This window comes from Asterias rubens, chromosome 3 (genome assembly GCF_902459465.1).
Source record: "Asterias rubens chromosome 3, eAstRub1.3, whole genome shotgun sequence".
NCBI classification, from domain to species: domain Eukaryota; kingdom Metazoa; phylum Echinodermata; class Asteroidea; order Forcipulatida; family Asteriidae; genus Asterias; species Asterias rubens.
The window spans coordinates 21,964,573-22,019,558 of NC_047064.1; the positions used below are offsets into that span (position 1 = coordinate 21,964,573).

Below are 54,986 nucleotides of genomic sequence, written 5' to 3' on the forward strand. Positions count from 1 at the left end.
TATTGCCTAGCAGAAACTGGTAACCAGCCAAAATGTTTACATGGTTGTGACTGGTGCCCCACCCATATTTTGCTTAGCATTGAGTTTTGCTAAGCAGTATTACTGCTTCTGAACAGCTTTATGAATTTTGGCCCAGTACTGAATGGGCCTTTCAAAGTTGTCAACAATTTCACTTTGTACAAAAGGGTACTGTAAGTTGTTTAAATACAAATTTGACGATAGCATGGGCAATGGAGGCAACGTCTCTGTTACCCCCGTAAAGTATAGTATCATGCCTGGGCTCCATTTTTCAAAGCACTAAGATTCATCTTAAAGGAACATTACAGACTTGGTTTTGCTGGCAAAAAAGTTGCTGGCAGTGTAAGCACTTTATGTAATCCACCATATAAACTGACAAACCTGTAGAAGTTCAAGATCGATCGGCCATCTGGGTTACGAGAGAATAGTGAAAAACCGAATAGTGAATTTTTGTTTGTATTGCCAAAACAAAAAAGAATAAAACGCTCCCTGAGCGATAAACTCCAAACACGAAATTAGATTATTTGTTTCTCATCAAATATGAAATTTCAGATAGAAATACTTCAAGGGATGTTTTCTACTATCATCATTATTAGACTGTGTAAGTTTTATGTAAATCTGTGATCTTCACGATTTTTGTTTTTTTACCAATTCTGTAACGTTCCTTTTAGATGAGTTGTCGGTATTACCAAAGTGCAGTGTATTGTGACATCGCACTTTGCTTAGCAATTAAGATTTGATGATCAATGTCTCTCTTTGTGAAATTGACCTTTGGGGTTTCTCAGTGTTCACCAATAAACACATAATGCCCCTAAATAGTAACAGCATGGGACGTAAAAGGGCATTTACTGAATGTGTAAAGTACAGTTGACCACAAGTCAGGAAAACAACTTATAAAGAAACAAAAACATTACAAAACAAGGCCTGCTGATTTCACAAAGAGTCCTGATTGATCTTAATTGTTTAAAGATCATGGTTGCTAAAGCAGAGTATGGTTTGCAATTCAAATCACTATGATGACACTGACAACTTTACTTTAGATGAGTCTTAGTGCTTTGTGAAATGGAACCTTGTAAAAACATTAGTTGTATTAGGCAGATAGTGCATGCTCACCAAGGTAATATGCTGTTACCCATACCATCATCTCCATAATGCATTTAATGTACCTTTAGTACATCAACTGCCGTACATCAACTGTACTGTGTAGTTAATTGGTTGCATCATGGTAAAGTACATACCCCCATCCCCAAATTATTTCCTTGCCCCCCCCACCTGTCCCCTCCCCTAATGATTTTTTTTTTAGTTTCATGTACAAATGCCATGCACAGTGAGTTCACACAATAGTTATTTTGGATTGATAGTGTACAAATTGTATAAATAAGTCTCCGCGCAGCGATCTTGATTCACTTCTGCAAAACTCAAATTGCCTTTGCTTTGATTGTTCACATACATGTAAATTGACTTGAATTCCAAACGGTGTTTATTTTATCCATCAATATCTCAATACCAAATAGTCAAAACCATGAAAGGGTACCTAACTCAAAATACAAAAACTTTTGTTGTACATAGGGCCTTAATTAGGAAAAGCATTGGCGTACATATAGCCATATAGCCAGCCACTTCTTTCAGGGGGGGGGGAGGGGGAGCGCCAGCATCGGCAATCAGTGCGTATAATTCAGTGTCAAGGATGGAGCAAAATGCTGCAGTTTGTTTGTGTGGCCGCCTGTGTTCTCTCTCTTTCATTGCTAACCATTTTCATGGTTCAGTTGACACTCAGTAATTGCCTCAGGTTCAGAATATTGAGGGAACAGGCAAAGGTATTGGCATGGCATTGAAATTCAAGCTCAGGTCATTTGGCTTTTCTATGCACGTACCTCGTACAGAAATGAAGCAGAACATTTTTTTTTTATGGAGAAAATATACCCACTGTAAATGAACGATCGTTTCAAAGCTACCATTTAATTATTGAGTCTCTTAAACAGTCCCACTGTTCATTTATTGTGCACAGTGCTCATATGTACTATTCAGATATTTTTAATTATCTTTATTTATTTGAATGTGTATTGCCTTTTGCTGGCTGGCTGTTGGGTCATGATTTAAATAACAGGCCTGCAGCCGATTTCACGAAACTTTACGCAACTGCGTAAGTCTACTTGCACAACGTTTGTGGTGCAACCTATGACACAAACGTTGCGCACATGGACTTACATGTATGCAGTTGCGTAAAGTTTCGTAAAATCGGCTGCAGGAGTTTAGTCCCTGTACAGTGAGAAGTGACATTGTAAATTTTCAGTGAGAAAACAGTACTTTTGTACATAAAATGTGTCATGGGGCCTGGCACGGTTTGAGTGACACTTAAAGCCAATGGATACTTTGGTAACAGAATTTTTTTTTTAAGTTCACGGATTTACAAACCGTTGCCTCTTGGTCATTGCCTTGATGCCCCTTGAAATGTTCTCATTAAGGTACTTCATTAAGGTACTTCAAAAAGGCAATGTGCATGTACTACATTGTACATGTACCTTCTATTTCTTGACCAACACGCACAGTAGCAGAAAATGCAATGTTACTTGCGAAATACGCAGAAGTTTCAGATGATACGCAAACACAAAATTATTTTTAAATATTAAACAAATTTTGTGAGATCCACCAAGAGTGTGTTGTTTATGGCGTCCCTTGGGCAATGCCAAGGTCATAATGACTGAAAACAAAGGAACTTTTGTCCGGGTGACTTGGTAACGAGCATTGGAGAGCTGTTGATAGTATAATTTAAAACATTGCGAGAAACGGCTCCCTCTGAATGGAGTAGCTTAGATTTTCAAGTTCATCCAACAAGAGTGTTTTTTCTTTCATCATTTTCTCGCAACTTCGATGACCAATTGAGCCCAAATTTTCACAGGCTTGTTATTTTATGCTTATGTTGGGATGATACAATCAACAAATTTATATGAAAGATTCAACAAAAAATATGCATTTATTATTCACAACTTCTAGGTGTGAATTGCAAAGGACATTTGAGCACAACTGACTTGTCTATCAGAAATGTGTCTACACCATACAAAACTGAACAATCTTCAAAGTTCATCGCACTTAAAAATGCTCAGCCTGGGCGTCCCGAAATCAATCTCAATCTACCGTTAAACCACTCACTTCAAAACTGATGACATACTACGCAAACAGAAACACTTTTTTGGCCATGGTGGATGCATTACTCCCAACGTGGACCTTGTACAATGGACACACTTTGTAACCTGCAGTTGAATGTACTTCATCTGCCCACGATTACGCCATTAGATACAACCACGGCAAGAATTGATTTTTCAACCGTAGAGGAAAGTCAATACGGTAGAAGTTGAGAAAAATCCCAAGACTCTGTTGAGAGTCGGAAGGTTATGTGCACTGTAGGACACTTGTAACTAGGAAAAGTGATATCAGGGGAGGGGGGATGTAAAACGCTGGGTCTGCATTACACCGTTTAATAACATCATTTACACCGTTTAATAACATCATTCAGAAGGCCGAGATCAAGCGTCACACTTTCAGTTTCTGATCTTCAATATAAAGAAACAGGAACTTGGACCAGGGGCTAATTTCACAAAGAGCTAAGATTGATCAGAACTGCATATCAATCATAGTTGCTTAGTAAAGTGTGATGTCACAATGTAAATCACTATGGTGATACTGACAAATTGTCTTACGATGGATTTTATTGCTTTGTGAAATCGACCCCAGCTATCTTTGTTTCATGCAGTCTTTAATTGATACGTTGTCTCTGTGGTTGACCCGACTATTCATGATCAACGTTTAACCTCTGTGTCTCTCTAAGAATGTTGAATATAATTGGATAAAGGTTCAAATAATTGGCTAACGGAAATGTTCAGAGTACAAGATCAAAAAAAAGTACAGTGGATGCTTAGTACACAAGGAAACAACTCTGTTTACTTAAGGAAACATCATGTTTATTTGATTAAGGCCTACAGTCTGTTTTGTTCATGAACATTAGGGCTTGGATCTTACAACCCAACATAAGGACCACAGACCCAAGGCCAGTGCTGTTTAACAATGGGACAGTAAACTCACCACTGGACAAATCTGATGGACAATCTTGTGTTTTTAAATGAAAAATATTCCCTTCAGTGTAATATCTTACAATCAGAAAACAACTAAAACAGATGTTTAAAATTTTGCTTTGAGTTTGAGCCCTAATTATTATTCAGTATGGCATATACTTACCCATAAAATGAGATTTAAATCTTCTTGAAGTGCTTGTTCAAATAAAAACTGTATCGCAAGTTCTTTCTTGTTTGGAATCATGGCTTACAAAAAGGAAATCTAGTCCGATAATCATTTTTGTATGTAAGCCCTGCGGTCTTGTGGAATTTTTACAAAATTTGGTGAGATTTTAAACCTTCTTGAAGTGCTTGTTCAAATAAAAACTGAATCGCAGTTCTTTCTTGTTTGGAATCTTGGCTTATAAAAAGGAAATCTAGTCCGATAATCATTTTTGTATGTAAGCCCTGCGGTCTTGTGGAATTTTTACCAAATTTGGACGCTGTACAAATACTTGTTTGTACACTTTTATGGGGGTAAACTTTTTCCCAGCCGATAGTCATCAATACACACACTACAATAAACCTAGGGGTCAAATTTTCAGTAAATTTCAGAGGTCATGTTCGATTGACAACAACAAAGATTGTAAACATGTTTTCTGCAGGTGTTTTGTTGTGATTTCCTGGGTCTTCAAATTATGCTATTTTTTCGACATTTCCCTGGAGGGTTTGGATTGGTTTGCCTTGAACTCTAAATAGTAATCACACAGATATCTTTGTTCAACAATGATAAGAGTAGTAACACTCGGCTGATAGCACATGTCAGGCCTGATACTTCACGGAGGCAACAAAGGCGATTTCCCCCGTGTCCCCTGGTCATTGCCTTGGTGCCCTTGAAAAGTACAAATTTGCAACTTCATCATAGGGTGCCCTTTACCAAGAAGAAAATGCCTTGGTACCCTTGCCCTTTCAAAAACGAAGCATACCGTACAACCCTTACATGTTTCAGTAGCTACTCTGGGTGAAGGTACATTGTAATTGTGTGTTATATTATCCCCATACAATGTATTTACAATATATATATTATACACCTGGGTGAAGAGAAGCAAGTATGGTTTAAAAGTTCCTTGCGTGTAAGTGTTATGGCCTGGATTTGAACTGGCATTCCCATGATTCAGCCATCAGAACTCACTCATAAAGATCTCACTCTCTCAGTCAAGTAGTCAGGTCTGCTCTCGAGTTCAGGTCTCAAAATACACACTTGACCACTGACCAGAGTCCAGTTGTATGCAATGACCAGTCACCCGACAACTGAACAAGTCCTACAGTCTAGTGTTTTCCAAACTCGTACACTACTTTTGATGATTAACAATGGTAGGGTCGGCGTTTGGTTTTTGTCAACATAATGTCGATTTATAGGCAACACTATAAAAAAAGATACAATAAAAGTTACCTGTGAAAGTTTCAGCTGAATATAGTGTCTACTTGCTGAGAAAACATTTTTTAAATGCTGTATTCACCTGACCGACCAATCAATCAACATTTAATAGCAAGGTGACAGTTGGTACCAATCTCATATCCTGATGATAGTGATATCTAGCGGCAACATTTGTGAATGAACTACCAATCCTCAGACTTCTGAGAAATGATTCATGCGCGTGAATCGTTTCTCATATTCAGATGTCTTATTGATTTTGAAATCTGAGCTATTATAGGTTTTCTAAAAGAAAAGTCTGGTCCATTGAGTTATGTACAAGGCTTGATGGTAAAAGGGTACAGTCACACAGTGAGAGGGATCTGCAAAAAACAAAGGCTGACACTGGCAGAAGAAAACATTGGATATTTTACTTATGTTTTTCTATAAAGTATAAAAAAGACTACACTGTACATGTAGTCAATGGTTTGCCAATTCCATCTTGGGAGCTGAAAGTAGAGAAGGGCTTGGAAAGCTGTCATGGCATAAAAAGAAGGATTGTACAAATGTACAAAGATGTACGACCATTGTAGTGTGCAGATTCCTCTGAATCCTCTGCACATTGGTTTGATTTGAAGAGGACAAAAGTAAAAGCTGGTTGACTACACAAACAATAGAATACTTATTCTCGTCGTGGGTTCGAATCCCACCCGAGTAATATGCCTGTGATATTTGTTCACAGGACTCGGGAAAGTACTGAGTATACAGTGCTAACACACATCGGTGTATGGGTAAAAACCAAAATTAATATTCTTTATCCTGATGCAAATTTAACATCTATTATAACAGAATACATACTTGTTACTGATACGTAGTGTGTTTGCTGTTAAAATGCACGCAGTGTTCATGTCATTGATGTACAGTATCGCATTCACCATGTTTATACCTTGAGGTAAGGAATGATTCACCATTGTGTCAAAGACACGAATTACCTTCAACATTTATTGAAAAATTAATGTCTACTGTATAATGTGTGTATGTTTCTTCCCTTGAGGATTGTTTCTGTCTGAAGAACGCCATCTTCTTCAGGTGGTGTTTTGATACAAATGTAGAAAAAGCATGGGAGATTTTCTTTTCAATAAAGTCTTTCACATATTTTCTTGAGCACCTCGCTGCAGGACATTGTGCTCACTGAAATTTCCTGAGGTTTTTTACATGCAGGCAGACAACTTGCATTACTTTGCGTTTTTAGTATTTAAATGGACACACTGGCTTTAGTTGTGCCCAGGGCACATTTTAATAGAGCTACTTAACTTAAAACTTGTTTTTAAGCAATAGTTTCTATCATTGCTTTAAAAAAAGACATCCTGCTTAGCAAAGATGGGCAGGATACCAGCCACAGATGATAAGTCTACATACAATGTAGTAATTTGGCTGGGAACTTTATTCCGATAAGTTTATCTGCTTTAAAAAAAAAAGAGCAGTTCTGTGATAACAGACCCAGTACTTACATGAAATGCAAAGAAAGCAATCAAATATTTGGTTAACTCACTGCACAGCTCTGAAATGGGTTATGGGAACGGGAATTGTAAAACTGTGCTAATCAAATGTACTGTAGACCAGTCCTGGTCACCCTGTTGTGAAATCGAATTAGAGTTTACACAGACATGTGGGTTCAGACACTGGGTTAAAAAAAGAATCAGGCGTTATCGGGTTATACCAATACTACATGTATGGTGTAATCCACAAGGAAAATTGGTTCAACTTCAAGTAAAATCCGCCCCTGCAACAAATCTAACACATTGAGTAACGACCTTTGTCCAATGTAATTGTATCATTAAAATGTGACAAAGTGGTGAAGATTACTAACAAATATACAAAATGTACATACTGTATACTGTATCTCTTTATCTTCTTGGAGGTTTTGAGGAAATAAATCAATAAAGGCAACAGAACTGCCCGATGCCCTTGTTCATGCTGGTCAGTGGTTTGGTGCCTTGAAACGTTCCAGTAGAATGTTTCGACTTCTGATTTGTATAGGCCTCTATAAGGCCTACATGTACAAGTAAAAACTGTCCTTCATCAATGTACTACGTATGTATAAAAACCGGTATCCTGTTTATTTTTGCTTAGCAGAAAATTGTTAAGCAAAAATGCTTTTAAAGGGTCTATGTAACTTTTGTAGGACAAAAAACACAATGTCCACAGATTTACACTAAACTTACACAGTTTGAAGATAATGATAGTAGAAAGCTTCCCTGAAAATATTACGTGCTGAGGTGCTGTAGTTTTTAGGAAATGAGTAAAACAATGTCATGAAAATAATTTTTGTCTCATGAGACGAAAATTATTTTAAGCATTTACAAACGCATTTTCATGACATTGTTTTACTCATTTCTCAAAAACTACAGCACCTCAGTAAGTAATATTTGAAGGGAAGCTTTCCACTATCATTATCTTCAAACCATGTAAGTTTAATGTAAATCTATGGACATTTTGAAAAAGTACCCACCCAAATCCTTTAAGCATCCCTCTATGAAATTGGGCCCAGGTTTGATGTGGTACGCATTGTGTACATTCCCCCTCTTCATGTGTGTTATTTTCTATTTTGAATACCTTACACACTTAAGTTTATTATAGGCCTTCCTCCCTTTTTTAAATTATTGTGTACATCTAAGGTTTCAGTGCCATACATCTCCATCGGCGATGCTCGGATAGCTCCCTCGCAGAAAGCTCGGAACTTGGGGGTTATTTTTGATTCATCGATGACACTTCAGCCACACATCAACAATATTGTTCGTTTATCATCATATCACATCAGGAATATAGGTAAGATTCGCAAGTACTTGGACAAAAGTGCCACTGAAAAGGTCATTCACGCATTTGTTACTTCTCGTCTTGACAACGGCAATGCTCTTCTCTACAGTCTTCCTAACAACCAGATTTCCCGACTTCAACGGCTCCAAAATACTGCTGCCCGCATTGTGACACTGTCTAGAAAATCCTGTTCTATCACCCCCATTCTGAAACAACTACACTGGCTCCCTATCTCTCAACGAATCATCTTCAAGCTGATGCTCATTGTCCACAAAGCTCTAAATGGCAAGGCTCCCCACTATATTTCTGAACTGCTTCAAGTTTACACTCCATCAAGGAATCTTCGATCAAGTTCCATGCTTCTCCTCATTGAACCCAAGTCTCGACACTCATGGGGTGACAGGTCTTTTTCTTCAGCCGCGCCACGCATCTGGAACTCTCTACCACTTAATCTTCGATCTTGTGTTTGTACCGCAAAATTCAAGTCTCTTCTCAAAACTTATCTTATGTCACAGGTTTTCAATGACTAATTTTTTTGTGTCTGTTTTTCTTTGTGTTGTGTTTTGTTTTGTTTTGTTTTTGGTTTTACTGCGCCTTGAACACCCAGCAGGATGGATATGTGCGCATTACAAGTCTTATTATTATTATTATTATCTGTCAGGTGCTAATTACAATGTCATACAAATGTACCTGCTCTTCAATGTTCTAAGGTTCATTGTGCAGTTCTGTGTATCATACACGATTGTACATTGTTGTGTCTGTTTTTCTTTGTGTTGTGTTTTGTTTTGTTTTTGGTTTTACTGCGCCTTGAACACCCAGCAGGATGGATATGTGCGCATTACAAGTCTTATTATTATTATTATTATCTGTCAGGTGCTAATTACAATGTCATACAAATGTACCTGCTCTTCAATGTTCTAAGGTTCATTGTGCAGTTCTGTGTATCATACACGATTGTACATCATTAACAAAGTCACTGTACTTTCACGGGGGCTTTTGTTTCTGAGTCTTCGTCTGCTAATAAACCCTGTCATACAAAGTTACTAACCCCAGACTTGTACTCAAGCCCCAGCGCCGCATGTACCGCAAGAGACGTGACAACCCCACCGATGCCGAGGAGAGTGTCTCAAATGCCGCACACGCAATAAACGCAAGTGGCTCTGTTTAGCTTCTCTGCAGTACAAGAAAAAAAAGTGCAGCCAGTGGGGTTGTAGAGTCCTGCTGTGCTGTAGTGATACCTGGCACTTGTCTCTCATTACATTCTGCGCCTACCCCCTCTGGGGATAGGTCAATGGACTCCACTTACAACCAACATCTTTGGCAGGTTGCACATGCAATTAATTATGTGACTAAAAAGCAGTGGCAATGTGGTGGCTAATGTAATTTTTTCTCATCAGGTGAATTATGTGATTTAATGCGATGTGATTTGACAACGACACACTCTGTATTTGTACACTTTGTTTGTACAGTGTACTGCAAAGTGTTTTTTGGGGTGCGGTTTTTTCCCCCACTCAACTCAATAATTTTTGTAATGCGTTAATCAGTTTTCTGACTACTCATGACTGTGAGTGTGATTTTGAAGTTGGAAATGATTCTGTTAACTGATCATGTTTTTAAACTTTTTATGGAAATCAGTCTGTACTTTGGCAGCATTCAAGTTTGGTGTGTTTGGACAAGCTACACACAGTAAGCTATATACAGCCATGCTCACTGTAATGTAGAGTTCTCTAACCACTTCCTCTAACTTGTCTAAACTAGGTTTAATTTTAAACACACCAATCTCCCAACATTATGAGGTGATCCTATTTGTACAATGTATGCTAAAGATGACGAAAAATTTTGACTTTTTGTGGTAATTTTGTGCGTGATCTTCGTGTGTGCTTATTTCCATTGTATTTTGGCAATTGAAATAACCACTTGGTGATTTATAGCGTTTTTACCAGCTCATCACGATATCAACAAAATTTCAGCTGTTGAGAATTTGAAACTTAATAATCAGCGAGCTTTCATATTGAAACAACTGTCTTTAAAGGATGATGCCAGGCTTCAATTCCCTCTGCTGGTGTCATTATTTATTAATGGTGCTGCAATGTTGGTCATGGTTCAGTTGATCCTTTCTAGCCTGGCCCTGCCCAGTTGTTAAACGAAGACATAATTTATGACTCGGACAATTCTATGAACAATCCATCAGGAAAAAAGTACACTCCCCTCAGTGGAAATCTGATAGATGTCTGAGTGTGCGTGTAAACCAAAGAGAATACATGTAGTCTCAACTACGTGTTTGTGTTAATAATTTCCATTTCCTCTTTGCGGACTTTGGCCAGATCGAGACTTGTGTAGTCTTTTTTTCTAGGAAACTCCAGAGTGGACTTTTTGTGTCTATGAGGCTGAGAATGGAAAGAAAATATGTACTTAATGTATTGTTGCTTTTTATTGCTGCAAATCACTGCTCAAATCTTTTGTGTCAAACACATTTTTGAAATGACACCCCACCCCCTCCCCCCAAAAAATATATATTAAACAAAGTTGTTAGTGACCTTACGTTTTGATGAAAACACGAAACATTTTGTACCTTTTTATTCAATTCCGGTCTGTTTTCCAAATGCTCTCAGAACTTTGTGCGAGGCGCTATATATACATAAGTACAGTTTGTTATCATTATTATTGTGTCAAAGAGCCCTGTAAAAGTTCAAGTTGTCAATTAGATTATTGGATGTGCATTGAACTAAAAATGGAAAAGTGGGGGGGGGGGGGGTTCTGTTATTGCACAATCTACAAACCTGTTCACAACAATAAATCTTGCCTGTTAACAATTTATCTTCTAAAGCATGTCATCCTGCTATCTACATTCCCCAAGCTAATGCCAATTATAACCAGGATTTAGAGTTCACTGGTCATGCCACTTGTACCAACGTCAGCCGCTAGCACAGTCCCGGCACTCTACGTTCACGGTCCCCACACTCTACGTTATTCTTTCAGCGACCTCTGTATCGTTCATTAGTCCATGGATATCGGGCCGAGTAAGGCTTCACTCCAGAGACCTGTGAGAGTGCACTCTCCCGATATGAGGTGCCAGCCAAATGAAAATGCCATAAATCATGAAGCAATTTGCTTGGGGTGCTGGTGCCCCGCTGGGGGTTACCAGTGTTACATGCAAGTGACCGCTCTATCATTGACACCGGATGAGTTATATTGTCAGGCTGATATCGATAACTTAAGATCAACAAAATGAGTTCAGAGAGAAAACAATTTCTCTGAAGATGTCCGAGGTAAAAAAAAAAATTACAAGATCATAGAAAAAAAGCTTGATCCATGGATTTTTATTGAACAATATTTGGCCCATTGTCTGTAAACTATGGCCTAACTCAGTTCTGTAATCAAAACCTCACGTATTACAATAAATCTGTGAAAATTTCATCAACTAAGTGTGTTTCAGTATGGAAAATTTCCGTTTTGTGTGGCATCTTAATAAATTAATAGAGGCTTCATTGGCTGCAAGTGAAATACATGTAAGCCTATGTAAATGGTTTTGGAGGTCTTCAAGTGTTATTTTCTCAACTCTGACGGAGTTTCAGACGTAAGGGCTGTAAACATGGCTTCTTCAGGGACTGCCAAATACAATGTGAAGCTACAAGTGCTGTAGATACGTGTAGCTCCTTTGGGAGGGCGTCAGCATGTTAATCCGGACTTCATAGGTTCTAGTAAATTATTTTTTATTCAACCCAAAGTTGTTCAACGTTTATCCAGTAGGCCTATATTGTATTTTAATGTCGGTTTTATTTCAGAGAAACAGCAAACATACAAGTACTGTCATGCTGGGAATTGGCATAATGCATAGGGATAGCAGCAATATAAAATTTATCTTTTAGGAGTTGTGTTGGTTCTGGCTGATTTATGTTGTTTGTCATTTTGTAGTGCAATTGACTGTCAAGGTTCAATTGCTCTCTATGGAAATCAATTGATACATGTATGAGTATGGAACAAATGCTCAGAACTAAGCCAGGCTCTCAATTATCTTTTTCAGATGTACTGCGTTTGTAACCCAACCCTCTGGGTGCCAAACAATGAGATTTCAGACCATGAATTTTAATCAGACTTTTTGTAACGCATTAAATTTTCATGTCTATTTATCCACAGGTTGAATTTTGTCTTCTTTGTGACTGAATAACTAGTCCAAGCTGGCGACGTCACGGGCCCCTAGTCCCCCGCCTGCAGAAATGTCCTGCCCTGTGGCAGAGAATTGGTGCTACACACAGGTAAACAAATTTATAATTTTTAACTGGAGAGATTGAAATATTAAAGGACGTTAAATTTGCATCGGGGATGAAGAATATTTTGTATTGTTACCCGTACTTCAGAGGGAGCTGTTTCTCACAATATTTTATACTACATCAGACTACAGCTCTCCAATGCTCATTACCAGTTAAGTTTTTATGCTGATAATTATTTTGAGTAATTACCAATAGTGTCTTTAAATGTTGTCTTTCTCACAATAATTTATACTACATCAGACTAAAGCTCTCCAATGTTCATTACCAATTAAGTTTTTATGCTGGTAATTATTTTGAGTAATTACCAATAGTGTCTTTAAATGTTGTCTTTCTCACAATAATTTATACTACATCAGACTATAGCTCCCCAATGCTCATTACCAATTAAGTTTTTATGCTTGTAATTATTTTGAGTAATTACCAATAGTGTCTTTAAATGTTGTCTTTCTCACAATAATTTATACTACATCAGACTATAGCTCCCCAATGCTCATTACCAATTAAGTTTTTATGCTTGTAATTATTTTGAGTAATTACCAATAGTGTCTTTAAATGTTGTCTTTCTCACAATAATTTATACTACATCAGACTATAGCTCCCCAATGCTCATTACCAATTAAGTTTTTATGCTTGTAATTATTTTGAGTAATTACCAATAGTGTCTTTAAATGTGGTCTGCAACCTTTCTGTACTCCCTGATGACCTTTAAATGAACTTATAATCCCCAATCATGGATTGAGTCAAATAGATTCATCGTTTGAGTCAAACTGATTGTCCAATTTAGCTTTCCCTATACAATGAAACAAAAAAAATACCAGTACTCTCATTGCAGCAGAAAGGGCTAGCGAGCTTGCATTTGGCCTGTGTTTTTTGTTATGTTGTTGTTTTTAAGAAAACATTTCCCGATGCGTTTTATGATTTTTTCTAATGTGAGATCAGATAGGGAGTTTCATCAATGAAGTGGCAATTTGGTTTATTTCATAAGGGCGACTTCCGTCTAAAAATTAAAAAAGTTTATGGGAATATTTGAAAGCCAAAACAATCAATATTATCAGAGTTTGAAATGAATGGTCATTTATTCACCAAATGGGAGTGAGAACAGCGGCGAGCATGAAAGTGTATTATGGCTTTAACTGCAGGAATTGCTTCAAGGAAGGGTTGCTGGCCCAGTGCTAAAATGACTAGACTATTGCCAGTGTTACATTGATTATTATTTGGAGGCCATCGTAGCATTTGTAGTGACCATGTCATTGCAGGGATACGTAGACATCTGAACATTAACAGGTTTTAAAGTGGAGTGGGGTATACAAATTTCATAGCAAAACATCAAAGGAAACTGTGCAGAAGTTTCATCAGATGTAATTTAATATTTCTGTCATCTTTTAAAGTCACCTGGAAATATAATTTTTTTTCTTTCAAACATAAGAGTACATGCTTACGAACAATAAAACAATTTTTTTAGTAATTGTTTGTCACGATTTATATGTTTAAAAAATATATAAAGTTGTTTGGGGGCTGACTCCGCCTACCCCTTTTGTGACGTCAATCGAGGCAGACTTTGCCTGCAATGCGTATAGTAAACGCCTAGCAAAGTACATACGTCCAAAAAGTGTTTTTCTGCATTCAGCAGCAATACACCTGGTCGGCATTGCCGGGAAAAAACAATTTTTTTTTTTTAAACGTACAAACTCACGACATGTACTTTGCAAATGTGTTTACTCTACGCATTACAGGCAAAGTCTGCCTCGATTTACGTCACGAACAGCGCCCTCTCGGGTCGGGGTCTACTCTTAAATTTGTAAATAACATAAGAACTGATTTTTTAAAACCTAAGTTAACTGTTTATTCACATTCCACTCATCAAAACACATATATTATTAGTGACAAAAGCTTCGTTTTGAAAAAATAACACTTCCAGGTGACTTTAAAGAGATAAAATTGCAGCGTAGTGTGCTATTATAGCATAAAGTCAACAGTTTGCAGACGTGTCCAGCTTTTTCAAAAATCAGATTATAGAATCAGTTTATTTTTAGACACGAAACAGCGCGTATTTATTTGATTGAGTCTATGGATGTCATGGATGTAGACAGGCGATGAGGTGCTAGACATCGATGCAATGAGTAAGGCCTAAAATATGTTCAGGTGCAGTTTCTGTACTGTAGGCCTTCATGAACATGTAGGTTAAAGGCAAGGTACGTGTACGGTAAATAGACTTTCAATTGTTGGAAATAAAGCATTTAAAATAACAGCAACTTTCGTTAGTTTAAAGCATTTTTAGAATCATTTCACCTACGAGTTTTGTGGTTATAAATGAAAAAAGATAAATTTTTATCCAAAAATATTTCAATCTGAAAACCGTTTCTGTCAGAAATGTTTCTACTTTTAATACCTGTAGTACATGTTGTACACTGTACATTTTGAATTTTATATAAAACTTTGAATACAATTTTAATACATAATCTGCATGGTGATCGGCCATTGCTTCGGTGCCCTTTTGTGTCACGGTTCAACGAACCTCTACTTTCTTGCTGTACACTTCTATTAGCGCCCTTCAATACAAGGCTTAGTTACATGTATCCCCCTCATAGCGCTAAGTTCAAGGACTGTGCAGGTTGACCTATATCTCTCTCCCTCTTCAGTATAAAGGTTTGCAAAATCCCATCTGGGAAATTATATGTGTACGTGTAGCAATTAATTACACGCAGTTGAAGGTGAAAGCATTTAGCAATAGCGTTTCTAGTTTAAACTGCAAGTTCGCAGTATGAAGTGCGCTGTACGAAATGTACATGTGATTCTGTATTCAAATACTGAAGGAGAAGAGAGGCACACACTTACTGGGGTATTCTGAGAATAGAGGCACACACTTACTGGGGTATTCTGAGAAGAGAGGCACACACTTACTGGGGTATTCTGAGAATAGAGGCACACACTTACTGGGGTATTCTGAGAATAGAGGCACACACTTACTGGGGTATTCTGAGAAGAGAGGCACACACTTACTGGGGTATTCTGAGAAGAGAGGCACACACTTACTGGGGTATTCTGAGAAGAGAGGCACACACTTACTGGGGTATTCTGAGAATAGAGGCACACACTTACTGGGGTATTCTGAGAATAGAGGCACACACTTACTGGGGTATTCTGAGAAGAGAGGCACACACTTACTGGGGTATTCTGAGAAGAGAGGCACACACTTACTGGGGTATTCTGAGAAGAGAGGCACACACTTACTGGGGTATTCTGAGAAGAGAGGCACACACTTACTGGGGTATTCTGAGAAGAGAGGCACACACTTACTGGGGTATTCTGAGAAGAGAGGCACACACTTACTGGGGTATTCTGAGAAGAGAGGCACACACTTACTGGGGTATTCTGAGAAGAGAGGCACACACTTACTGGGGTATTCTGAGAAGAGAGGCACACACTTACTGGGGTATTCTGAGAAGAGAGGCACACACTTACTGGGGTATTCTGAGAAGAGAGGCACACACTTACTGGGGTATTCTGAGAAGAGAGGCACACACTTACTGGGGTATTCTGAGAAGAGAGGCACACACTTACTGGGGTATTCTGAGAAGAGAGGCACACACTTACTGGGGTATTCTGAGAAGAGAGGCACACACTTACTGGGGTATTCTGAGAAGAGAGGCACACACTTACTGGGGTATTCTGAGAAGAGAGGCACACACTTACTGGGGTATTCTGAGAAGAGAGGCACACACTTACTGGGGTATTCTGAGAAGAGAGGCACACACTTACTGGGGTATTCTGAGAAGAGAGGCACACACTTACTGGGGTATTCTGAGAAGAGAGGCACACACTTACTGGGGTATTCTGAGAAGAGAGGCACACACTTACTGGGGTATTCTGAGAAGAGAGGCACACACTTACTGGGGTATTCTGAGAAGAGAGGCACACACTTACTGGGGTATTCTGAGAAGAGAGGCACACACTTACTGGGGTATTCTGAGAAGAGAGGCACACACTTACTGGGGTATTCTGAGAATAGAGGCACACACTTACTGGGGTATTCTGAGAATAGAGGCACACACTTACTGGGGTATTCTGAGAAGAGAGGCACACACTTACTGGGGTATTCTGAGAAGAGAGGCACACACTTACTGGGGTATTCTGAGAATAGAGGCACACACTTACTGGGGTATTCTCTTACACTCTTTTTTACACTTGGCCCAATTTCATACACAAAAAGATTTTATGCTATGCAAAAATTATCAGGATACCAGGCAAAGATTGCGCGTGCAACATACATTGTAAGCAGCTCTATGACATTTGGCCCTAATACAAATGTATAGTGCAACTTCTTATTATTAGCGTGATAACAAATTCAAAAAGATGTTATTATAAAAGCAGAAAGTATTCCTTGACAAGTTTCGTTGCTAAGCATAACCAGGTAGGGCACTAGTCGTAACAATGTAAACTTCATATTTTGTCTGGTAGCAAAATTTATTCTGTGCTAAGCTTATTTCTGTGCTTGCTTGGTTTTATGAAAATTGACCTAATCACCACTATGGTTATCTTTCTTTTTTTCCCGTTGTGGTCTTGTGGCAAGTAAAACCAAAACATTTGACCATTTCCAAGCATTGAGGGTTTCTTTTCTACAAACGTTGGTATTCCGCCAAGTTCAGTCATGTGATGTAGATCCTGATACAGTGACAGTGTTTCCGTGTCATGATGAATGTTGGTTAACATTTGTTTTAGTCCAAACAATAAAATAAAAAAGAGCAGACCTGGATTTACTGGGTTAACAAACGTTAATGTATTCTTGTGTTAGAGTTGTATTCACAAAATAATGTTGAGAAATATGTGCACAATTCATACTGTGCAGGCCTGGAATCACAAATACGCTGAGGGTCACAGAGGTCATGCCATGGTCTTCATTGCCTGGCATTGGTGCCCCTTAAAAAGACTTTCTACTTAAAGTTCCCTTCGCACAATGAAAATGGCTGTACGCTCTGAGAGATGAAATCCCAGGCCTGTTAGATCCCAATTAATGCTTCACTACATATACATTGTATGTACTAAAAACACCCTTTCACACAAGAGCAATTTAGCAAGGGTCCCTTGCTAAATTGTAGCATGGGTGTAAGATTTTACAAAATGCACCCCGTGTGAAAGGTCAATATTTTTTGGAGTGTCCAGGGTCCCTTGTCAAATCTTGTCCAATATTGCTACATTTTGTCGGAGGTCTGGACCTTTATCAAAATCTATGTCAATGTACAATCATGGAGATACATGTACCCCATGTACTGTACATGAGGGTGTACATGTATTATACAATAGCCTACATGTTCAGCCAGTTCGAGTACTACATGTATGCATTGAGTGTGCATAAACTATGATGTAGTTATTGTAGGCCTGCACTGCAGAACTTGGCCGGGTATTAAACCAGTGCCTGGGGCCTTCGCATAAAGCAATAACGTTTAATCACCCCAACTGTCACAGCGAAAATGTATTTGAGAATATATCAATTGAGGGATTTCTTAATTTGACCCGACATGCATTTGCGCACACGTTCCAAGTTGACCGTATGAGGACACCCTGTGTCCGCATGGCAGAGCAATGATCATCAATACGTTCATCATTATCAATCTACAAAATGACAAATTTTTACGCTATAGATTGATGGTGTGGTTCACAAATGTTTACGGTGTTATGTAGATTGATGGTGTAATTCAAATTCCCTGTTTGGAACGTGAGGCAAGGCTGCCTCACATTTCTCTGTTATTGCCTTTGATTATTTCCCACCGGTATACATAAAAGTCAGCGCCTTGTTTCAGAGATTTAACGGGGAGGAAATCAAAACTGAAGGTTCATTTTGTCTCTTGGTTGTGGTTTTCCTTGTTGTTGCTTCTTGAGGGAAAAGAAAGTTTCTACTGGAAAATTTGAAAGCTTGACACCGTTTTTGTTTAAAGGCAGAGAAGTCTTGGCAATGACAGCCATTGTTTCAACTGCTTTTTGTCACATTCTTGGTTTGATTGTGTGGCGGGGCTATGTACATTGTAGACATCTCTTTTGTTTACAAATATTGTCTCCTATTTTAGATTGAGGGCCTGTATTCTTATTTTCTTTGGTAATAACTAACTGTTGTACTTTGCAATAAAGGCTGACCATATTTTGACAACCAAGGTTTGCAAAACTCATGGCTAGTAAAAGAAAGATCTACATGGTGTAAGACACTCTGTTTAATACTGTCAGTATTACAAATTGTAGTGAACTGCACTTGTATAAGAATAGGGATACATGTACTTCCCTAACATTGTTCCTTCTGGACAATTACATTGCGACTAGGAAATGTGTACTGAATTTGTGCACTTTTGACAGCAAATACGTTTACTTTGACTTCGCGCATAAAGACTTAAGTGTCTGCAATGGGAATTTGTTCGGCCAAATTAGGAATTCATTATTGTGCATTGTGAAAGAGTCCAGTGGCATCAAGCTTGAAGTTGAAGTGCCTGGCTTGAAGTGCCACCCTGGACCCAGTGATGCGGTTGAGCAGAAAATACTGCTTGACAAATTTATTTTCTAAGCAAAAATTGAGTAGGGCACAAGCCACAATTATGCAAACTTAATGTAATTTTGGCTGGTAACATATTCCTGCTAAGAAATACTCTGTGCTTAGCAATTTTGTGTGCATACAGGCTTTTTAATTTGGACTATGCACAGTGCAATGTTTCACTGCATGTTATTTCCCTGTATTACATACAAAATCCCATATAGAGCGGGGAAACAAAGAGGAGGTAATTGAATATTTCAGACCTGTAGGTGGTTTTGAGAAGTATTGCACAACTGGCAGGGTGGTTGTAGGGAAATTACCTGTTCGTGTAGTAGTGGAAAACATTTCAAAATTAATATCGATATTAAACAAATTAATAATAAAATAAAAAAATAAAATAAAAAAAATTGGGTGTAGGCTGTTAATATCAATATTTAAAGATTTTATATTTTTAAATAATAAAATTACATAAAATTAAAAAAAAATTAAAAAAAGACCTGAGGTGTAGGACGTCCTTAGCAACACCCCCTAGCAACAGCCGGAGCTGTGGTCATAGCCTCCAATATGGATGCAGCCTCAGTAAGATTCATCCCTACAACGCCCTACTTCCCAATTCTCCTCCTAATTCGTCCCTTTCTTTTCTCTTGTTGCTCCAGGTGAAGGTGGTCAAATTTTCGTACATGTGGACCATCAATAACTTCAGCTTCTGTCGAGAAGAAATGGGCGAGGTACTTAAGAGTTCCACCTTCTCATCTGGTGCTAACGACAAACTCAAATGGTATGCGGTACAGGGTGTTCAGTCATTTTAGGCCTAACTTCATTAAGCTGTTAAGCATAAAAAAGTTACTTAGCAAAGACAAATCTTGCTTAGCAGAAAAAGGGTACCAGCCAAAATATCTTGTAAAGTGTTGCTTGTGACCGGTTCCCTGTTGGTTTTCGCCTAGCAGAAAAATTTGCTAAGCTCAATTTTAAGCTTTATGAATTTAGGCCCTCGGGCCTGGAAAATGTGTTTCTGCTCTTTTTATTTGTTGTGCTGATTGGAATCAGTGGAAAGGGTTAATAACTGAAAGTCACAAGTTCCCTGTCACCGTTTAGGGAAACAAAAAGATAGCTTGTTAATCTTAAATCTGTTTTTTTAATTAACAGGTGTTTGAGAGTGAATCCCAAGGGTCTGGATGAGGAAAGCAAAGACTACCTCTCCCTCTATCTCCTCCTGGTCTCATGTAATAAAGCAGAAGTCAGAGCAAAGTTCAAGTTTTCCATTTTGAACGCCAAGAGAGAAGAAACAAAAGCAATGGGTGAGTTTTGACAAAGTTGTTGCTTTGTGGAAGCTGAAGGTAGACAATAAAAACAATATCAATTTTGCTGTCGTTACATTGACAAGTTTTTCATTGGTTGGAGAGGAGGATCAGAACAAGAAGCCCCCCCCCCCCATTTTTTCAAACCCACCAGGCCTATGATTGTCAGGAATTTCTAAAACCTTTCTGTTCCTTTAAATCTTTTCTTGAAAGAAGTAAAGCAGTCATCAAAGAGGCATGAAATAGTTCATAATGAGTCCCAATATGTAGGTTTTTACATTTATTTCTGGTGAGTTGTAACATCTGAGAGGTTCTGAGTCTCGAATAAGGGGGAACCCAGGCATGCAAGCCATTTGGCGACATTCCTTCAATCTCTTCCCTGACCCTGTAGTTAGTTGTCCATTAGAGCGAAGAAAGATTCTGGAAAGCAAAGGATCCAAGAACCGCAACCATCATCATTGCCATAACAATGATGACAAAAAGGCAGTGGACACTATTGGTAATTACTCAAAATAGTTATTAGCGTAAAACCTTTCTTGGTGACGAGTAATGGGGAGAGGTTGATGGTATAAAACATTGTGCGAAACGGGTTCCTCTGAAGTGCCATAGTTTTCGAGAAAGAAGTAATTTTCCACGAATTTTATTTTATTTTGAGACCTCAGATTTAGAACTTGAGGTCTCGAAATCAACCATCTAAATGCACATAACTTCGTGTGACATGGGTGTTTTTTCTTTCATTATTATCTCGCAACTTCGACGACCAATTGAGCTCAAATTTTCACAGGTTGGTTATTTTATGCATGTTGAGATACACAAAGTGAGAAGACTGGTCTTTGACAATTACCAATAGTGTCCACTGTCTTTAAGATGACAAACCGACAGTATCTTTTAGGAAATAAAGTTTTGTCTAATAAACGAATAAATGTTTCTGACTTCTTCATTCTCCCTGTTTCCCACAGAGAGCCAGCGAGCCTACCGGTTTGTCCAAGGCAAGGACTGGGGCTTCAAGAAGTTCATCCGACGAGATTTCCTGATGGATGAAGCAAATGGTCTCCTCCCTGATGATAAACTCACATTATTTTGTGAGGTGAGTCGGTGTGTTTTAATGCGTCAAGTACATAGTGTGGACCTGAGAACAAAAGAGGTCCACACAGTGTAGGGACTTGCACACTATGTGGACTTAAGCCCGGTTCATTCTTCCTGTGAATGAGATACGAATTTTGACACTACATGACTGTTGTAGCAGTGAATGATTCCAAGGAGTTCAGCACAAGTTAACTGCTGCGAATTATCCTTTGCGAGTTTGTGACATTTGTATCGCTTTCGCATTTGCAGGAAGTATGAACTGGGGTTCACACACAAACACAGACTTTTTAACAGTGTTGAAGAACGGGATTTTCCTTATAAGGAATAACCACAGAGTTGTTTGTTCATCTGTCTGTTTGTGTGTTTGTGTATTTGTCTATTGGTAGGCGGGGGAAAGCATAGACATTAAACAAGAACCTATTATTTTGTTTGTGTAGGTAAGCGTGGTTGCAGAAACAGTCAACATTTCCGGGCAGTCAAGTCAAGCCCAACTTAAAGTCCCCGAGTGCCGGTTAGCAGACGATCTGAGCTCGCTGTGGGAAAGAACAACATTCAGCGATGTCACGTTATGTGTCACCGGCAAAGAGTTCCTGGCGCACAAAGCCATCCTTGCAGGTAAAAAACCCCAGACATGAACGGCTGGAGGAGGAGACTAGACGCTCTTTGTCTGGTTTCCTTTTTGCATTCTTCAATTTGTGCTTCCTGTCACACCCTCCCCATGTGTTCCTTCATCTTTGAGAACATGCCAATAAATGGATAGTGTTTGATGTTTGAACATGACCAATTTCCCAGATATCCTAGTTTTTAAAGCTGTGATGTTCCTGTGTTTTTTTTCCTTCCCAGAAATAATGGATGGAGGTTCTGTAGGAAAGTCTGCAAACATTTACATAGAATTCCTTTTCACAATTTGTTAACAAACTTTCCATCATAAGATTTTATGTTTTGTCAGTGGATTTCTTGCCTGCCAGATTAACGTGTTTACAGATCAAGCCATTAATGCATTTATACCATAGGTCCTTTTGGTTGGTAAGCAGTTTCTAACATCTAATTTTATTTTTTCTGTTATTTAAAAGGATTTCATTACCCATGTGCTATCTCATTTATTTTCAGCACGTTCACCCGTCTTCAACGCCATGTTTGAGCACGAGATGGAGGAGAAGAAACACGGCAGAGTAGAAATCACCGACGTGGAACCAGAAGTCATGAACGAGATTTTAAGATTCATTTACACAGGGAAGGCGCCCAATTTAGAGAAGATGGCTGATGAATTATTAGCTGCAGCAGATAAGGTATGTTTATAGTTTCAGCAGTCGGACCTTCTGCTGCAGAAAGTGATACCAAAACAACTGCTGCAGTTGTCTTGGTTCAGAAAGCTGCATTTGTCTTGTAGAATAAATTGTTGCATTTTTTTCAGTCCAGACGGCTGCATTTGTCCTTGCTGTTAGTCAACTGCTGCAGTAATCTTGGTCCGAGCAGCTGCAGTTGACCCTCCTGCCTCAGAAAGTGTATTGAATCAACTGCTGCAGTAGTCTTGGTCCATGCAGCTGCAGTTGACCCTCCTGCCTTAGAAAGTGTATTGAATCAACTGCTGCAGTAGTCTTGGTTCATGCAGCTGCAGTTGACCCTCCTGCCTCAGAAAGTGTATTGAATCAACTGCTGCAGTAGTCTTGGTCCGAGCAGCTGCAGTTGACCCTCCTGCCTCAGAAAGTGTATTGAATCAACTGCTGCAGTAGTCTTGGTTCAGAAAGCTGCAGCTGTCTTTCCTGCAGAATAAGAAAATCTTATTGTCGACTATGTCTTAAGACATTGTGTGGACTTTTCAATTTTTATTGTTTGTAATTTGCTGTAATTTTTATGAAATATTTGTGTAATTTGCGCCTTCGATCATCCTCAGCTCTGATGGAGATGGCGCATTAGAAATGCAATAAACTATTATTATTATTATAAGATTTAAGAATTTTGTTCTACCTAGTGCAACTAACCCTTTTAACAGTAGTTGGTCAAGACAATTGTGTGCATTTTAAAATATTTAAAATATTTGTATAAACCTGTTACCCTCATCCTTTTCAATCACTGTCAAATGGTTATTTTAAACTCCTGCTTGATATTGTTTTTTATGTCCTTTGTTTACATTAACTACCCTAATAAATTCCATGTTGCTTATCGTGACAATCAATATTTAGAATCTTGAATCTTGTTGTCATCCATTTATTCTCCTTGTACACAGGGAAAACAACTTCCAGTGAATACTTACAATCTTGAATCTTTCTGTCCATCCACAGTACGCTCTTGAGAGATTGAAAGTAATGTGTGAGGATGCATTATGTTCTAATCAAGTCATTGAGAATGTACATGTAGCTCAAATTCAACATTTCTTATGTTTCTTAAATTCCATGTTTCTTGACAATGAATATTCATAATCTTGAATCTTTCTGTCCACCCACAGTACGCTCTTGAGAGATTGAAAGTAATGTGTGAGGATGCATTATGTTCTAATCTAGTCATTGAGAATGTAGCTGATGTCTTAGTATTAGCGGATCTTCACAGTGCAGATCAGCTTAAAGCTGTAGCAATCGACTTCATCAACAGGTGAGTTAATGGACAACATGTTTTGTCTATTGATACTTTGAAGCATTAATGATTTTGAATGTGTCGTAACCTGTTTGCTGTTTGTACAAATCAGACCTCACCTTTTAAAGACACTGGACACTATTGGTAATTGTCAAAGACTATTCTTCTCACTTGGTGTATCTCAACATGCATAAAATAACAAACCTGTGAAAATTTGAGCTCAACTGGTCATCGAAGTTGCGAGATAATAATGAAAGAAAAAACACCCTTGTCACACGAAGTTGGGTGCGTTTAGATGGTTGATTTCAAGACCTCAAATTCTAAATCTGAGGTCTCAAAATAAAATAAAATTCGTGGAAAATTACTTCTTTCTCGAAAACTATGGCACTTCAGAGGGAGCCGTTTCTCACAATGTTTTATACCATTAGCCTCTCCCCATTACTCGTTACCAAGTAAGGTTAATTATGCTAATAATTATTTTGAGTAATTACCAATAGTGTCCGGTGCCTTTAAACTAGCCTGGTATAAATGGTCTTGTACAGCAGTGTGTGCTTCTAAAAACTGGCAGCCTACTTCATTAAAATCCTCAATTATTTTCCTTTTCTGATGTGAACAATAATTTTTTTTAAAATTATTTTTGAGTGTATTAATGAACCTCATTTGACCATTGAACTGGTTGTAATGGCTACCAATAATACATCAGAAAGATACATTAGTAGCAAGTTGAACAAATTAACTTAAAATGTTACCGATGCTAGCAGGGTTAGTTAGGGTTAGGCTTACATACTATAGTTACTACTTGTGCATGTACTAGCTTTTTGTTTGCGGGAGTGACATTTCCCCATACTGTGGTTTGAACACTGGCCTGGTGACCAGTCTTCTTTATTGGCCTTTCTTTTCCATTTTTTATATTTGAAAATGTGTTATAGGCTTGTGATAATTTTATGTAAAGCTTGCACGGTAAAATGATAAAATACTACCATTATTTTTACTACCAACAGGTAGAAATGTCATTGAATAATTTTATTCTAGGGTCATATTCTAGGTTTTTATTTTGTCTCTTGGTTTTAATATCAATAAATGGAGTAGACAATATGTGTGCTTCGATGAACAATGAACTTAGCATATTGAATTGCCTACCTTCTCTTCCTTTTTCATTACTCAAGCAGCCACGCCCCAGAGGTGATGGAAACAGTAGGATGGAAGACAATGGTCCACAGTAATCCGAACCTCGTAGCAGATGCCTTCCGTGCCCTCGCAACATCTCAGAGTCCTCCCTTCATGGGTCCGCCAAGGAAACGGATCAAACAGAGCTGAGATTTCCTTTTTGATATAAAATCATCTTGTCTCCTTTCTATTAAAACTATGTACATTGTACAGTAAGTAATGTATAGATGCACACTGTGGTCATGGTGTTCTAATGACATTAATTATTATGATATAAATAATTTCTAGTTTTCACACAAGTTTTGTTTGTTTGTTTGTTTGATGGTCAGTTTAGACATGGAGTGTATATATTATTATATATATGTCTGGAAAATGAAATATGTACAGGCTTTAGAGCGAGTGGAGTTTGGCGCTGGAAATCTTGTTTTGTGGCTTTGTATTTGGACTGGCAAGTTGTAAGGCTGAGATGTGTCAACGTTAAGTCAATTTATGTGTTCTTGTTTTATACGATCGCATGTATTAAAATGCTGGTTTTTGACAAATCTTTCTTGAAATTAACCTGTGAAACCTGTGCTCATTTTTGTTCTACAAAGAAAACAAAACACACTTGCCACAAGTGAGAAGTGGCTCAATATGGCTGTCATCTCATAACAAAGCACTGACATTTCAATTTTAAACGGCAAATAATCGCTGACTTTAAAGCCTGAACTCTGTGAATAGTATATACCAAAGTTAAGGCTGCAGCAATATAATGTAGTGTAGATTATAGGGAACAGCGTACTGACCTTCTGTACATATCAGTCATCTCCTAATGTATTTTTATACCTGTCTTGTGTCTCTCTCCCCATAGGAGATGTTTAGATTTGGCGATGTATTTGCAAAGTTCAGGTTGCCGTTAAAGAGTTTGAATGTGGGGAGTTAATATAGAAGTAACGTGCAGATTTGTTTTAAAGGGGTTCGTTTGAACCTGTAGCCCCAACCACACCCCCTCCCTTTTCAAAAGAGACACACCTCCATTTGTGCAATTTATGCATAGATTTGATTGTTTTTTTCTAGTGGTTTTTGGTTTTGTTTTTACCCCAACATTCTGAAGGCTTCTTTTTTGTTTGCTGTATTTCGGGAACCTTTGTGAACCTTCGGAATATTTTGAGAACCTATGTGAAGTTTCCATAACACAGTGAAGGCACAATAAACAGGCTGGGGGGGGGGGGGGTAACACCATGCCAGATATTAAGCACTAAATGATTTTGGGTTTGGAACCAAAACACAGATCACAAGTGTAGAAACTTTTTAAAGGTTGAACAAAATAAGTCTTGGAAAAACAAATTGTGTCATATCTCAGAGATATCTTGTTCGATTCAGTTTGTATTTGCTCTGGTTTTATTTCAACCACACCCACAAAAATATGAAATAATTTCCCACAAAAAAATTCTAAATTATTGAAAACATTGACGCAACGTTTAAAAGCATCATTACGTTTAATTGATACCTGTGAAACCTCTTATTGATTTCATCACAGGAACAAAAACATTGATGGAAGTCAAAACTGCAAAATTAGTTACAGGTTGAATGGCTTTTGACCGGCACCCTGAACAAAGATATTAACAAAATAGGGACTCTGTTAATATAAGGGCTAAGTAGCTCAGTTGGTAGAGCGCCGGCACGTTAATCCGGAGGTCGTTGGTTTAAGTCTCTCTGAAGTCAATGTTTCTTCGTTCAACCCCAAATTATTTAAATCAAACCCAGTCAGTTTCTCTTAAGGTGTGTTTTTTTATTAATAAAAAAACCTTAACTTATTTACTACATCACCTGAGTGTTGTATCATGTATGAAACAATGTTGCATTCTCGGTTTTTTCTGTTTTTTACAAATACCTTTTCACCCTTTTTCCACTGAACGCTAATTTTTTTTTTTAAACATAGCTGTAGAGTTGTATTATAATGCTGTTCATGAAGTAACCACATACATTGTACAAGTTAATGTAGTTTTATTTTCAAAACAGGGTCTCCAAGTTAAATGTTGTACATACGATTTAAAACGCATTTTGTTTTTGTTGGGTTGTACTGCATTTGGTGCTATAGACTAGTGTAAGTCTCACACGTATATAAACATTTTTAGAACCACTTATTTAACGTTTAAAGGACACATAGTCGCTATTTCAAAGGGAGAGTATATCATTGGTCATAATTACTCAAAAAGTTATTGATTATAAAACATTACTTGGTAAGGAGCACTGGAAATAAAACATATTTTAGAAACAGCCCCCTTTGAAGCAAATGTAGTCATAGAGAAAGGGGTAAGTTTTGTGAACCGGAAAAAGGCTTCGGGCATGAGAAAGGCTTCACGCATGAAACCTTCTCTGCAGCAAGTGTGTGTTCTTGCAACATCCCGACAATTGAGTCTAAATCTTCACAGGTTTGTTATTTTATGCATAATTATTTTGGGATACACCAAGTGAGGATACTGGTCTGTGATAATTATTACCAGAAGTCTACCCTGCCTTTAGAAGGGTAGACGACATACAAGTTTGACGACATACAAGACTTGCACTGTCTATTGAAACCAACTCCCTCGACCTCTGCCCCCCAAAAATTTTTGCCTGCGCCATTTTGGGGGGTTCAGATTTCCCTTGTGCGCAGTGCGCATTTTAGGTAAACCTGCTTACACAACATCTTTGCTTTCTTCGATAATTTACTTCTGAAGTTCTCAGAAGTTGGGCCCTGCTCACCAACAAAGAAGAGGTCAAAAAACATTACAGACCTTATGTATTTTGAAATGAAGGTTACTAATTGTCCATTCTGTAACCCGCAGTCTTACATTTATGTGCATTTCCATTGCTTGTTTGCCTCATTAATGTATTTCTAAGATGGATGAAGCTTCAGGGTAAGATTTACACTTAATGTGGAAGCAAATACGATGCGAATGTCGTTGGCGCCAACAAAAAGTCTACTTAAAACATTATTCTTATTAAGCTTCTAAAACTTTAAGATGTGCTCTCATTGCCCTGTTCTTAGTCAGTTCATCAATTTTTAACCGTTAACCAACTTGCAGCCCAAGCCATTTTGCCAAGCAACAGGTCAGAGGTCAAACGCTAATGTTCTCGAAACTTGCTGCGTCTTTCGAGCACCTTTAAGCGAAATGTTCAACTTACAGTTCTCCTTGGAATGAAATATCTTTCATTCTGTTTGAATATTTGGATAATGTCATATTTTGTTTGAGTACATTTTTCGGAAAACAGACGTTGCTAAGCAGATGTGTCATGCTACGCGGAACTTTTATTATTGCCAATACTTATATAAACTTTTAATTTATTCATGAATGAGGTAAGGCTTGAATATAAGACAAAGGTCCATTTGTTAATGATGGTAGAGTGTTACAATGCATCATTGTAATCATTCGTTTTATACTTTTATTTGTTTGTGTGTATTCCATAGTTCAATTAGTTCCATAGAGTTTGGGAGATGTTTTGGGCAATTGAATGTTTCCAATAGATTCCATGTATAATATCAACTCGTGTTTTAGAACTAAGCTGTCCAAATTGGGAATTTCTCCCAATGGGAGACTTTGGGGGACATTAGGGCACGTTAGCCGACTCACTAGGTAACGACCTACCAGGTAAATACATGATTCTTGGAACAACAAAAATAATGTAGATTTACCTGTGAAGTCTGCTGCCACCTAGCGTTCAAAAGTATCCTATTGGAACCTGCTGTTCTCAATCTAGTTATCAATGTTTCCCAATAGGGCTATCCACCCCATACTGTTGCATCTGTTAACTGTCAATGAAGTTATTCAAATGAACTATAAATTAGGAATTTTTACCCTAATATGAACCTTTTGAATCTCAATATCATGGAAACCTTTAGAACTCAATCTGGTTATGAAAATCCAATCTGTCCCAATTAGGGTTTTTGTACCCTGGTGGGAATCCAATGCGCTCTTTGTGTATAAATGATTTTGCTCGATTTTCGAATGGCCTTCATCTTAAGTTGGGAGTCAAACACACACAGGGTTCAATTCTCAGTAGACATGGTGCTTGTATGCATTGGTGGTATCGAGTTAAAGTTCAAACAATAAATATCAACAAGTTTATTTGATGATCATATTTGAGATGAAGTCCCGATTGGAAATCAAACTTTGACTTAGTAAATGGGATTGTGTAAGACGTTATTCTGGTCGTCAACCACGTGTTCTAAAGACATTATTTAAATATGAACATTGCGTGCAAAGCACACCCAACATGTAAATATATTTTTTCAATCTTTCTGATGTAGATATTTATTTGCATCTCAATAAAGAAAGGAATCCGACAAAGCACAAACTTACAGAACCCTAGCCTCTAAGAATATTTTCTTTAAGCATAATTGTTTGCTTCACCCCAACCCCATGCACCCCTCCAACCCCCCCCACCCCCCCCAAAAAAAACACACCAACAAACAAACAAACGAGCGAACGAACAAACACCTCGACACACCGACAAGCAAACAAACGGAAACCCAAACCATGGAGCAATAAACTATACAAACCAAGCCACAAAGCACAGGGTTTGCCCTAAATTTGACCATTGACTAGCCCAATCGGACCAGTTGCTTGTGGTTGTCTATCATTGTACATGATTCCTCATACTTTCATCTGGAGTAGTTGTGCTTTTCAACACTAGCCATAATGGACCTCTTGGACATGTTTTGACTGCTCCTCGGTGTTTTCGAAAAGGCTCTGGGGCCATTTTGTAGCCTTTTTAGCACGTGACCCCGCCTCCTTGAGTCTCTATTTGTTTTGAAAGTCAAGAAAAACGTGTAGTCGACATTGTGTCCAAACCTCTTGTTTTGTTTTTCTGTTAATGCACATAGTCAGTAAACCTCCAGGGCCCAATTTCATAAAGCCTGTAAGCACAAACAAATTCTTTGCATGAAATTTCTTTATTGATAAAAACAGGATTACCAACCAAATTACCGCATGATTTTCAGGATAAGCAAACAATTATGGCTGAATACCGGTGAAAAGTAATGAAATATGCAACAAATAAAAATTTGGTTGGAAATCCTGTTTTGTTTTTTGTTTTTTTTGCTTACAGGCTTTATGAAATTGTGCCCTGGAGTGAATATTGTGACATTTGGGAGGTATTCATGGTCTAGAATAGGGGGGAAATACACGCGTGCGTAATCTTGGCTTGATATCCCAACGTGGGACTTTGCCGAGTATACGCCTCTCTTAATATTTATGCATGACGTCAAAATTCTTACCCAAAATGAGGCTATGGGCGCACGTCCCCCATCACTTGTTGCAGTGGCTGCGCCCATCGCCTCTTTTTGAGTTAGCTTTGTGACGTACTTCATGCATAAATATTAAGAGGGTGTATAGAAGTAGAAGTAGAATCCAGTAGAGGCCCGCCCCTAGCCACGTTCAGAAATGTTTGCATTTCACGAGAATCTGCATTTCGTGAGAATCTGTTATTTTCCTAATTTGAAAAGTGCCTAGGCGCCTTGACTGATCGATGTCGCATGTCCTTAAAATCGAGGACACTGCATTGATGGTCCCGTCCAAAGCCTCTTTAGATTCGACCAATGAGGTTGCGGCTAGGGTGTCACGTGTCCATTAATCTGAATAATTATCTTTATGACCAATCAATGATAACAGAGCGTATATGTTTATAAATTAACATCAAATCCCGTTATCATAGATTCTATAATTACCGATTTATTGTCGTTGTAAAATGTTGATCTAGTTGGACGGCGGTTTCCAGGCAGATAGTAATGTATTGCGTTGTTAGGTAACATCGGGTCCAGTCGAAATGGTTCCATCCAAAAACGTTTCAAAAGGAAAACAAAATCAATAAGATATGAGTCTCAAAAGTGACAAAAGGGGAACGAAGAAAAGGAAAAAGAAGAAAAACAACAACGACAACAACAACAACAACAACAAAACGTGTGCAAAATCCATTTAAATAAGCATTGCCTTCGGATTTGGGCGCTTTTGGGCTATACAAGCATTGTTGTTGTTAGAAGAAGAAGAAAAAATATTTTAAAAAAATAATATAAAGCTTTCAAAAGTATTTGGCTTTCCTTTGAGTTGAACTAGATGGGTCTGTAAATCTTTGTTTGAGACAAACATTTGGTTTTACGATGCCGGATCGTGTTAGTTCACGAAGTAAATGGGAAAAAAAAAAAAAACTTTCAAGGGCTTTTTGATGTGTGAATCACTACTTTTAAAATATCTTTCCAACCATATTAGTTTCACAACAAGCGTTTTTATACCATAAAAGCGACAAATCCGAAGGCAGTGTGTCCCTTTAATTTGAGTTAGAAGAACTTGAAGAACAAAAAGAATACAAAAATACGTTTTCGGTAAAGCAAAAGATAGATACGATGATCGAGCCGATCCTCCCTGTACATCAACTTCCAAACATCCGATAATTTCTGTGACTACTACAACCAGGAACTGATTACGATTAATAGTACGTAAATAACCTTGCTTAAAATTATCTGTCTGTGTAACTATTTGAGTAAAGACTTGGAAGTCCAGTTGGGTTGACGGGTGACCCTCTTGCTAATAAAAGAAGAGACCGAGTGATAAAATTAATCCACATTATCAGAAGAGTTATCAAGTTGATAACAACCGAAGATGTATCGCAGCTAAAGGTCAGCCAGGGGTCTCCTATTTGGGGGTTTGATGTTGGGGTAAAAAAACTTAGTCTCTTCATTGTTTTGATGAATGCCCGCGAGGTGAATTGTTCCAGTGGTGAATTGAAGTTTAATTTTGCTGAGATCGAAAGTAAGTGGTTAAACACTTGTCCGTTCGAACTATTTTTAATAATTTTTTGGTTTGCAGTATTAACACAAGTGTGTATCTTCTTGCTAAGTATGGAAAGAACTGTCCTGATTAGACTATTACTTAAGTTGTTAAGCTGATCGAGGGGACTTTAACTGACTTCCGCGGAGTGAGTTCTTATATTTTGGTCTCAACGTTTCGAGTAACTTGCTCTATGTCATCGTCAGGAGACTGTTTTTAGTCACTTTTTTGTTATTTGTATATGATGTTTGTCGGTTCCGACTTCCTCTTTAACTATGTTAATAATGTTAATATCTGGATTTGAGTGTTTGTCTGTTTTATGTGCAAGTGTGGACAAAGTTGACGATTTGTTTCAACTTGCAGATGGCGATATCAAAAAGTGACTTGTCACCAAACTGGGACAAATTTCTCTCTGTAATTGCATTGATGACGACACTGTTACGTCACGGAACTGCCCAACCGACTGTTAATGTATCACAAGGCATGCTGCTGGGAAACACAGTCACTACACGCTACCAGTTTGTACGTGATTACATAGTTTCATTATATAAAAGAAAGACAAAATGCATGGTATTGTAGGATGGAGTAACCCATGTTGAATTCATCATTAGTTCTGGGCAAACCCTGAAATAATATAAGCCTGACTGAGAAGTCACCACGTATGCAATGGAGGCAGTCGGTAATTACTGGTTCGAAATTGTTGATCCGTAATTAAAAGAAGTGTCAATTGGTAATAACTGGATTGTGGTTCTTAATATTACTAATAATAGATTATGACTTCGTAATAACGTATTGTGAATCAGATTCCGTAAAAATGAATTGTGAATTCGAAATAACAAGTTGTGAATCCGTAACAAAAATGATTTCCTCTGTTGCCTCCGTTGTGACTTCAGGCCCGCAGTACGATTATGTTTATAATAGTTTCGTAGTATGTAATTTCATGTATTATATGTAAGTTCACATGTGTGGATACTGGACTAGATTTCACTATAAAGGCACTCAGATTCATCTTAAATTGTGCTGTCAGTATCATCATTGTGATTTGTATGGCGACATGAAACTGTCACTCATTCGGACCTTATATAATTTTATCATGTTTGTATGACGTATGTGTGTAAACTTGTACTTTTTTTTGTAAATAAGCACTAAGACAAGATGTTACCTAAATACTAAAATAATACTATCCCATGGAAATAAATAAACATTGGATGTCTGACTTCTTCAACTTTGTCTTCCTTTACCTAAATATAGAGAAACATCGACATAGATGCGTACATTGGCGTACCCTTCGCTGAACCACCTACCGGGGCCCAGCGCTTCAGGCCCCCGGTAGCCCTTGAGTCATGGGAGGGGACATGGAACGCAACTTACGCAAGAGACGCATGCGCTCAGTCGGTCATACGAAGCAGTGAAGACTGTCTGTATCTCAACGTTTACGTGCCAGAAGATGTGGTGAGGAAATCATTTATTTACCAAATTCTTTTTGAAATTAGGCTGTAATTCGGTTTGGAAAAAAATAATAAAAAAAATAGTATGAAATGTAAATCTTAAAGATTTACACGTTTGTGTTTTTGTTTAGCTTAATAGGTGTACTTTTGACTGACTTTTGGTTTACGCCACAAGTTAATGACAATTGACCATTAACTTTATTGGTAAAGAGCACTGGAGAACCCATGATCTTAATAAACACTATTTGAAAGAATGCAGTTTTAAAGAAAGAGGTTATTTTTCAAAATGATCCCTGAAAAAAGGGCTTCAGGCTTGAAGTGGCTCTCCGTGGCCTTGTGATATAAGGTGTCCTCTTATATTTCTTCTTCAAATCAATTAGTAAATTTATGAATTAATTTATGTTTACAGCCTCCAGGAGCAGCAGTTATGATCTGGTTCCACGGAGGGGGTTTCAGCCTGGGGCAGAGTACATCCATAACCTATGACCCCGTCACTCTTCTGGGCGTGGCTAGTGACGTCATTTTTGTCTCGGCAAACTACCGCCTTGGAGTTTTTGGCTTTCTAGCAACGGGTAGGATTCACTTAAAATTTGAATGAATCTGTGGAGTTTTGAGAGGTTCCATATCTACTGACCTCAATTGCATTGGCTTTTTACAGTCATGCCCGTAAATAAAATATATGTATACGTTGTTATAGATGAACCAATTCTAAAGTAAAAATCAGAAATTAAAGACTTGTTGTTCAAAAATTAACAACCATAAAAATTAACTTGGCAAATAGCACATGAGAGCTATCGGTACTAACAACACACTTTGAAGTTTTAAGGAAAAGAGGTAATTTTTACACACAAACTTTGAGCCATAAAACGGCGTCAGACATTAAAAGCGCGCACTTCTATGCAACAAAGGTTTCTTGCTACTTCGATGACCAATAATTGAACAAAATTGTCACAGTTTTGTTCCTATATTCATGGATACACCAAGTGAGAATATTGGTCTCGGATAATTACCAAAAAATATACCCTGCCTGATTTTAATAACAAAAACCCATACACAAAACACTTGATTTTGTTTATTGTTGAATATTTCAACACACTGTTTTCATATTATGCTTGAAGATTAGATGTTGTGCTAATTATTATTGAATTAATAACTTTGGTTATTTTGAACATTCTTGGTATAACAGGAGACGAAGCATCGCGTGGAAACTACGGATTGCTGGACCAGGTTGAAGTCTTGAAGTGGGTGCAGACAAATATAGAAGGTAAATACTTTGATCACCATGGAAACATGACGCCACAGATCACAGATCGAAATGCAAGCTCATGAAATGTTGTTTCTGTCGCGGACGAAGTTTGCAACATGGTTCGTGATCAGTTTGTATATGCAGTTGATATGTTCTTGGTTACCTGACGCTAAGCAGATAATTTCTTCTCTGAAGATCAAATGACTGGTATGTTGCCCAATTTCCAAATTTATACTATGAATGATGACCTTTAACTTCAACGTCGCTACATTGTTCCGTTCCGCGGCATCGTGCAGGAGACGGGCTTTCCCACTGATCTTATGGACGAGACGGGACACCCTATTCTTGCATTTCAATTTAATTTATCATGTATTTTTTTTTAATTGCTCTATCATTATGTGATTGAATTGTCTTGACAGCATTTGGAGGTGATCCCTCCAGAGTCACCATCTTTGGTGAGAGTGCAGGAGCGTCAAGTGTGTCTCTACATCTAGTGTCTCCGCTCACTAAGGGTTTATTCAATCAAGCAATCATGCAGGTTAGTCATTATCGAGTATTATTTACTGTAAACCACGCCCATGCCATGTAAACTGGCTCCGCCCTTCCCACAATAACTGGCTCCACCCTTGACACACAAAATGGTTCCATCAAGCTCCACTTATTTCAAACGGAGTCTGCCTTTTCCAATACAAACTGGCCCCTGGTTACGTCCATGGCACGACCAAGTCACAGCCCAAGATGGAGCCCAAGTCGGAACATAAAGCCCAAACTGTGGGTTCGATAAGGGCCTAGGGATTTCCTTTAGTCAAATGGAATAGTGTTAGTGGGTGGGAATGGGTGGGATAGGGGAGGGCGACCATTCGAATATTTGAAGTGGGTGACCTTACCTCTACTATACTAGTAGCCCACTCGTATCATTGAATAGAGCGGTTTCAGTATAAGAGAAGTTATACCATGGTTAAACCTTAATGTAGTTTTCTACCGTAACAGTTAGTATTTATTCATTCGTCTATTTAGTTATGTTATCCTGTTTTGTTTTGTATTGTTGTAATGGGCACATCCACCACAAGCCTCGGCTTTTGTGGAAATAAAAGTCTCACAATTAAACTTAATTTTAACTAAATACCTCCACAGAGCGGCACATTTCTATCACCCTGGGGTTTTGACTACAGTCGTCAGAGTGAGAGGAGTTTAACCAACGCCAGGAACCTTGCCGCCCGACTGGACTGCCCGACGGATTCTACCATCGAGATGGTCACGTGTCTGCGTAATGTGCCAGAGTTTTTCCTCACTAACGCGCAGGGACAGGTGATTATTAGTTAGCATATATCAATCACGTGGTATATCCGTGTCTTTTGATTGGTGGAACACGCGTCAAGTGCCATCCAATATTTCGCCATGATTTTTTACACTTCCGCAACGCTCCACAAAAGCCATTTGCGTGTTTTATTCAACATCCGAACAGCGCAATCGCCAATTACAGGACGGATTTTCTTAGACATATAGAAACTGGTATGTCCCTTGATTTGGGGCAAGCTTTTGCTTTGCATAGAGACATCAAACTGAATGAACGTGTATGGAACAATGGAACCACGGTTTGCTCATCTGGAGGTTGTTTTGCAAGATCTTGCCCGAACCATGTGACGTAGAAACTGTCTCTGTAGTCTGAGGAATGCAAAGATAATCATAGTACAAGACTATATTCAAATCTTACTCGCAAATGGCTTATTGAGCATCAAGACGTTTTATGGATCTTTTGTTTGTGTTTTGTTTTTCCAAATGATCAGGTTATACGCGAGACAACCACGAATGACCTTGCATTCAAGCCGGTTATAGACAACTTCTACGTTACCGACACTCCGGATGCTCTGCTACAGAAGGGCGCCCTCCACCCAGCTGACATCTTAATCGGTACCAATAGAGATGAGGGGACGCTGTTAGTGCTGAGTGCGTATGTCAGGTAAGCTGCAGTTGTGTATTGCACGTATATTATTATGAGATTTTGAACATGAGAAGGTTGCTTTTTTTTGCACCTAGCCTTCGGATAAAATGTATGCGTTTTAGGTCACTAAATTAGTATTGGACCATGTATATCTAAAACTGAAACTTCCTTTCTCTATACATTTGTTTAGTATATTGATTCAGTTTCTGCGATATACAGTCATTGACTTCACAACCAGAATAAATGAAATGAAATAAAAAGTTTAATTGTGAATCAATTAGTGGCTGCGGCTTTAGCCAATGGCTGAAGCAGCAACGTTGAAAGAACCACTCAGTGTTTTAGTCAAACATAATGACCAGAGGAGACCTGTGTTCTGGGGAGACCTGTAAATATAACTCTGCTAACACTTATAACAATTAACACACTTTCTATCTCACCAGACCTAACTTGAATACAGAAGAACCTCCTAAAATACCTCTACCGGACCTGCGAGATCTGCTCCCACGTTTCTCCTACAACTACAACCACCCGCAACTCCTGAGTGCCATAGAGCAATTCTACATCGACTGGTCGATCGCAGACAACTCGACCGAAGATCAGTACCAAGCATTCGCCTCCATGATGACCGATGTCGCGTTTGTCTGCCCCACGGATAACTTCGCCCGGATGGCGGCAGCGAGCAGCGACCGCACCGTGTTTATGTATCACTTGACCCATGTTCCGCAACGGTCGCTACTCAGCCTTCCCGGAGAGATAGGACCAAAGTGGCTCGGTGTGGGCCACGCTGAAGATTTGCAATTCTTATTCCTGTTTGGTTTGAATTCTGAAAGGGCGTTCATTCAGTCGCGAGAAGACATCGAGGTCGGGACTCAGATGGTTAAATATTGGACCAATTTCATCAAGCATGGGTGAGGAGTCATTGATTATAATTATTGTTTTTGTATAATTTTATGCGCTTTTGTTTTTGTTACATTTCTACGTACTGTTTATTTCTCACAATTGTTTTTTTCCCGAAGAAGAGTATGGAATAAACGTATTATCGAACCCATGTTTTGTTCTAGTTGCTGTATTCGAATTGGCCGTTACGGCTATGGCTGTTGCTGAGGGTTTTGTTTTGGAAGTCCTATACTTAAACACATTGTGACACGGCAATCAAGCCGGAGCCGTAGTCGTAGCCACCAAGTCTGACACATCTTTATACTCGAGTCATGTGTTTTGATCACTCTACTTGTACCCTTCTTTTGGGTTGCAGCTTTTTGGCGGGATTTGTGAACGGCTCCAAGAAGTTAATTAAGATATTTTGAATGTTTTCTTTCAGTTCCCCAGATGAACCAAATACTACCCCATCGGACCCCTGGCCCGCCTACCGACCCCCTTCATCTACAGTATACAAAGAGTTGTCACCCACCATGAAAAATGGTCACTCGCTTAAGGCCAAACAATGCCAATTCTGGAACTCCTATTTACCGAAACTAGCAACATTTACAGGTAAAATTGTCTGTTCCTTTTCCCCTCCGTGGTTGTGTGATTCTATTGGGGTTAAATGATTGCAACTTTCTTTAAAAAAAAACCCACACATTATGCAATTGGTTCAATGGTTTGTCAACTTTGAACCTCAAAATAATGTTGGAATGTTGACCCGTTCAAACCCATATGTCTCGAATCACTTGGAGCCAAAGCTTAAGAGTGGCGGTTAGACGCGCTTGCGCAGTTTCAAATTATCACCATAGGATGCAGTTGATTGTTTTATGTCTGTTCAAAATATTCGTAAGAGGGTTTTACTTTGACTAATGGTTAAAGGAAATTCATGTCAGAAACAAAGTGTAATAGTTAAAATGCTCGCGTGTCCTTTGTTTTCTTTCAGCTAACAGTACCGATCTGGAAGCTGATTGGTCAGATGAAGTTACGAGGTGGCGAGAGCAAGATATGACTGATTGGTACACATCTTTTAAGAACTACACAAATGGCGTCTTGTGAGAGGAGTTTTAAGAAATAGTTAACTTGTAAAGTAGTTTTATTTTAATAGATGTAGGGCTTATTGTGAATAGCATTAAGTTTTCATACCATAAAATGAAAATTTTACCAGTCAATATTATGTGGACTGGGACTGTCTCATTTTCCAGTGTATTTCAGTGCAAACCATAATGCAAACTTTATGCAAGTCTGTTTGCCTTCAGATTGGTTTCATTTGGTAAATACTAATCAATTACGTAAATCATCTTTAGAGTTAACTATAGTCATGCTACTACCGGTTGCATGTCCGTCAAATTGATAATTTGTAATTGACTGTTCTTTTCAAAACATTTCAAGTGTTTTTTGACTGGGAGTACCAACAGATGTTCGAAGTGACATGTTCATTTTATCGAGTCAATGAGTGGTTTTGAAGGCTGATTACTATTTTGATTATTGAAAATTGGACCTCGAAATAAGGGTTCTGCAAAATATGACCAGAGTTCTTCTTGGGGACTTGAAATCCCTTTTTCATTCCAGGTTCAACGGACTAAGGTTTCAGTTCCATTCATCGTTATGTACTGTCGACTCATCCATGTTTTCGGTTCCAAACGTTGTGAAATTTCACTTTAATAAAATGTAACTCGTTAGCTTGCATGGACTTTTTTTTGTGTCCAAATTTGGCTATGGTAATAATATAAAGGTGATGTTTGCGGCAGTGTATACATATTTTCTGAATAGTGCAGAGCCAGTAGGCAATACTACTCAAAAGATATTGACACAATATGGTGCGACTGCAAACCTCACCTAATTAAACTCACACCATGCAAACTTAAATCGTATACTTAATATATTCAGTGTTGGGTTTTGGCTAACCTGTCAGTTTGTATATAATATTTCTTTTAGAACAGACACATATTTGTGAAGAAACATCTATTAAATGTAATTTTATTATTCCTACAGTCTATCTTAGGCTGACTATAATTATTATTATTAAAAATGGACTGCTGCTTCAAAAAGGTCGCGCTGGAAGAGAAAGACCAAAAGCGTAATATGTGGACTGACAACATTCGTGCACTTAAACGAAGTATCATAGGCCTACATTGGCTTAACGACAATCGCTGGGCAGGAAGGTTTTAAGACAGTTCGTTTCTCGGACCGCCACGGGACGCCGGTGATGCCCTAATATACTCAAGAGAGCTTATGAAACTTAAAGGTTCATGGTTGTGTAGAAACTTAAAAGATTATGGTTTTGTAGATATCAATCAAACTTGCTGACGTCACTATTTTATCTTCCGGTATGATTGACGGCCGACTCGCATGTTGATAGCGACCGGGCTTGTTTTCCCCTCAGTTATCTTTCTAAAATACTGTATTATTTATGGAAACTTGCCCAATGAAAACAGTTTGTGAAAACAAATTACTTTATATTTATTCTTTATCAATTTATGCGAATATTTACACAAGGGACTTATATAAGAGTCGGAGAAGATATATACTCACTTCCTTTGACGATTTGAAAGAGTGCGAAGACCAACTTTGAGGGTTTCAAGCGTAGCGTATTGAGTCGATATTCGAGACAAACACCCGGCCGCAGAATGATGTTGACTGTGATCGCAGGCCTGGTCTTGGCCGTGCTGACCGACGTATCTACGGCAGGGCCTCTGGTTCAAACTCTGGATGGTAGGATTGAGGGAAAAACTGAACGATTTCAGGAGAAAGACTACCTGAAGGTTGATAAACAGATAGACGTGTTTAGGGTGAGTTAATGACGATATCAAACAGGCTTTAGATTTCAGTTAACAAACGTATGATTGACAGGCCTAACGTTAGGCCTATAGAAAATAAAAGGAATGATATTTATTCGGAACTTACTTTTAGTAATCTGTGTACGTTATGAACCGACTAATTGACACTATGTTAGAAATATTGGTATGTGTGATAAAATTGCCTAGCCAATAGCAGCAGCAGTAGAAGTAGCAGCAGCAACAAGACAAACAACACCGCCAACAACAACGGCGACGACAGAAACAACAACTACTACTACAACAACATACACAACAAACATAATGCATGCCTAATCTCCTAAACTTAGAAAATTAGTTGGTTGGCTTTTGACATTTACAAAATTTGTGTTCATTCAAAAGGGAATCCCATACGCCGAGCCACCAGTCGACACGAGGCGCTTTCGTCCCCCCGTCCCCGTAGTGCCCTGGACCGGTACCCTGGACGCCTCAAGACACGGTCATGCGTGTGTTCAGTACTTCGTATCCTTCACGGGGATGAGCGAAGATTGTTTGTTTCTCAATGTGTACCGCCCTCACACCGCGGTAAGTGGAGAACACGTTCCGTTAGAGTTGACCCGGATTGCGGGTCACTTGGGGCTTGACCCATTAAAGATCAGGCTGACCCGGAAAGTGGTATTTTTTAACTTTGATTCTGCGTCACTGTGACCCATATGTGTCTTCCGGACCAGATTCCGGGTCATTACTGACCAGAATGTGTCAGGCCCCATGGGACCCAGACGTTTTTAGAGTTAACCTGAGGCATTCCACCCCGTTAGCCGGTGTTATAATTTCTCGAAAACAGACTATTTTCGTCACAACCTCAGTTTGATTATACGTAGAATCATATGACAGTAGAAAAATTGCCTCACCAGGTACCATCACTTTGAAAGGATGTTTCTACTGTCGAAAAGTTAAGTTACATATTTCACACTCTTACGAGAACACCATGTTCAAGATCCGGTTATGAGAAGAACCTATGGTGTGCTAACAGCGCCCCCACCCTACCCCACCCCTTCTCAGGCCCCGTCATTTTTCTAAGTGTCCCTCGTTAAACGACTCGACACAAATCAAAACTCTCTTTTCCTTTTCTTATTTCTAGTCCAAAACTGCAGCAGTGATGGTTTTCATCCATGGGGGTGCTTTCTTCTTCGGTATGGGCTCGATGCCTGAGTACTTTGGACAACCCATCTCAACTGTTGGTGACGTCATCTACGTTTCGATCAACTACCGTCTGGGGCCGTTTGGTTTCCTGACGACAGGTACTGCTGTTTTGTGTGTTTTATAAATACGATTTGATTGAGTACCTTTAAAAGTTACCATGCCAGTTAAAATTTGATTTGTCTGGTCGGCATAGTGTTAGGCAAGTCCTGGTCATGTCATTGTTGAGCAAGATATTTTACTATACTTGGTTTTTGTCCGTCGTTTGGCACTTTAGGCCCAATAAGATTGACAGTACACGTACAAGAACCCAGAACACTGATCAATGTAAGAGAAGGGAATAACCCGGTATTTCTGGTATAGCAATCATCCTTTTTACGGGTTTCCTCAGGCTTGCGAGCCACGCGTCACGGTGATTAAGTTAATTTATTAGGCACCATTGGTTTCATAAACCAGTTCAATAATACTTACTCTCTCTAGGAGTAAGGGTCGTTCTGAAAAGAACCGGTGGTTTAAACAAAACCTCGACGTATCGATCAGAGTGCCTCATTGGTAGGATAATGCATGTAAATTGGTCCTACACTACCTAATGAAATTACTCGTTACTCAACAAAGATTTACGAAAATTTTACTTTTAATAAGTGGAATGTTTGGAATCTGTTATTTCGTAGGTGATTCTGAGGCACCAGGTAATGTCGGTTTGATGGACCAATCGTTGGCGCTCAAATGGGTGAAAAATAACATTGCACGTAAGTAAATTTTGAAGTACGTTGATTCCCTCCTCCGTAGAAATAAGAGCAATTCAACAACAAAAGTCAACATGTTTGTTTAGGAAATTGTCATTGCCGGTGGACATTGTGTGGAACCTTTTTTGTACCTGTTGGATTATTTACTAATGTGAGATTTGTTATTTATCCAGATGACCCAAAGGTTTATCTTTAAAAGAATATTGTAGTGGAATAAAGAGGAAACAGTGATAAATGGGCAGACAATGTATCCATGTTCGAGCCATGGCTCTAAGCGAAAACGAAATCTGAGCACCGACTATGAACTTTTGGTCCTGAACATGTGACACGCTCTCGTTATCGATTTGTTTTCTTTCAATCCAGGTTTTGGCGGGGATGCAGATAAGATAACCATATTTGGCGAAAGTGCGGGCGCCGCCAGTGTCAGCTTCCACTTAGTGTCGAAACAAAGTGTTGGTCTTTTCAATCAAGCCATCATGCAGGTAAACTTGCCTCTCGGATGCCGTTGATCTTCTGAGTTTTGGTATGGGAGGATTAAAGGTCATAGATTTGCCAACCAACATGGTCTGTATGCATTCAAACCGGGAACCTGTACAAAAACAGGACAATAGAGTCCACGGTTCGAGAGAGGTCCACAGTTGGAAAACCAATGGGAGCTGTTGCAAAAAAAACCATAAAAAAACGAGAGCTGTTGCAAAAACAGAAAAAGGGACAATAATATAGGAGGTGCAGGTGTAAACACACAGGTGTGCGTGAATGGAATTGCTATATTGAGAGAGTATCGGAGAGCTATACGAGGCCATTTTCACATTGGATGAATAAATTGTATAAAGCCAGGTTTGCAGTCTGAGATTAAACAATTGGGTTGCATTTTTATTTTCGATGCTTTATTTCCTATAATAAAGAGTGGTACCTCGACGTCTTTCTTTGCGTACCAACGTTCCATGGACTACGCCAAGAATCAAGCGCGTGACGTTGCAGTGGAGGCGGGCTGCCCGACCGTTACAACGGCAACAATGATTTCCTGCTTACAAAAAATATCATCGAGACAACTAAAGATATCTGCTTATAAGGTACCGACTAAATCAAGCTGTATTTTGGCTCCGTTTTGTTGCTTTAATTTGGTTGAATGGGTTTTTATTGGTAAAATAAAACCCCTCCTGGATCAGGAGGGGTCAGTATGGGTCAGGAGGGGTTATACTGGGTCAGTATGACCCGGATTCTGTGACAAACTAAAGCAGAATTCAACTCAAAGTTTAACCAGTTTCCAGTTTCTGACGGTCAGCTTGACCAACACATGGTCATGTCTCCTGAGATTAAAAATCTGGATTTATTCTGACCAGGGATTTTATTGAAATTTTAATTAAAAAATTTATTAAGGCAAAACTTTGAAAATTATTTGGGAAATCGCACACAACAGAATGGTTATGTCAAAGCAACTTTGCTCATAATGCAGTTGTTAACATTACGGTTTTGGACAGGTTTTTGCCGTCTGCATTTTGAGATATAGCCTTAACCTTATTATTATTCTCAAAAATTAATTGACTTTAAAAACCTTATGCAAAAATCACTCCTTTTTGAATAATAGGTTGATATGGCATACCTCCCTGTGGTGGATGGTTTCTTTCTTCACGACAAACCAGAGAACATCATCGCCAGCGGTGACTTCCAGAAAGTTGACATCTTGATAGGTTCGATGAAAGACGAGGGAACCCTTGCAGCCCTGGTGCTGGATCTGCTCCCTAACTACCTCTCAAAGACAGCGCCCCCTATGAACAAACTAGAGTTTCTTGATACCTATCCTGACTGGGTGCACACATACGGGGATGTCCGCAATAACAACGCCCTCAAACAGGCCATCGAGACCCGTTACATAACCCCCGCGAATCCGAGCTCGGACTTCCTTCAGAGTTTCGCTCAGATCGTGACTGACTACACGTGGCTTGCTCCGATTGATCAGACGGTGAGGGCGCACTTGAACGCCAGCACTAAGGTCTTCATGTACGAGATGACACAAGTGGCGACTGTGTCTATATACCACGTGTTCATGTTTGGACCAAATTGGATGGGTGCAGCCCATGCTGATGATATCCCGTTTATGTTCGGGAATTCCTGGATTCCTGAAGTATTCTATAAGAGCGGTAAACCAAAGCCAGAGGAGAGGATGCTTTCAAACACTATGATGAAATATTGGACCAACTTTGCCAAAACAGGGTAAGGTGGTTTTAATAGAACTCGCTCTTTAATATCAATGAACCGGGTTCGATTGGTAAATACTCTTTATTACTGACCATAGCATACAAAGTTATTTTGTAAAAAGCATTGCAGCTGTTGAAAGTATACACGTTCTTGAGAATGTAAAATCTACTGCCTATTAATTTTTCGAAAGAACTGGTCAACTTTGCTCCCATTTAAACCACAATCAAACCATGATCAAACCGTCAACTTGAACAATGACTGTACTCCTTCCTTTCTAGTGACCCCAGCGGTGATGGTATTGTGCCTCACTGGCCAGAGTTTACCCTAGAAAAGATGGAGTACAAGGAGCTATCACCGTACCTGCCAACCAAGAGCGGGGGAGTCCGTCAAGAGTATGCAAAGTTCTGGAACGAGGATGCTCGCAACCTGACGTCAGATGGTAGGTTTAATACACTGCTGCCATATTGGTAACTCTTGCTCATGCTTTTCTCAAAAGGTAGCACTTAAAATGTTGCTTCAAGACTCGTTTTTAGTGTCTTCGCAAAGGTACATTTCGCTCACGCAAGGCGCCCGGTTTAACGTGTGGGTAGAGCATGCGCACTGAAGTGGGAGTATTAACAAGCCATGTCATGCACCAGGCAATGCAACCGGAACATAATTTCTGATCAATGTACGTTAACATTATTATTTCTGATAACTGATCTTCTTTGCACAATGCTGTGAACACGGCCATTGGTGATGCATCCACGCCTTGCTGCTTGTTACAAAATTATATCAATTTGATTGATTGGGTGTTTATTTATTTATTTCAGATGCAGACTCTTTCTTCTCGAGTAGAGGTATAGAGGCGCTCATCCAAGCTGGTACTATAGTGGAACAATTCAAATCGTCCTATGATTAAACAAGAAGCACACACGACTATGTAGTGGAACGACCCTCGAAATGGATCGTGTCATCTCGAGAATTACTCCATAAAAAGAACAACCAAAATGAAGGGTTAATATCCATTAACTATAGAATGTCTTCAGTTGGGAAATCCTCCAGTTAAGAATCTACCCAACTAAGAATCATTCCAATTGAGGATTCCCCACATTGATTGTAAGTCCTCAATACTTTACGAAATTCTATAATGTGAGCAATAATTGTCCATATTCATGTTACCCCAGCGGTGTCTATTTTTTTCCTATGAAGAGTTTAATATACCCAATTCAGAACCTGTCTATTTACAATATTTTCAATAACCATTAAGTCCAGGCTTTCAGTCTTCAAATGACTTAATAAAGTGAGAGAAAAGTCAAAACCAAAAGATTAATACAGAAACTTCACAGCGCCCTCTGTTGAAATGATTCCAGGGTTAATTTAGTTAACTGTTCAAGGGTTTTGAAGCCTTTAGTAGATCAAGTTTTTGGTCATGAGAAGAATGCTTATTAACTGTGAATGAAGATTTATGCAATTTCATACAATTTACCTGTGAAAGTGTCAGCTTCAAAGCCACCAATCAAAGAGCAAAAAAGAGCGAAATTTCTGTACGTTTTGTGCATATTATACTAAAAATGTTCCTTTTTCTGAGACGAAAATTTATTTCGTGAAATTGTTTTACTAATGTTTAAAAAACTACAGCATTTCAGCGAGTGATATTTAAAGGGAATCCTTCTACTATCATTATCTTCAAACCGTGTAAGTTTAATGTAAATCTGTAAGCATTGTGTTTTGTGTCCTACAAACACTGGACACTGTTGGTAATTGTCAAACACTAGTATTCACAGTTTGTGCATAACGATTATGCATAAAATAACAAACCTGTGGGAATTTGAGCTCAATCGGTCGTCGAAGTTGGAGATATTAACGGGAAAAAATACCATTGTCGTACCATGGTCGTACGAAGTTGTGTGCTTTCAGATGCTTGATTTCGAGACCTTGAATTCTAAATCTGAGGTCTCGAAATCAAATTCCTGGAAACTACTTCTTTTTCGAAAACTACGTTACTTCAGAGGGAGCCGTTTCTCACAATGTTTCATACTATCAACCTCTCCCTTTTACTCGTTACCAAGTAAGGTTTTATGATAATAGTTATTTTGAGTAATTACCAAAAGTGTCCACTGTCTTTAAATGCGCACAGGAACAATCAATATAACCCAATGTGCAGTGATTGATAACGCTGCGGCCAAAATCTAGATTGTTTGTTTCTAGAGACCTTGGTTCCCGTTGGCAATGAGCTCTGATCGTCAAAGATAAAAATATTATTCTTGAGCTATTCTTTCGTAACCATTGGACACTACTCAAAACAATACTGTTACCTCATAAACTTACTTGGTAACGAGCAACGGAATTGATAGTATAATACATTGTGAGAAACGGCTCCCTCTGAGTTTAGGTTTTGATAAACTGGTAATGTCTCATTAAAATTGGTTAGACATCCCCGTATAGAAAGCACAGCTTAAAATAGGTACGTGTTTTTATATCAATCAAAGATATGCGTTTTTATCTAGCGTTTCAAGGCTGCTGATGAAGAGAAAAAACAATGGGTCTGACCAATTTATTAATGTTATCAAAATCCCAAGATATTTTATTCGAAATAAGGGCCAGTGTCTTAAGACATGTAATACGCATACGTAAAACAACCCCAAAAACATTGTGTTAGCAAACTCAAAAACAACTACAAGAAATTATAGATTGTCTGAAATCAATTTAATCAAATAAAATGTCTGTTTACTCAGTGGATTTTGTAATCGTAGATGCCTGATTAGGAAATTTAAATCAATGTCACAATAAATGCACATGTTCCGAGTCTTATGACTACTGGCATTGTTCAGTCTTGGACGAGAGCTAGTTTTATGATTGACGGTACATCAGTTCAACATTTCGCGATGATTGCGGCTCGGCTATTCATTCTTGTGGCCGTAAACTGGGGAGTATGTGCAGCGGGGCCAACGGTCCGACTTGACGGGGGATGGATCGAAGGAGAGACTGTCCAGTTTACGGAGCCAAACTTCCTCAAAGTAAACAAGACCGTTGATATTTACAAGGTAAAATGAAGTGTTGGTGCAATTGTTTTATTAGTATTGTCTAAATGCTTGTACGATGTAGCAGTGTTCTGACACACACGGGCCTGCGGGGACTTTTACACAACTAAACAAAGATCCCCAATCACAACGTTTTTTTTAAACCGTTCCAAAACGTAGAAAGCTTAAAAACAAACTCGGTGTGCAAAAGTATGATGACTGTGTGTTTACGTGGTATGGAAATTGTAATGCATGATCGAGTGGTGTTGTTTACCTTCACGTAAGTCAGTGTAGGTCTACTGTTATTAGTAATGTAACTAAGATCTTTCTTAATAACCAAGAGACCCTCAGACGTAAGATAACTGTAATCATCTCGGCCTCATTACACATTTGTGAAGAGATTGTCATTTTAGTATGTTTGAGGAAAAGCCCGAATTAGAGAAAACCTATAAACAACCAGTCACTCTATAACAACTCCCATTCACAATATTAACCTTAATTCCAGGGGGCCTGACCCTTTTTTTGGGTCAGGCTGACCCGAAAAACTGATAAAGGAAATGTTGAACCGGATTCTGCCTCAATGTAATTAATTTGGTAATTTTGAGACATGTGTTTTGGGTCATGTTGAACCCAGAACTATATCATGCCAAACGGAACCTATCCTACCATTTTGCATGACCTGAAAGATTCAAAACAAAAATAATGGGCTGTTTTTTTTATCTCGACGTGATCGCAAGTCGTTTACAAAGCTTTGGCGGATTAAAATAATCACGTATCACGTATTAAATGTTCAAAGGTGATCAAAATATTGACTGTTGTTGGCCAAACTATCTAGGATTTTCTTCTCCCCCCTCCCCCGTTGAATGTTTAAATATCTTGAAAATCTACTTCTCTGGGCCCAATTTCATGGCTCTGCTTACCGTAAGCACAGAATTGGCGCTTACGGAAGCAGGGAATGATGTGCTTATGGTGAGCGTATTTCACGGGTTAGCGGCGAATTTTGGCTTCTGCGCGTGCGTATACTCCGCTTTACTAGGCATTCCACGCTTACAAGGCTTGCGCAGAAACTCGGCGCCAGCATTTCAAGCGGGGAATCGTGATCGTAAGCGCAGAATTCGGCGGTAAGCAGAGCCATGAAATTGGGCCCTGATCGTGACGCAAGCTAACGGGATAGGCCGTGTATGATTCAAGTGACTTCAGCTATGGCTATAGCTGTTGGCTGCTATGACAACGTGGAGGGATGGGACCCTTCACTTCATTTGTTCAACTACTGGTTCCAACGATTGCTGCCAGAAAAATTGATTGAGCAAGTTTTGATGTTTTAAGACTCATTTATGAAAATATAGTTTTTGGGCTTGCCCTTTATAACCTCAAGTTCCCTCTAAAAAGTAGTGATTGTTGATAAACCAGCCAGCTTTTTTGATTTTATTGGGAAATGGTTGTTTTTTTAAGTTTCCTCACTTTTGTTTTATCGACCTTTAAAAAGGAGAAAGGATCTAGGCTTGTTTTGACGGGGAAATTAATTATCATTCTTCGTCTTTAGCTCATTCATAACGGAGAACTCAATGCGTTTTTGGTACATACTGTAGAACATATCGTACACCGAGCCACCCACCGGGACCAACCGGTTCAAGCCACCGATTAAGAAGGAGCCGTGGCGGGGTAGACTGCCGTGTTTTGGCCGGTTCAAACCGGCCTGTATGCAGACATTCCCTTCCCTGAGTGGCACAGACGAGGACTGCCTTTTCGTCCATGTTTACGCACCACAAAATCTGGTAAGAGTTTTATAACAGAAAACAAGTAAGTTTACTATTCTCTGTTAATAGTGGTTTGGTTCTGTTTGAGTCCATTTTACGCCTTCAACAATGTAAAGCTTACCTCATGAATTGTAAGCAATGCAACCATGAATGCAAAAGGAATCACCGAAGAATGCAAATTATTTACTTCCTCAAATGCCTGGTTGTTGGCTGCAATATAAACGATGTGGCATTTTGTTCTTGCAACGAATTATTCAAAACAGTCAAGCATTGCATTTTGTCTTTAATACAGGGTGCGTTCGATTAGCTTCCCTGTGTCGACCCCGCGGTGCTCACTTGGGCGAGCCCCTGCCATAGATCTTATCGCAAATACCAATGCGCAAGCGCAGACTGTTGAATGAGGTGCATTGTGGGATAGATATGGATCAAATTTGGGTACCAGCTAGACCACAATGCACCTAATTCCAAGCTTTACGCGCGCGCCCCAGTATTTGCGAAAAGGTCCATAGACCTTATCGCAAATACCAATGCGCAAGCGCAGACTGTTGAATGAGGTGCATTGTGGGATAGATATGGATCACATTTGGGTACCAGCTAGACCACAATGCACCTAATTCCAAGCTTTACGCGCGCGCCCCAGTATTTGCGAAAAGGTCTATGAGCTAATCGAACGATCACACTCGCCCTCTCGTGGTGACGTCATGCACATCGGGTCGCACCCAAGTGACCCACTCCACAAGCAAGGCACTTGGGGCTGACCCGGGTGAGCCCCTGGAATGACGTCAAAGCTATTTGAACGTACCGGCAGACCGGGGTCGACCCAGGGAAGCTTAACGAACGCACCCACAAAATCACCATGCCTCTTTAAAGAGGAACCGGAGCACTGACCCGGATAGAGGCCGAGTCCGAATTGGCTACTACAGCTACGGCTACGGCTAGATTTTAGTTGTTGTTGAGATAGGGAGTCGTTGTCACACCCTTGACATGAGTCGTATTCGTAGCTTTAGCTGCCAATTCAGATTAGAAGCTTACGATTAGAAGTTTTTTGTGAAATAAACCGCATGGTGGGCTAACACAGGGTACCAGACTACACTGCACCTTTGGTTGCCGTGCGTATTGGACAGAAGAAGACTGGTACCGCTCTGTCGAAACTTTCTCAATACACAGTGCTGAGAGGACCTTGTAGTAGATTATACAAGATTATAGAGTGACAAAAGCGCAAGATGGCTGAAATGTGAAATATGCACTGACGCCATTTCGGCACTGCGACTCTTTGATATAAATCAGTGCAGACAAGAATCATTGTCATCCATGACCTACAAAACATTTGCTTCCTAAAATGGCGCCAATGCGTTTTTTCAAAACCGTATTTTCAAATATTCCATAAATTTTCGTATGAAACATTCTTCGTGGCTGTTTAGTCTCCCAATGCAGCCGTTATGGTGTTCCTCCACGGTGGAGCGTACGTATTTGGCTCCGGCTCCATGCCAGAATACACAGGCTATCCGTTAGTCTCCGTCGGTGACGTCATCTTGGTCACTGTCAACTATCGTCTTGGACCGTTCGGGTTTATGACAACAGGTGAGTGGCAGCGCCGAAACAAGGGGTACATTTTAGGGGACAGAAGGGTGCATCATTTTCTTGAAGAGTTTGAGAATATGTTTACAATAATAAGTGGCCTATAAAGAAGGGCGTGTTTAATATGAACTGGCAGAGCAGGGACGGGAAATGTTTAATGACAATGAGAAGTATCATTTTGAAAGATGCAAGTAATTTGAATCCCTGACCTTTCCCCATGTGTTATTGAATTTCAGGTGATTCTGTACTACCAGCGAATGCGGGGATGTTAGACCAAGTGATGGCTCTCGAATGGGTCAGAGACAACATCGAAAGTGAGTATCAATGAAAAGTCAGGAGTTTACCGAATAAGAACAACAACAACAACTACGACGACGACGACGACGACGACGATGACGACGACGACGACGACGACGACAACTCAACAGCAACATCAACAACAACAGCAACGACGACAACAACAAAAATACCAAATAGATTGGCTAATTCATTCTATAACTGTCCGTTTATGTCATTGTTTTTTAAAGATAACAACAACAGTTTTGTACACAAAAGAAGCGAACACATCCTCGGTCTTTCAACACCCCATTTTAGTAAAATGCTCAAGTTCAACGGTGTTGACATGTGTGGCCATAGACTTTTCATTGTTAGAATTTATCGCCGTGCTTCCTGGTACTCGGTTGAACAATCTGTCTGAGCTCTCTACTTTTCGTAAAATAGTCTTTAAAGAAATGTTTGTCATGATAACCCGACGTTTTCCATCGTCTTGATTTTTAATCGTTTCTTCACTCTTCTAGATTTCGGGGGTGATCCTGGTCAGGTGACACTCTTCGGTGAGAGTGCTGGGGCGAGCAGTGTAGGTCTTCACATGTTATCTAAGATGAGCAGTGGTCTCTTCCAGAGAGCGATTATGCAGGTACGTGTAATAATAAATCAAGCCTTTGTGCCGTGGAATTTTACCCTCATTTTGAGTCCAAGTGGCTGACCATATCCGGGTCAGGCTGACCCAATTTGGGTCAGGTTGACCCTTTCTTTATCAGTTTGTTGACACGGAATCTGGGTTATATTGACCCAGGTAGTATGAACCGTGGTAATAGTTAATTAATGAGGTAGAAATGTGGCAAAAAAATCAGAAAACGGTCGTCTATGGCTAGCCATAAAACAGCAGCTTTAAAAAAAAAAATTTGTGAACACAATAATTAGTCTGCCTTATAGTCTGCGTTTATATTTCAGCTCATCTAATTAAAACCTAATTAAATCCTACATGGTGGACCACAATTGTTTCTAAAAAACGTTATGATTCACAGACTCTCAGAAGCTAATACTAAATAATGTTGTTGTCATTCGACAACGTTTTTGGTTTGCTATTTTTAAGGTATCGAGCAACATTTCGTAACCAAATCTTGACACTACACACTTCATGTTGACATTCTGTTTTTGAAAGGGATATTCATGTCATTTACAAATAATGCCCCGGATTTTGATATTTATTTGTATAACTAGAGTGGTGTTTCAACGACTACATTTGCCTATCGACGTGATATCAATGAGATTATACGAGAAACACATGATATAGCGACTGCAGTGGGATGCGGTAACCAAACATCGCTGGAGATGGTGTTGTGTATGAGAAACGTCTCCGCCAGGGAACTGCTCTTGAGAGCCTTTGAGGTATTTACCGGACCATTTTTGTCCATGTGCTCAATAAGTTCAATAATTTTTTTTCAAATATCTTGTAATGTGGAGGGGTGGGGCTTTTGGGTACCCAACCTTCCTTTTGGTTCGCCTGAGTGTAATACCTTTGTTAAACTTTTTTTTGCCATGATTAAAACCTTTGGGTACAAAATAACGTGATAATTGTTTTATCTGCTGACTCACTCCTCCCAGGTCACGATTTCCTTCCAGCCAGTTGTCGATGGTTCTTTCCTTCACGACTACCCTGAAACACTTCTACAAAAAGGTGACTTCCAAAAAGTCCCGATACTACTTGGGAACCTTGTCGACGAGGGCGCCACCTACGTCCTCATAGTGAACACAAGATCGTTCAATTCAAAAACACCTCCTTACATGAGCAGGGACGATTTTCTAGAAGCCATTCCCAGATATCTATACGAGGCTGATACAGATGCGGTCAAACTCGCCCTGGATACGTTCTATGCAAACGCTACGCAGTTGGCCAACTCGTCCGCCGACTACCTGGAAAACTTCATCCGAATTACAACAGATCAGAGTTGGACAGCACCGGCAGACTTCGTGGCCAAGGCGCACGTCAGGGGAGGCTCGACCGTCTACATGTACCAAATGACCCATGACCCGACAGTCTCGGTAATGGACGTGTTCGCACTTGGCCCCGCCTGGCTTGGGGCAGCCCACGGGGAGGATATTCCTTTTGTCTTCGGCAATGCCTGGGCTGAGGAGCTGTTCTACAAAACCAAAGTCCCGCTAGATGAAGAGAAGCAACTAGCTGCTAATGTGATGACGTACTGGACAAACTTTGCCAAAACTGGGTAATAAAATCATTACGGTTATTAATTTATATGTAAGGTTCAAGGTCATAGCAATGTTCCTGGTAGCGAATTTTCGCGAGGTTGTGCACTCGTAGACTGGTCCCATTTCTTAGGATAAAGACAGGTACTTGCTTTTCAAAACCAGTCATTTCATTAGATGCAATGATGTCGATGGGTAAGCGTGCAGTGACGTAACGCTTTCCATAGCTATGGTTTGATTGGTCCGAGCTGATGTGGGTGTAGCCTGAACATCTGACGTCACACTTCGAGGCTCGTGAATAACGCCAGAGGCCGGCATCATAAACCAGCGTGTGTTTTGACCTTTGACCCCATACATTTCATATAGAGATACGCAGTCAACTTCTGTCGCGGACGTGACAGGAATGAACTGTTTGGGCATCGTTATGGAAAGCTCATGTCACTGTGTACGTTTATCCAATATCATTGTATCCAATGGAATCACTGGATCTGAGAAGCTTGGACCTGTCTTTCTCCGCAGGGATAAAGACAGGGGCCCAGTCTAATGTGGGTGCAGTCGACAAATATCACCTCGGACCAATCAAGTACAAAGCTTACTTTCGGTCGTCATGCAGTGTGCACTGTAAATTATAACATGTGTTGCTTTATAATTATGTACGTATAATTTGACTCGACTCTCCATGTGAAATAAATGGTGAAAATGTGATTAGGTACTGGTATTGACGTAGGCTCAACGGCAATCCGTCTGGCGTCGTTTACGAGCCTCACGGTTTGTCACTTTATGTGATCCCGAACTCGCCGACAGAGGGCAGTACAACACATGATTCTTGGTGCACGACACTCTAAATTTCCCGTATCAGGAAATGCTAAACATTAAAAAAAAACAGCTCAATATAATTCTCTCCGGCCTCTTGAAATCAAACAAGTGAAACTTGTTCAATTGTTTGTTTTTACCGAAGGCAAACACCCAGCTCATAGGATTGGTCATGACATGTTTTATCATGGCATGTGATCAATCAAACTTGCCTTGATGACAATACTTGACAGTGTCTAGGTGGGATTGCCCAATAAGCACGCTCTATTTACTGAGTGTGGGTGGGGCTTGGATACTATGGCTAAAGCCCATCTGTTTGTGTGGAAAAGACAGCTCATTGTATGATACCAAATAAGTTGTGACTCAATCATGCCATGGAAAGTCAAAAACCATTTTTGTGTGTAATATAATCATTCACAGTAATCTAAGTCGGGATGTTTCAGCGTGAATGCCACAAAAAAACCAGATTTTCCGATATTACAATGTGGAGTTTAGTTACCTCTAGATATTACATCGTATTGGGTTGTGTAAGGGGGATGACGTTTTGCCTCGCAGGGCTTTTTACAGAAAGTTTTGAGATTTCTAAGAATCGTGAGAAGCAGGAAGAAACGGACATTATAAAAAATGTTGGTGGCAGTTCGTGACAAGCTTGGGCGGTGTTTCTGGTACCACACCCGCCCAAACATTGGTCAGCATCAGTGTGCCTTTTCAGATCTGATACTTCACAGAAGCAACGAAGGCCATTGCCTTCATGCCCCCTGGCCATTGCCCTGGTGCCCTTGACATGCCCCAGTAAAAATTTACAATTTCCTCAAAGGGTGTCGTTTACCAAGGAGAAAATGCCTTGATGCCCTAGCACTTTCAAACACGAAACACACAT

The 54,986-nt window shown here is 39.3% G+C and overlaps 4 protein-coding genes across 4 annotated transcripts; all 4 read left to right on the forward strand.

Annotated features, from left to right (window-relative positions):
- The first annotated feature begins 12,464 nt into the window (after positions 1 to 12,464).
- LOC117287985 (speckle-type POZ protein-like) lies at positions 12,465 to 29,526 on the forward strand. The gene is made up of 8 exons (XM_033768650.1): positions 12,465 to 12,554; positions 19,740 to 19,861; positions 20,230 to 20,381; positions 21,341 to 21,468; positions 21,905 to 22,082; positions 22,578 to 22,756; positions 23,914 to 24,056; positions 25,205 to 29,526. Exons 1-8 carry the CDS (start codon positions 12,516 to 12,518, stop codon positions 25,353 to 25,355), a joined length of 1,092 nt encoding a protein of 363 aa, XP_033624541.1. The 5' UTR covers positions 12,465 to 12,515; the 3' UTR covers positions 25,356 to 29,526.
- A 2,893-nt stretch (positions 29,527 to 32,419) lies between these two features.
- On the forward strand, positions 32,420 to 38,606 carry LOC117288492 (cholinesterase 1-like). The gene is made up of 10 exons (XM_033769372.1): positions 32,420 to 32,515; positions 33,245 to 33,445; positions 33,851 to 34,013; positions 34,628 to 34,705; positions 35,107 to 35,225; positions 35,822 to 35,995; positions 36,475 to 36,647; positions 37,070 to 37,537; positions 37,948 to 38,117; positions 38,494 to 38,606. Exons 1-10 carry the CDS (start codon positions 32,420 to 32,422, stop codon positions 38,604 to 38,606), a joined length of 1,755 nt encoding a protein of 584 aa, XP_033625263.1.
- A 2,877-nt stretch (positions 38,607 to 41,483) lies between these two features.
- Positions 41,484 to 45,915, forward strand: LOC117288191 (cholinesterase 1-like). Its single transcript, XM_033768936.1, has 7 exons — positions 41,484 to 41,625; positions 42,196 to 42,273; positions 42,634 to 42,752; positions 43,176 to 43,343; positions 43,859 to 44,484; positions 44,748 to 44,908; positions 45,282 to 45,915. The coding sequence occupies exons 1-7, from the start codon at positions 41,484 to 41,486 to the stop codon at positions 45,368 to 45,370; spliced, it is 1,383 nt and encodes a 460-aa protein (XP_033624827.1). The 3' UTR covers positions 45,371 to 45,915.
- Positions 45,916 to 47,336: 1,421 nt separating this feature from the next.
- Positions 47,337 to 53,317, forward strand: LOC117288493 (cholinesterase 1-like). Its single transcript, XM_033769373.1, has 7 exons — positions 47,337 to 47,495; positions 49,061 to 49,246; positions 50,650 to 50,809; positions 51,043 to 51,120; positions 51,604 to 51,722; positions 52,310 to 52,477; positions 52,694 to 53,317. Exons 1-7 carry the CDS (start codon positions 47,337 to 47,339, stop codon positions 53,315 to 53,317), a joined length of 1,494 nt encoding a protein of 497 aa, XP_033625264.1.
- The last annotated feature ends 1,669 nt before the right edge of the window (positions 53,318 to 54,986 follow it).

Excerpts from the sequence above, each read along its gene's own strand:
- LOC117288191 (XM_033768936.1), top strand. The coding sequence starts at position 41,484 with ATGGTTTTCATCCATGGGGGTGCTTTCTTCTTCGGTATGGGCTCGATG. Across the intron at positions 41,626-42,195 it reads GTTTGGTTTCCTGACGACAG|GTGATTCTGAGGCACCAGGT; the intron begins GTACTGCTGTTT and ends GTTATTTCGTAG. Across the intron at positions 42,753-43,175 it reads TCAATCAAGCCATCATGCAG|AGTGGTACCTCGACGTCTTT; the intron begins GTAAACTTGCCT and ends CCTATAATAAAG.
- LOC117287985 (XM_033768650.1), top strand. The coding sequence starts at position 12,516 with ATGTCCTGCCCTGTGGCAGAGAATTGGTGCTACACACAG. Across the intron at positions 12,555-19,739 it reads AGAATTGGTGCTACACACAG|GTGAAGGTGGTCAAATTTTC; the intron begins GTAAACAAATTT and ends TTGTTGCTCCAG. Across the intron at positions 21,469-21,904 it reads AACTCACATTATTTTGTGAG|GTAAGCGTGGTTGCAGAAAC; the intron begins GTGAGTCGGTGT and ends TTGTTTGTGTAG.
- LOC117288493 (XM_033769373.1), top strand. The coding sequence starts at position 47,337 with ATGATTGCGGCTCGGCTATTCATTCTTGTGGCCGTAAACTGGGGAGTA. Across the intron at positions 49,247-50,649 it reads TTTACGCACCACAAAATCTG|TCTCCCAATGCAGCCGTTAT; the intron begins GTAAGAGTTTTA and ends GTGGCTGTTTAG. Across the intron at positions 52,478-52,693 it reads TGCTCTTGAGAGCCTTTGAG|GTCACGATTTCCTTCCAGCC; the intron begins GTATTTACCGGA and ends CACTCCTCCCAG.
- LOC117288492 (XM_033769372.1), top strand. The coding sequence starts at position 32,420 with ATGACGACACTGTTACGTCACGGAACTGCCCAACCGACTGTTAATGTA. Across the intron at positions 32,516-33,244 it reads TCACTACACGCTACCAGTTT|AGAAACATCGACATAGATGC; the intron begins GTACGTGATTAC and ends ACCTAAATATAG. Across the intron at positions 36,648-37,069 it reads GTGCTGAGTGCGTATGTCAG|ACCTAACTTGAATACAGAAG; the intron begins GTAAGCTGCAGT and ends CTATCTCACCAG.